The sequence below is a fragment of the Cetorhinus maximus genome, chromosome 6, assembly GCF_964194155.1.
Source record: "Cetorhinus maximus chromosome 6, sCetMax3.hap1.1, whole genome shotgun sequence".
In the NCBI taxonomy this organism is placed as follows: Eukaryota; Metazoa; Chordata; class Chondrichthyes; order Lamniformes; family Cetorhinidae; genus Cetorhinus; species Cetorhinus maximus.
The window spans coordinates 76,236,571-76,302,275 of record NC_135884.1 but is presented as its reverse complement, the minus strand read 5'-3'; positions in this window follow the sequence as shown (position 1 = coordinate 76,302,275).

Sequence of the window (65,705 nt, the reverse complement as noted above, 5' to 3'; positions counted from 1 at the left end):
TTGAAGGGAAGCGTGAGGGCAGCAGGGAGTTGAAGAGAAGTGCAAGGGGAGGCAGGAGTTGAAGAGGAGCGTGAGAGGATTTGGGATTTGAAGAGAAGTGCGAGAGGAGACGGGGATTGAAGAGGAGCTCGGAGAGGAGTCTGATGTTGAAGAGAAGCGCAAGAGGAGCCGGGTGTTGCAAAGGAGCACGAGAGGAGCCGGGAGTTGAAGAGGAGCGTAAGAAGAACCGGGTGTTGAAAAGGAGCGCGAGAGGAGCCGGGAGTTGAAGAAGAGCATAAGAGGAGCCGGGTGTTGAAAAGATGCGTGAGAGGAGTCGGGAGTTAAAGAGAAGCATGAGAGAAGTCGGGAGTTGAAGAGAATCTCAAGGGGAGTCGGGAGTTGAAGAGAAGCTCAAGAGGAGCCGGGAGTTGAAGGGAAGTGCGAGAAGAGCCGGGAGTTGAAGAGATGTGTGAAAGGAGCCGGGAGTGGAAGTGAAGTGCGAGAGGATCCGAGTGTTGAAAAGGAGCGTGAAAGGAGCCGGGAGTTGAAGAGAAATGCGAGAGGAGCCGAGAGTTGAAGGGAAGCGCGAGAGGAGTCGGGAGTTGAAGAGAAGCGCGAGGGGAGTTGGGAGTTGAAGAGAAGCACGACAGGAGTCGGGAGTTGAAGAGAAGCTCGAGAGGAGCCGAGAGTTGAAGGGAAGCGTGAGAGGAGTCGGGAGTTGAAGAGCATTGTGAGAGGAGTCGGGAGTTGAAAAGGAGCGCGAGAGGAGTCGGGGGTTGAAGAGAAGCGCGAGAGGAGCCGGGAGTTGAAGAGAAGCACGACAGGAGTCGGGAGTTGAAGAGAAGCTCGAGTGGAGCGGGGAGTTGAAGGGAAGCGCGAGAGGAGCCAGGAGTTGAAAAGGAGTGGAAGCGGAGCTGGGAGTTGAAGAGAAGCGCGAGAGGAGCCGGGAGTTGAAGGGGAGCTCAAGAGGAGCCCGGAGTTGAAGAGAAGCGTGAGAGGAGCCGGGAGTTGAAGAGATGCACGAAAGGAGCCGGGAGTGGAAGTGAAGTGCGAGAGGAGCCGAGTGTTGAAAAGGAGCATGAGAAGAGAAGGGAGTGAAGATAAATGGGAGAGGAGCAGGGAGCTGAAAAGGAGCGCGAGAGGAGTCGGGAGTTGAAAAGGAGCGTGAGAGGAGCCGGCAGTTGAAGAGAATCGTGAGAGGAGTCGGGAGTTGGAGAGAAGCACGAGAGGAGCCGGGAGTAGAAGAGAAGCGCAAGGGGAGCCAGGAGTTGAAGAGAAGCGTGAGAGGATTCGGGAGTTGAAGAGAAGTGCGAGAGGAGACGGGAATTGAAGAGGAGCTCGGAGAAGAGATTGGTGTTGAAGAGAAGCGCAAGAGGAGCCGGGTGTTGAAGGGAAGTGCGAGAGGAGCCGGGAGTTGAAGGGAAGTGCGAGAGTAGCCGAGAGTTGAAAAGGAGCGCGAGAGGAGCCGGGAGTTGAAGAGAAGCGTGAGAGGAGCCGGGAATTGAAGAGGAGCGCGAGAGGAGCCGGGAGTTGAAGAGGAGCGTGAGAGGAGCTGGGAGATGAAGAGGAGCGCGAGAGGAGCCGGGAGTGGAAGTGAAGTGCGAGAGAGGCCGAATGTTGAAAAGGAGCGTGAGAGGAGAAGGGAGTGAAGATAAATGGGAGAGGAGCCGGGAGCTGAAAAGGAGCGCGAGAGCAGTCGGGAGTTGAAAAGGAGCGTGAGAGGAGTCGGGAGTTGAAGAGAATCGTGAGAGGAGTCGGGAGTTGAAGAGAATCGTGAGAGGAGCCAGGAGTTGAAGCGAATCGTGAGAGGAGTCGGGAGTTGGAGAGAAGCACGAGAGGAGCCGGGAGTAGAAGAGAAGCGCGAGGGGAGCCAGGAGTTGAAGAGAGGCGTGAGAGGATTCGGGAGTTGAAGAGAAGTGCGAGAGGAGACGGGGATTGAAGAGGAGCTCGGAGAGGAGTTTGGTGTTGAAAAGAAGCGCAATAGGAGTCGGGGGATGTAGAGGAGCATGAGAGGAGTCTGGAGTTGGAGAGAAGCATAAGAGGAGCCGGGTGTGGAAGAGAAGCGTGAGAGGAGCCGGGAGTTGAAAAGGAGCGCGAGAGGAGTCGGGAGTTGAAGAGGAGCGTGAGAGGAGTCGGCAGTTGAAGAGAAGCGCGAGAGGAGTCCAGAGTTGAAGAGAAGCGTGAGAGAGAGCAGCCGGGAGTTGAAGAGAAGTGTGAGAGGAGCCGGGAGCTGAAAAGGAGCGCGAGAGGAGTCGGGAGTTGAAGAGGAGCGTGAGAGAGAGCAGCCGGGAGTTGAAGAGAAGTGTGAGAGGAGCCGGGTGTTGAAAAAGAGCACGACAGGAGCCAGGAGTGGAAGAGAAGCGTGAGAGGAGCCGGTAGTTGCAAAGGAGCACAGGAGGAGCCGGGAGTTGATGAGGAGAGTGAGAGGAGTCGGCAGTTAAAGAGAAGCACGAGAGCAGTTAGGAGTTGAATAGGAGCATGAGAGGAGCCAGGAGTCGATGAGAAGCGCGAGAGAGAGCAGCCGGGAGTTGAAAAGGATCGCGAGAGGAGTCGGGAGTTGAAGAGGAGCGTGAGAGGAGTCGGCAGTTGAAGAGAAGCGCGAGAGGAGTCCAGAGTTGAAGAGAAGCGTGAGAGAGAGCAGCCGGGAGTTGAAGAGAAGTGTGAGAGGAGCCGGGAGCTGAAAAGGAGCGCGAGAGGAGTCGGGAGTTGAAGAGGAGCGTGAGAGGAGTCGGGAGTTAAAGACAAGCGCGAGAGGAGTCCAGAGTTGAAGAGAAGCGTGAGAGAGAGCAGCCGGGAGTTGAAGAGATGTGTGAGAGGAGCCGGGAGTTGAAAAGGAGCGCGAGAGGTGTCGGCAGTTAAAGAGAAGGTCGAGAGGAGTCAGGAGTTGAAGGGAAGCTCGAGAGGAGTCGGGAGTTGAAGAGGAGCGCGAGAGGAGCCGGGAGTTGAAAAGGAGCACGAGAGGAGCCAGGAGTTGATGAGAAGCGCGAGAGAGAGCAGCCGGGAGTTGAAGGGAAGCATAAGAGGAGCCGGGTGTTGAAGAGAAGCGTGAGAGGATCGGGGTGTTGAAGAGAAGCGTGAGAGGAGCTGGGAGTTGAAAAGGCGCGCGAGAGGAGTCGGGAGTTGAAGAGGAGCGTGAGAGGAGTCGGCAGTTGAAGAGAAGCTCGAGAGGAGTCCAGAGTTGAAGAGAAGCGTGAGAGAGAGCAGCCGGGAGTTGAAGAGAAGTGTGAGAGGAGCCGGTAGTTGAAGAGAAGCGTGAGAGGAGCCTGGAGTTGAAAAGGAGCGCGAGAGGAGTCGGGAGTTGAAGAGGAGTGTGAGAGGAGTCGGGAGTTAAAGAGAAGCACGAGAGCAGTTAGGAGTTGAAAAGGAGCACGAGAGGAGCCGGGAGTTGATGAGGAGCGTGAGAGGAGTCGGCAGTTAAAGAGAAGCACGAGAGCAGTTAGGAGTTGAAATGGAGCACGAGAGGAGCCGGGAGTTGATGAGAAGCGCGAGAGAGAGCAGCCGGGAGTTGAAGAGAAGCATAAGAGGAGCCGGGTGTGGAAGAGAAGCGTGAGAGGAGCCGGGAGTTGAAAAGGAGCGCGAGAGGAGTCGGGAGTTGAAGAGGAGCGTGAGAGGAGTCGGCAGTTGAAGAGAAGCGCGAGAGGAGTCCAGAGTTGAAGAGAAGCGTGAGAGAGAGCAGCCGGGAGTTGAAGAGAAGTGTGAGAGGAGCCGGGAGTTGAAGAGAAGCGTGAGAGGAGCCGGGAGTTGAAGAGAAGCGTGAGAGGAGCCTGGAGTTGAAAAGGAGCGCGAGAGGAGTCGGGAGTTGAAGAGGAGTGTGAGAGGAGTCGGAAGTTGAAGAGGAGAACGAGAGGAGCCGGGAGTTGAAGAAATGTGCGAAAGGAGCCGGGAGTTGAAGAGATGTGCGAAAGGAGCCGGGAGTGGAAGTGAAATGCGAGGGGAGCCAAGTTTTGAAAAGGAGCGTGAGAGGAGATGGGAGTGAAGATAAATGGGAGTGGAGCCGGGAGCTGAAAAGGAGCGTGAGAGGAGTCGGGAGTTGAAGTGAATCGTGAGGGGAGTCGGGAGCTGAAGAGAATCGTGAGAGGAGCCGGGAGTTGAAAAGGAGCCTGAGAAGAGTCGGCAGTTGAAGAGAATCGTGAGAGGAGTCGGGAGTTGAAGAGGAGCGTGAGAGGAGTCGGGAGTTGAAGAGAAGCACGAGAGAAGTCGGGAGTTGAAGGGAAGCGCGAGGGGAGCCAGGAGTTGAAAAGAAGCGTGAGAGGATTCGGGAGTTGAAGAGTAGTGCGAGTGAAGACGGGGATGGAAGAGGAGCTTGGAGAGGAGTCTGGTGTTGAAGAGAAGCGTGAGAGGAACGGGAGTTGAAGAGGAGCGTGAGAGGAGCCTGGAGTTAAAGAAAACTACGACAGGAGCCAGGAGTGGAAGAGAAGCGTGAGAGTAGTCGAGAGTTGCAAAGGAGCACGAGTGGAGCCGGGAGTTCAAGAGAATCGCGAGAGGAGCCGGGAGTTGAAGAGAATCATGAGAGGAGTCAGGAGTTGGAGAGAATCGTGAGAGGAGGCGGGAGTTGAAGAGGAGTGTAAGAGGAGCCGGGTGTTGAAAAAGAGCGCGAGAGGAGTCGGGAGTTAAAGAGAAGCACGAGAGGAGCTGGGAGTTAAAGAGAAGCACGAGAGCAGTCAGGAGTTGAAAAGGAGCACGAGAGGAGCCAGGAGTTGATGAGAAGCGCGAGAGAGAGCAGCCGGGAGTTGAAGAGAAGCATAAGAGGAGCCGGGAGTTGATGCGAAGCGTGAGGGGAGCCGGGAGTTGAAGAGAATCGTGAGAGGAGTCGGGAGTTGAAGAGGAGCGTGAGAGGAGTCGGGAGTTGAAGAGAAGCGCGAGAGAAGACGGAGATTGAAGAGGAGCTCGGAGAGAGGTCTGGTGTTGAAGAGAAGTGTGAGATGAGCCAAGAGTTGAAGAGCAGCGTGAGAGGAACGGGAGTTGAAAACAATCGTTAGAGGAGACGGGAGCTGAAGAGAATCATGAGAGGAGTCGGGAGTTGAAGAGAATCGTGAGTGGAGTCGCGAGTTGAAGAGAATTGTGAGAGGAGTCGCGAGTTGAAGAGAATCGTGAGAGATGTCGGGGATTGAAGAGGAGCTAGGAGAGGAGTCAGGTGTTGAACAGGAGCGTGAGAGGAGTCTGGAGTTGGAGAGAAGCACGAGAGGAGTCGGGAGTTGAAGAGAATCGTGAGAGGAGCCGGGAGTTGGAGAAGCGCGAGAGGAGCCGCGAGTTGAAGAGAATCGCGAGAGGAGTCGGAAGTTGAAGAGAAGCACAAGAGGAGTCGCGGGTTGAAGTGGAGCTAGGAGAGGAGTCAGGTGTTGAAATGGAGCACGAGAGGAGTCTGGAGTTGAAGAGAATCGTGAGAGAAGCCGGGAGTTGAAGAGAATCGTGAGGGGAGTCGGGGGTTGAAGAGAAGCGCGAGAGGAGACGGGAGTTGAAGAGAAGCAGAAGAGGAGTCGGGGGTTGAAGAGAAGCGTGAGAGGAGTCTGGAGTTGGAGAGAAGCACGAGTGGAGCTGGGAGTTGAAGAGAAGCGCGAGAGGAGTCTGGAGTTGGAGAGAAGCACGAGAGGAGCCGCGAGTTGAAGAGAATCACGAGAGGAGCCGGGAGTTGAAGAGAATCGCGAGAGGATTCGGGAGTTGAAGAGAATCGTGAGAGAAGACGGGGATTGAAGAGGAGCTCGCAGAGGAGTCTGGTGTTGAAGAGAAGTGTGAGATGAGCCGAGAGTTGAAGAGCAGCGTGAGAGGAACGGCAGTTGAAGAGGCGCGGGAGGGGAGCCTGGAGTTAAAAAAAACTACGACAGGAGCCAGGAGTGGAAGAGAAGCGTGAGAGGAGCCGGGAGTTGCAAAGGAGCATGAGAGGAGCCGGGAGTTAATGAGAAGCACAAGAGGCGTCGGGGGTTGAAGTGGAGCTAGGAGAGGAGTCAGGTGTTGAAAAGGAGGGCGAGAGGAGTCTGGAGTTGGAGAGAAGCACGAGAGGAGCCGGGAGTTGAAGAGAAGCGCAAGGGGAGCCAGGAGTTGAAGAGAAGTGTGAGAGGATTCGGGAGTTGAAGAGAAGTGCGAGAGAAGACGGGGATTGAAGAGGAGCTCGGAGAGGAGTCTGGTGTTGAAGAGAAGCGCAAGAGGAGCCGGGTGTTGAAGAGCAGCGTGAGAGGAGTCGGGAGTTGAAGAGAATCGTGAGAGGAGCCGGGAGTTGAAGAGAATCGCGAGAGGAGTCGGGGGTTGAAGAGAAGCGCGAGAGGAGCCAGGAGTTGAAGAGAAGCAGAAGAGGAGTCGGGGGTTGAAGAGGAGCATGAGAGGAGTCTGGAGTTGGAGAGAAGCGCGAGAGGAGCCGGGAGTTGAAGAGAAGCGCGAGAGGAGTCTGGAGTTGGAGAGAAGCGTGAGAGGAGCTGCGAATTGAAGAGAATCGCGAGAGGAGTCGGGAGTTGAAAAGAATCGTGAGAGGAGACGGGAGCTGAAGAGAATCATGAGAGGAGTCGGGAGTTGAAGAGAATCGTGAGTGGAGTCGCGAGTTGAAGAGAATCGTGAGAGGAGTCGCGAGTTGAAGAGAATCGTGAGAGAAGTCGGGGATTGAAGAGGAGCTAGGAGAGGGGTCAGGTGTTGAACAGGAACGTGAGAGGAGTCTGGAGTTGGAGAGAAGCACGAGAGGAGTCGGGAGTTGAAGAGAATCGTGAGAGGAGCCGGGAGTTGAAGAGAATCGCGAGAGGAGTCGGGGGTTGAAGAGAAGCGTGAGAGGAGACGGGAGTTGAAGAGAAGCAGAAGAGGAGTCGGGGGTTGAAGAGGAGCGTGAGAGGAGTCTGGAGTTGGAGAGAAGCACGAGTGGAGCCGGGAGTTGAAGAGAAGCGCGAGAGGAGCCGCGAGTTGAAGAGAAGCACAAGAGGAGTCGGGGGTTGAAGAGGAGCATGAGAGGAGTCTGGAGTTGGAGAGAAGCACGAGAGGAGCCGGGAGTTGAAGAGAAGCACGAGAGGAGTCTGGAGTTGGAGAGAAGCACGAGAGGAGCCGGGAGTTGAAGGGAATCGTGAGAGGAGTCTGGTGTTGAAGAGAAGTGTGAGAGGAGCCGAGAGGTGAAGAGAATCGCGAGAGGAGTCTGGTTTTGGAGAGAAGCACGAGAGGAGTCGTGAGTTGATGAGAAATGCGAGAGGAGCCGCGAGTTGAAGAGAAGCACAAGAGGAGCCGGGTGTTGAAAAGGTGCGCGAGAGGAGTCTGGAGTTGGAGAGAAGCACGAGAGGAGCCGGGAGTTGAAGAGAAGCGCAAGGGGAGCCACGAGTTGAAAAGAAGCGTGAGAGGATTCGGGAGTTGAAGAGAAGTGCGAGAGATGACGGGGATTGAAGAGGAGCTCGGAGAGGAGTCTGGTGTTGAAGAGAAGTGTGAGAGGAGCCAAGAGCTCAAGAGCAGCATGAGAGGAACGGGAGTTGAAAAGAATCGTGAGAGGAGACGGGAGCTGAAGAGAATCATGAGAGGAGTCGGGAGTTCAAGAGAATCATGAGTGGAGTCGCGAGTTGAAGAGAATCGTGAGAGGAGTCGCAAGTTGAAGAGAATCGTGAGAGAAGTCGGGGATTGAAGAGGAGCTAGGAGAGGACTCAGGTGTTGAACAGGAGCGTGAGAGGAGTCTGGAGTCGGAGAGAAGCACGAGAGGAGTCGGGAGTTGAAGAGAATCGTGAGAGGAGCCAGGAGTTGAAGAGAATCGCGAGAGGAGCCGGGGGTTGAAGAGAAGAGCGAGAGGAGACGGGAGTTGAAGAGAAGCAGAAGAGGAGTCGGGGGTTGAAGAGGAGCGTGAGAGGAGTCTGGAGTTGGAGAGAAGCACGAGTGGAGCCGGGAGTTGAAGAGAAGCGCGAGAGGAGTCTGGAGTTGGAGAGAAGCGCGAGAGGAGCCGCGAGTTGAAGAGAATCGCGAGAGTAGTCGGGAGTTGAAGAGAATCGCGAGAGGAACGGGAGTTGAAGAGAATCGCGATAGGATTCGGGAGTTGAAGAGAATCGTGAGAGGAGCCGGGAGTTGAAGAGAAGCCCGACAGGAGTCGGGAGTTGAAGAGAAGCTCGAGAGGAGCCGGGAGTTGAAGGGAAGCGCGAGAGGAGCCGGGAGTTGAAGGGAAGCGCGAGAGTAGCCGAGAGTTGAAAAGGTGCGCGAGAGGAGCCGGGAGTTGAAGAGAAGCGTGAGAGGAGCCGGGAGTTGAAGAGGAGCGCGAGAGGAGCCGGGAGATGAAGAGGAGCGCGAGAGGAGCCAGTAGATGAAGAGGAGCGCGAGAGGAGCCGGGAGTGGAAGTGAAGTGCGAGAGGCCGAGTGTTGAAAAGGAGCGTGAGAGGAGATGGGAGTGAAGATAAATGGGAGAGGAGCCGGGAGCTGAAAAGGAGCGCGAGAGGAGTCGGGAGTTGAAAAGGAGCGTGAGAGGAGTCGGGAGTTGAAGAGAATCGTGAGAGGAGTCGGGAGTTGAAGAGAATCGTGAGAGGAGTCGGGTGTTGCAAAGGAGTACGAGAGGAGCCGGGAGTTGAAATGGAGCGCGAGAGGAGCCTGGAGTTAAAGAAAACTACAACAGGAGCCAGGAGTATAAGAGAATCGTGAGAGGAGCCGGGAGTTGCAAAGGAGAACGAGAGGAGTCGGTAGTTAAAGAGAAGCACGAGAGCAGTCAGGAGTTGAAAAGGAGCACGAAAGGAGCCAGGAGTTGATGAGAAGCGCGAGAGGAGTCGGGTGTTGCAAAGGAGTACGAGAGGAGTCGGTAGTTAAAGAGAAGCACGAGAGCAGTCAGGAGTTGAAAAGGAGCACGAGAGGAGTCGGGAGTTGAAGAGAAGCGCGAGAGGAGTCGGGTGTTGCAAAGGAGTACGAGAGGAGCCGGGAGTTGAAATGGAGCGCGAGAGGAGCCTGGAGTTAAAGAAAACTACAACAGGAGCCAGGAGTATAAGAGAATCGTGAGAGGAGACGGGAGTTGCAAAGGAGAACGAGAGGAGTCGGTAGTTAAAGAGAAGCACGAGAGCAGTCAGGAGTTGAAAAGGAGCACGAAAGGAGCCAGGAGTTGATGAGAAGCGCGAGAGAGAGCAGCCGGGAGTTGAAGAGAAGCGTGAGAGGAGCCGGGAGTTGAAGAGAAGCGTGAGAGGAGCCGGGAGTTGAAGAGAAGCGTGAGAGGAGCCGGGAGTTGAAGAGAATCGTGAGAGGAGTCGGGAGTTGAAGAGAAGCGCTAGAGGTGTCGGGAGTTAAAGAGAAGGGCGAAAGGAGTCAGGAGTTAAAGGGAAGTGCGAGAGGAGTCGGGAGTTGAAGAGAAGCGCGAGGGGAGTTGGGAGTTGAAGAGAAGCACGACAGGAGTCGGGAGTTGAAGAGAAGCTCGAGAGGAGCCGAGAGTTGAAGGGAAGCGCGAGAGGAGTCGGGAGTTGAAGAGAAACGCGAGGGGAGTTGGGAGTTGAAGAGAAGCACGACAGGAGTCAGGAGTTGAAGAGAAGCACGAGAGGAGCCGAGAGTTGAAGGGAAGCGTGAGAGGAATCGGGAGTTGAAGAGAATCGTGAGAGGAGTCGGGAGTTGAAGAGCATCGTGAGAAGAGTCGGGAGTTGAAAAGGAGCGCGAGAGGAGTCGGGAGTTGAAGAGAATCGTGAGAGGAGTCGGGAGTTGAAGAGCATTGTGAGAGGAGTCGGGAGTTGAAAAGGAGCGCGAGAGGAGTCGGGGGTTGAAGAGAAGCCCGAGAGGAGCCGGGAGTTGAAGAGATGTGCGAAAGGAGCCGGGAGTTGAAGAGAAGCAGAAGAGGAGTCTGGGGTTGAAGAGGAGCGTGAGAGGAGTCTGGAGTTGGAGAGAAGCACGAGAGGAGCCGGGGGTTGAAGAGAAGCGCGAGAGGAGCCGCGAGTTGAAGAGAATCGCGAGAGGATTCGGGAGTTGAAGAGAATCGTGAGAGGAGCCGGGAGTTGAAGAGAAGCACGACAGGAGTCGGGAGTTGAAGAGAAGCTCGAGAGGAGCGGGGAGTTGAAGGGAAGCGCGAGAGGAGCCGAGAGTTGAAAAGGAGTGGAAGAGGAGCTGGGAGTTGAAGAGAAGCGTGAGAGGAGCCAGGAGTTGAAGGGGAGCGCAAGAGGAGCCCGGAGTTGAAGAGAAGCGTGAGAGGAGCCGGGAGTTGAAGAGATGTGCGAAAGGAGCCGGGAGTGGAAGTGAAGTGTGAGAGGAGCCAAGTGTTGAAAAGGAGCGTGAGAGGAGAAGGGAGTGAAGATAAATGGGAGAGGAGCAGGGAGCTGAAAAGGAGCGCGAGAGGAGTCGGGAGATGAAAAGGAGCGCGAGAGGAGTCGGGAGTTGAAGAGAATTGTGAGAGGATTCGGGAGTTGAAGAGAATCGTGTGAGGATTCGGGAGTTGAAGAGAAGTGCGAGAGGAGACGGGAATTGAAGAGGAGCTCGGAGAGGAGATTGGTGTTGAAGAGAAGCGCAAGAGGAGCCGGGAGTTGAAGGGAAGTGCGAGAGGAGCCGGGAGTTGAAGGGAAGTGCGAGAGTAGCCGAGAGTTGAAGAGGAGCGCGAGAGGAGCCGGGAGTTGAAGAGGAGCGTAAGAGGAGCTGGGAGATGAAGAGGAGCGCGAGAGGAGCCGGGAGTGGAAGTGAAGTGCAAGAGAGGCCGAATGTTGAAAAGGAGCGTGAGAGGAGAAGGGAGTGAAGATAGATGGGAGAGGAGCCGGGAGCTGAAAAGGAGCGCGAGAGCAGTCGGGAGTTGAAAAGGAGCGTGAGTGGAGTCGGGAGTTGAAGAGAATCGTGGGAGGAGTCGGAAGTTGAAAAGAATCGTGAGAGGAGCCAGGAGTTGAAGAGAATCGTGAGAGGAGTCGGGAGTTGGAGAGAAAGCATGAGAGGAGCCGGGATTAGAAGAGAAGCGCAAGGGGAGCCAGGAGTTGAAGAGAAGCGTGAGAGGATTCGGGAGTTGAAGAAAAGTGCGAGAGAAGACGGGGATTGAAGAGGAGCTCGGAGAGGAGTCTGGTGTTGAAGAGAAGTGTGAGAGGAGACGAGAGTTGAAGAGCAGCGTGAGAGGAACGGGAGTTGAAGAGGCGTGGGAGGGGAGCCTGGAGTTAAAGAAAACTACGACAGGAAGCAGGAGTGGAAGAGAAGCGCGAGAGGAGCCGAGAGTTGCAAAGGAGCACGAGAGCAGTCGGGAGTTGAAGAGAAGCGTCAAAGGAGCCGGGAGTTGAAAAGGAGCACGAGAGGAGCTGGGAGTTAAAGAGAAGCACGAGAGCAGTCAGGAGTTGAAAAGGAGCACAAGAGGAGTCAGGAGTTGAAAAGGAGTATGAGAGGAGCCAGGAGTTGAAGAGAAGCGCGAGAGGAGACGAGAGTTGAAGAGAAGCGCGAGAGGAGTCGGGAGTTGAAGGGAAGCGCAAGAGGAGTTGGGATTTCAAGAGAAGCACGACAGGAGTTGGGAGTTGAAGAAAAGCTCGAGAGGAGCCGGGAGTTGAAGGGAAGCGTGAGGGCAGCAGGGAGTTGAAGAGAAGTGCAAGGGGAGGCAGGAGTTGAAGAGGAGCGTGAGAGGATTTGGGATTTGAAGAGAAGTGCGAGAGGAGACCGGGATTGAAGAGGAGCTCGGAGAGGAGTCTGATGTTGAAGAGAAGCGCAAGAGGAGCCAGGTGTTGCAAAGGAGCACGAGAGGAGCCGGGAGTTGAAGAGGAGCGTAAGAAGAGCCTGGTGTTGAAAAGGAGCGCGAGAGGAGCCGGGAGTTGAAGAAGAGCATAAGAGGAACCGGGTGTTGAAAAGGTGCGCGAGAGGAGTCGGGAGTTAAAGAGAAGCATGAGAGAAGTCGGGAGTTGAAGAGAAGCTCGAGGGGAGTCGGGAGTTGAAGAGAAGCTCGAGAGGAGCCGGGAGTTGAAGGGAAGTGCGAGAGGAGCCGGGAGTTGAAGAGATGTGTGAAAGGAGCCGGGAGTGGAAGTGAAGTGCGAGAGGATCCGAGTGTTGAAAAGGAGCGTGAGAGGAGCCAGGAGTTGAAGAGAAATGCGAGAGGAGCCGGCAGCTGATAAGGAGCGCGAGAGGAGTCGGGAGTTCAAGAGAATCACGAGAGGAGCTGGGAGTTGAAGAGAATCATGAGAGGAGTCAGGAGTTGGAGAGAATCGTGAGAGGAGCCGGGAGTTGAAGAGGATCGTAAGAGGAGCCGGGTGTTGAAAAAGAGCGCGAGAGGAATCGGGAGTTAAAGAGAAGCACGAAAGGAGCTGGGAGTTAAAGAGAAGCACGAGAGCAGTCAGGAGTTGAAAAGGAGCACGAGAGGAGCCAGGATGATGAGAAGCGTGAGAGAGAGCAGCCGAGAGTTGAAGAGAAGCGGGAGAGGAGCCGGGAGTTGAAGAGAATCGTGAGAGGAGTCGGGAGTTGGAGAGAATCGTGAGAGGAGTCTGGTGTTGAAGAGGAGCTCGGAGAGGAGACGGGTGTTGAAAAGGTGCGCGAGAGGAGTCTGGAGTTGGAGAGAAGCATGAGAAGAGCCGGGAGTTGAAGAGAAGTGCAAGGGGAGCCGGGAGTTGAAGAGAATCACGAGAGGATTCGGGAGTTGAAGAGAATCGCGAGAGGAGCCGGGAGTTGAAGAGAATCGCGAGAGGAGTCGGGAGTTGAAGAGAATCGCGAGAGCAGTCGGGAGTTGAAAAGGAGCGTGAGAGGAGTCGGGAGTTGAAGAGAATCGTGGGAGGAGTCGGAAGTTGAAGAGAATCGTGAGAGGAGCCAGGAGTTGAAGAGAATCGTGAGAGGAGTCGGGAGTTGGAGAGAAGCACGAGAGGAGCCGGGATTAGAAGAGAAGCGCAAGGGGAGCCAGGAGTTGAAGAGAAGCGTGAGAGGATTCGGGAGTTGAAGAGAAGTGCGAGAGGAGATGGGAATTGAAGAGGAGCTCGGAGAGGAGATTGGTGTTGAAGAGAAGCGCAAGAGGAGCCGGGTGTTGAAGGGAAGTGCGAGAGGAGCCGGGAGTTGAAGGGAAGTGCGAGAGTAGCCAAGAGTTGAAAAGGAGCGCGAGAGGAGCCGGGAGTTGAAGAGAAGCGTGAGAGGAGCCGGGAGTTGAAGAGGAGCGCGAGAGGAGCCGGGAGTTGAAGAGGAGCGTGAGAGGAGCTGGGAGATGAAGAGGAGCGCGAGAGGAGCCGGGAGTGGAAGTGAAGTGCGAGAGAGGCCGAATGTTGAAAAGGAGCGTGAGAGGAGAAGGGTGTGAAGATAAATGTGAGAGGAGCCAGGAGCTGAAAAGGAGCGCGAGAGCAGTCGGGAGTTGAAAAGGAGCGTGAGAGGAGTCGGGAGTTGAAGAGAATCGTGAGAGGAGTCGGGAGTTGAAGATAATCGTGAGAGGAGCCAGGAGTTGAAGAGAATCGTGAGAGGAGTCGGGAGTTGGAGAGAAGCACGAGAGGAGCCGGGAGTAGAAGAGAAGCGCAAGGGGAGCCAGGAGTTGAAGAGAGGCGTGAGAGGATTCGGGAGTTGATGAGAAGTGCGAGAGGAGACGGGGATTGAAGAGGAGCTCGGAGAGGAGTTTGGTGTTGAAAAGAAGCGCAAGAGGAGTCGGGGGATGTAGAGAAGCACGAGAGGAGCCGGGAGTTGAAGAGAATCGCGAGAGGTGTCTGGTGTTGAAGAGAAGTGTGAGAGGAGCCGAGAGTTGAAGAGAATCGCGAGAAGAGTCAGGGGTTAAAGAGAAGCATGAGAGGAGTCTGGCGTTGGAGAGAAGCACGAGTGGAGCTGGGAGTTGAAGAGAAGCGCGAGAGGAGTCTGGAGTTGAAGGGAAGCGCGAGAGGAGCCGCGAGTTGAAGAGAATCGTGAGAGGAGTCTGGAGTTGGAGAGAAGCGCGAGAGGAGCCGGGAGTTGAAGAGAATTGCGAGAGGATTCAGGAGTTGAAGAGAATCGCGAGAGGAGCCGGGAGTTGAAGAGAATCGCGAGAGGAGCCGGGAGTTGAAGGGAAGCGCGAGAGGAGCCAGGAGTTAAAGGGAAGCGCGAGAGTAGCCGAGAGTTGAAGAGGAGCGCGAGAGGAGCCGGGAGTTGAAAAGGAGCGGGAGAGGAGCTGGGAGTGGAAGTGAAGTGCGAGAGGGGCCGAGTGTTGAAAAGGACCGTGAGAGGAGAAGGGAGTGAAGATAAATGTGAGAGGAGCCGGGAGCTGAAAAGGAGCGCGAGAGGAGTCGGGAGTTGAAAAGGAGCGTGAGAGGAGTCGGGAGTTGAAGAGAATCGTGAGAGGAGTCGGGAGTTGAAGAGAATCGTGAGAGGAGCCGGGAGTTGAAGAGAAACGTGAGAGCAGTCGGGAGTTGGAGAGATGCACGAGAGGAGCCGGGAGTAGAAGAGAAGCGCAAGGGGAGCCAGGAGTTCAAGAGAGGTGAGAGAGGATTCGGGAGTTGAAGAGAAGTGCGAGAGGAGACGGAGATTGAAGAGGAGCTCGGAGAGGAGCTTGGTGTTGAAGAGAAGCGCAAGAGGAGCCGGGTGTTTAAGAGAATCGTGAGAGGAGTCGGGAGTTGAAGAGAATCGTGAGAGGAGTCGGGAGTTGAAGAGAATCGTGAGAGGAGTCGGGGGTTGAATAGGAGCTAGGAGAGGAGTCAGGTGTTGAAATGGAGCGCGAGAGGAGTCTGGAGTTGGAGAGAAGCACGAGAGGAGCCGAGAGTTGAAGAGAAGCGCGAGAGGAGTCTGGATTTGGAGAGAAGTACGAGAGGAGCCGGGAGTTGAAGAGAATCGCGAGAGGAGTCTGGTGTTGAAGAGAAGTGTGAGAGGAGCCGAGAGTTGAAGAGAATTGCGAGAGGAGTCTGGCGTTGAAAAGGAGCGCGAGAGGAGTCGGGAGTTGAAGAGAAGTGCGAGAGGAGCCGGGTGTTGAAGAGGAGCTCGGAGAGGAGACGGGTGTTGAAAAGGTGCGCGAGAGGAGTCTGGAGTTGGAGAGAAGCACGAGAAGAGCCGGGAGTTGAAGAGAAGCGCAAGGGGAGCCACGAGTTGAAAAGAAGCGTGAGAGGATTCGGGAGTTGAAGAAAAGTGCGAGAGAAGACGGGGATTGAAGAGGAGCTCGGAGAGGAGTCTGGTGTTGAAGAGAAGTGTGAGAGGAGACGAGAGTTGAAGAGCAGCGTGAGAGGAACGGGAGTTGAAGAGGCGTGGGAGGGCAGCCTGGAGTTAAAGAAAACTACGACAGGAGGCAGGAGTGGAAGAGAAGCGCGAGAGGAGCCGAGAGTTGCAAAGGAGCACGAGAGCAGTCGGGAGTTGAAGAGAAGCGTCAAAGGAGCCGGGAGTTGAAAAGGAGCACGAGAGGAGCTGGGAGTTAAAGAGAAGCACGAGAGCAGTCAGGAGTTGAAAAGGAGCACAAGAGGAGTCAGGAGTTGAAAAGGAGTATGAGAGGAGCCAGGAGTTGAAGAGAAGCGCGAGAGGAGACGAGAGTTGAAGAGAAGCGCGAGAGGAGTCGGGAGTTGAAGGGAAGCGCAAGGGGAGTTGGGATTTCAAGAGAAGCACGACAGGAGTTGGGAGTTGAAGAAAAGCTCGAGAGGAGCCGGGAGTTGAAGGGAAGCGTGAGGGCAGCAGGGAGTTGAAGAGAAGTGCAAGGGGAGGCAGGAGTTGAAGAGGAGCGTGAGAGGATTTGGGATTTGAAGAGAAGTGCGAGAGGAAACGGGGATTGAAGAGGAGCTCGGAGAGGAGTCTGATGTTGAAGAGAAGCGCAAGAGGAGCCGGGTGTTGCAAAGGAGCACGAGAGGAGCCGGGAGTTGAAGAGGAGCGTAAGAAGAGCCGGGTGTTGAAAAGGAGCGCGAGAGGAGCCGGGAGTTGAAGAAGAGCATAAGAGGAGCCGGGTGTTGAAAAGGTGCGCGAGAGGAGTCGGGAGTTGAAGAGAAATGCGAGAGGACCCGGCAGCTGATAAGGAGCGCGAGAGGAGTCGGGAGTTCAAGAGAATCGCGAGAGGAGCTGGGAGTTGAAGAGAATCATGAGAGGAGTCAGGAGTTGGAGAGAATCGTGAGAGGAGCCGGGAGTTGAAGAGGAGCGTAAGAGGAGCCGGGTGTTGAAAAAGAGCGCGAGAGGAGTCAGGAGTTAAAGAGAAGCACGAAAGGAGCTGGGAGTTAAAGAGAAGCACGAGAGCAGTCAGGAGTTGAAAAGGAGCATGAGAGGAGCCAGGATGATGAGAAGCGTGAGAGAGCAGCCGGGAGTTGAAGAGAAGCATAAGAGGAGCCGGGAGTTGAAGAGAAGCGTGAGAGGAGCCGGGAGTTGAAGAGAATCGTGAGATGAGCCGGGAGTTGAAGAGAAGCACGACAGGAGTCAGGAGTTGAAGAGAAGCTCGAGAGGAGCCGGGAGTTGAAGGGAAGCGTGAGAGGAGCCGGGAGTTGAGGAGAAGTGCGAGAGAAGACGGGGATTGAAGAGGAGCTCGGAGTGGTGTCTGGTGTTGAAGAGAATTGTGAGAGGAGCCGAGAGTTGAAGAGCAGCGTGAGAGGAAAGGGAGTTGAAGAGGAGCACGAGAGGAGCCGGGAGTTAAAGAAAACTACGACAGGAGCCAGGAGTGCAAGAGAAGCGTGAGAGAAGTCGAGAGTTGCAAAGGAGCACGAGTGGAGCCAGGAGTTGAAGAGAAGCGTGAGAAGAGCCGGGAGTTGCAAAGGAGCACGAGAGGAGCCAGGAGTTGAAGAGGAGCGAGAGAGGAGTCCAGAGTTGATGAGAAGCGCGAGAGAGAGCAGCCGGGAGTTGAAGAGAAGTGTGAGAGGAGCCGGGAGTTGAAAAGGAGCGCGAGAGGCGTCGGGAGTTAAAGAGAAGGGCGAGAGGAGTCAGGAGTTGAAGGGAAGCGCAAGGGGAGTTGCGAGTTGAAGAGAAGCACAACGGGAGTCGGGAGTTGAAGAGAAGCTCGAGAGGAGCCGGGAGTTAAAGGGAAGCACGAGAGGAGCCGGGAGTTGAAGAGATGTGCGAAAGGAGCCGGGAGTGGAAGTGAAGTGCGAGAGGAGCCGAGTGTTGAAAAGGAGCGTGAGAGGAGCCGGGAGTTGAAGAGAAATGCGAGAGGAGCCGGGAGCTGATAAGGAGCGCGAGAGGAGTCGGGAGTTCAAGAGAATCGTGAGAAGAGTCGGGAGTTGAAGGGAATCGTGAGAGGAGTCGGGAGTTGGAGAGAAACGTGAGAGGAGTCGGGAGTTGGAGAGAATCGCGAGAGGAGCCGGGAGTTGAAGAGAATCGTGAGAGGAGTCGGGAGTTGAAGAGAAGCGCGAGAGGAGCCGAGAGTTGAAGAGAAGCACAAGAGGAGTTGGGAGTTGAAGAGAAGTTTGAGAGGAGCCAGGAGTTGAAGAGATGTGTGAAAGGAGCCGGGAGTTGAAGAGATGAGCGAAAGGAGCCGGGAGTTGAAGAGAAGTGTGAAAGGAGCCAAGAGTGGAAGAGAAGTGCGAGAGGAGCCGCGAGTTGAAAAGGAGCGTGAGAGGAGTCGGGAGCTGAAGAGATGCGCAAGAGGATCGGGGTTTGAAGAGGAGCTGGGAGACGACTTAGGAGTTGAACAGAGACGCGAGAGAAACTGGGAGTTGAAGAGAAACGCGAAAGGAGCCGGGGGTTGTAGAGAAGCATGAGAGGAGCCGGGAGATGGAAAGGAGCGCGAGAGGAGCTGGGAGTTGGCAAGGAGTGCCAGAGGAGCCGAGAGTTGAAGAGGAGCGTGAGAGGAGATGTGAGTTAAAGCGAAGCACGAGAGAAGTCGGGAGTTGAAGAGAAGCGCGAGGGGAGTTGAGAGTTGAAGAGAAGCACGACGGGAGTCGGGAGTTGAATAGAAGCTCGAGAGGAGCCAGGAGTTGAAGGGAAGCGCGAGGGCAGCAGGGAGTTGAAGAGATGTGCGAATGGAGCCGGGAGTGGAAGAGAAGTGCGAGAGGAGCCAAGAGTTGAAAAGGAGCGTGAGAGGAGTCGGGAGTTGAAGAGAAGCGCAAGAGGAGTCGGGGTTTGAAAAAGAGCTGGGAGAGGACTTAGGAGTTGAACAGAGGCACGAGAAAAACTGGGAGTTAAAGAGAAGCGTGAAAGGAGCCGGGGGTTGTAGAGAAGCGTGAGTGGAGCCTGGAGTTAAAGAAAACTACGAGAGGAGCCGGGAGTTGAAGAGAAGCGCGAGAGGAGCCGGGAGTTGCAAAGGAGCGCGAGAGGAGCCGGGAGTTGAAGAGGAGCGTGAGAGGAGCCGGGAGTTGAAACGGAGCGCGAGAGGAGCCGGGAGTTGAAAAGGAGTGCAAGAGGAGTCGGTAGTTGAAGAGGAGTGCGAGAGGAGCCGGGTTGAAAACGAACGCGACAGGAGCCGGGAGTTGAAGAGAAGTGCGAGAGGAGCCAGGAGTTGAAGAGAAGCGCGAAAGGAGCTGGGAGTTGTAGAGAAGCGTGAGAGGAGCCTGGAGTTGAAGAGAACCGTGAGAGGAGTCCGGAGTTGAGGAGAAGCACGAGAGGAGCCACGAGTTGAAGAGAAGCACAAGAGGAGTCGGGGGTTGAAGAGGAGCTAGGAGAGGGGTCAGGTGTTGGAGAGAAGCAGGAGAGGAGCCGGGAGTTGAAGAGAAACGCGAGAGGATTCTGGAGTTGAAGAGGAGCGCGAGAGGAGTCGAGAGTTGCAAAGGAGCACGAGAGGAGTTGGGAGTTGAAAAGGAGCGCGAGAGGTGTCGGGAGTTAAAGAGAAGGGCGAGAGGAGTCAGGAGTTGAAGGGAAGCGCGAGAGGAGCCGGGAGTTGAAGAGAAGCTCGAGAGGAGTCGGGAGTTAAAGAGAAGCACGAGAGAAGCCGGGAGTTGAAGAGAAGCACGACAGGAGTAGGGAGTTGAAGAGAAGCTCGAGAGGAGCCGGGAGTTGAAGGGAAGCGCGAGAGCAGCAGGGAGTTGAAGAGGAGCGTGAGAGGAGCCGGGAGTTGAAGAGATATGCGAAAGGAGTCGGGAGTGGAAGTGAAGTGCGAGAGGCTCCGAGTGTTGAAAAGGAGCGTGAGAGGAGTCTGGAGTTGGAGAGAAGCACGAGAAGAGTCTGGAGTTGAAGAGAAGCACGAGAGGAGCCGGGAGCTGGAGAGAACCCGAGAGGAGTCTGGAGTTCAAGAGAAGCACGAGAGGACCCGGGAGTTGGAGAGAAGCACGAGAGGAGTCTGGAGTTGAAGAGAAGCACGAATTGAGCCGGTAGTTGAAGAGAAGCGTGAGAGGATTCGGGAGTTGAAGAGAAGCACGAGAGAAGTTGGGGATTGAAGAGGAGCTCAGAGAGGAGTCTGGTGTTGAAGAGAAGTGTGAGAGGAGCCAAGAGTTGAAGAGCAGCGTGAGAGGAACGGGAGTTGAAGAGGCGCGGGAGGGGGGCCTGGTGTTAGAGAAAACTATGACAGGAGCCTGGAGTGGAAGAGAAGCGCGAGAGGAGCCGGGAGTTGAAGAGAAGCTCGAGTGGAGCCGGGAGTTGAAGGGAAGCGCGAGAGCAGCAGGGAGTTGAAGAGGAGCGTGAGAGGAGCCGGGAGTTGAAGAGATATGCAAAAGGAGCCGGGAGTGGAAGTGAAGTGCGAGAGGCTCCGAGTGTTGAAAAGGAGCGTGAGAGGAGTCGGGAGTGAAGATAAATGCGAGAGGAGCCGGGAGCTGAAAAGGAGCGTGAGAGGAGTCAGGAGTTGAAAAGGAGTGAGAGAGGAGTTGGGAGTTGAAGAGAATCGCGAGAGGAGTCGAGGGTTGAAGTGGAGCTAGGAGAGGAGTCAGGTGTTGAAAAGGAGCGTGAGAGGAGTCTGGAGTTGAAGAGAAGCACGAGAGGAGCCGGGAGTTGGAGAGAAGCCCGAGAGGAGTCTGGAGTTGAAGAGAAGCACGAATTGAGCCGGTAGTTGAAGAGAAGCGTGAGAGGATTCGGGAGTTGAAGAGAAGCACGAGAGAAGATGGGGATTGAAGAGGAGCTCGGAGAGGAGTCTGGTGTTGAAGAGAAGTGTGAGAGGAGCCAAGAGTTGAAGAGCAGCGTGAGAGGAATGGGAGTTGAAGAGGCGCGGGAAGGGAACCTGGTGTTAAAGAAAACTACGAAAGGAGCCAGGAGTGGAAGAGAAGCGCGAGAGGAGCCGGGAGTTCCAAAGGAGCACGAGAGCAGTCGATGTTGAAGAGAAGCGTCAAAGGAGCCGGGAGTTGAAAAGGAGCGTGAGAGGAGGTGGGAGTTAAAGAGAAGCACGAGAGCAGTCAGGAGTTGAAAAGGAGCACGAGAGGAGCCAGGAGTTGAAGAGGAGCGTGAGAGGAGCCGGGAGTTGAAAAGGAGCGCGAGAGGAGCTGGGAGTTAAAGAGAAGCACGACAGCAGTCAGGAGTTGAAAAGGAGCTTGAGAGGAGCCGGGAGTTGAAGAGAAGCGCGAGAGGAGAGAAGAGTTGAAGACTAGCGGGAGAGGAGTCGGGAGTTGAAGGGAAGCGCAAGGGGAGTTGGGATTTCAAGAGAAGCACGACAGGAGTTGGGAGTTGAAGAAAAGCTCGAGAGGAGCCGGGAGTTCCAAAGGAGCGCGAGAGGAGTTGGGAGTTAAAGAGAAGCATGAGAGGAGTCAGGAGTTGAAAAGGAACACGAGAGGAGCCAGGAGTTGAAGAGGAGCGCGAAAGGAGTCCAGAGTTGAAAAGAAGCGCGAGAGAGAGCAGCCGGGAGTTGAAGAGAAGTGTGAGAGGAGCCGGGAGTTGAAAAGGTGCGCGAGAGGTGTCAGGAGTTAAAGAGAAGGGCGAGAGGAGTCAGGAATTGAAGGGAAGCGCGAGGGGAGTTGCGAGTTGAAGAGGAGCGCGAGAGAAGTCGATAGTGGAAGAGAAGTGCGAAAGGAGACCAGAGTTGAAGAGAAGCTCGAGAGGAGACGGGAGATAAAGAGAAGCACGAGAGAAGTCGGGAGTTAAAGAGAAGCACGAGAGAAGTCGGGAGTTGAAGAGAAGAACAAGAGAAGTCGGGAGTTGAAGGGAAGCGCGAGGGGAGTTGGGAGTTGAGGCGAAGCACGACAGGAGTCGGGAGTTGAAGAGAAGCTCGAGAGGAGCCGGGAGTTGAAGGGAAGCGCGAGGGCAGCAGGGAGTTGAAGAGGAGTGCTAGAGGAGCCGGGAGTTGAAGAGATGTGCGAAAGGAGCCAGGAGTGGAAGAGAAGTGCGAGAGGAGCCAAGAGTTGAAATGGAGCGTGAGAGGAGTCGGGAGTTGAAGAGAAGCGCAAGAGGAGTCGGGGTTTGAAGAAGAGCTGGGAGAGGACTTAGGAGTTGAACAGAGGCACGAGAGAAACTGGGAGTTGAAGAGAAGCGCGAAAGGAGCCGGGGGTTGTAGAGGAGCGTGAGAGGAGCCTGGAGTTGAAGAGAAGCGTGAGAGGAGTCGGGAGTTGAAGAGAATCGTGAGAGGAGTCGGGAGTTGAAGAGAAGCACAAGAGGAGTTGGGGGTTGAAGTGGAGCTAGGAGAGGAGTCAGGTGTTCAAAAGGAGCGTGCGGGGATTCGGGAGTTGAAGAGAAGTGCGAGAGGAGCCGGGAGTTGAAGAGAAGTGTGAGAGGATTCGGGAGTTGAAGAGAAGTGCAAGAGAAGACGGGGATTGAAGAGGAGCACGGAAAGGAGTCTGGTGTTGAAGAGAAGTGTGAGAGGAGCCGAGAGTTGAAGAGCAGCGTGAGAGGAACGGGAGTTGAAGAGGCGCGGAAGTGGAGCCTGGAGTTAAAGAAAACTACGACAGGAGTCAGGAGTGGAAGAGAAGCGTGAGAGGAGCCGGTAGTTGAAAAGGAGCACGAGAGGAGCTAGGTGTTGATGAGAAGCGTCAAAGGAGCTGGGAGTTGAAAAGGAGTGCGAGAAGAGCTGGGAGATAAGAGAAGCACGAGAGCAGTCAGGAGTTCAAAAGGAGCACGAGAGGAGTCAGGAGTTGAAGAGGAGCGTGAGAGGAGCCGGGAGTTGAAAAGGAGCGCGAGAGGAGCTGGAAGTTAAAGAGAAGCACGAGAGCAGTCAGGAGTTGAAAAGGAGCACGAGAGGAGCCAGGAGTTGAAGAGGAGCGTGAGAGGAGCCGGGAGTTGAAAAGGAGCGCGGGAGGAGCTGGGAGTTAAAGAGAAGCACGAGAGCAGTCAGGAGATGAAACAGAGCACGAGAGGAGCCAGGAGTTGAAGAGAAGCGCGAGAGGAGACGAGAGTTGTAGAGAAACACGAAAAGAGTCGGGAGTTGAAGGGAAGCGCGAGGGGAGTTGGGATTTCAAGAGAAGCACGACAGGAGTTGGGAGTTGAAGAAAAGCTCGAGAGGAGCCGGGAGTTGAAGGGAAGCGCGAGAGCAGCAGGGAGTTGAAGAGGAGCGTGAGAGGAGCCGGGAGTTGAAGAGAAGCGCAAGGGGAGGCAGGAGTTGAAGAGGAGAGTGAGAGGATTCAGGATTTGAAGAGAAGTGCGAGAGGAGACGGGGATTGAAGAGGAGCTCGGAAGGGAGTCTGTTGTTGAAGAGAAGCGCAAGAGGAGCCGGGTGTTGCAAAGGAGCACGAGAGGAGCCGGGAGTTGAAGAGGAGTGTAAGAGGAGCCAGGTGTTGAAAAGGAGCACGAGAGGAGTCGGGAGTTAAAGAGAAGCACGAGAGAAGTCGGGAGTTGAAGGGAAGCACGAGGGGAGCCAGGAGTTGAAGAGAAGCGTGAGAGGATTCGGGAGTTGAAGAGAAGTGCGAGAGAAGACGGGATGGAAGAGGAGCTCGGAGAGGAGTCTGGTGTTGAAGATAAGCGTGAGAGGAACGGGAGTTGACGAGATGTGTGAAAGGAGCCAGGAGTTGAAGAGATGTGCAAAAGGAGCCAGGAGTTGAAGAGAAGTGTGAAAGGAGCCGGGAGTGGAAGAGAAGTGCGAGTGGAGCCGAGAGTTGAAAAGCAGTGTGAGAAGAGTCGGGAGCTGAAGAGAACCGCGAGGGGAGTCGGGGTTTGAAGAGGAGCTGGGGGAGGACTTAGGAGTTGAACAGAGACGCGAGAGAAACTGGGAGTTGAAGAGAAACGCGAAAGGAACCGGGTGTTGTAGAGAAGCGTGAGAGGAGCCGGGAGTTGGAAAGGAGCGCGAGAGGAGCCGAGAGTTGAAGAGGAGTGCAAGAGGATTCGGAAGTTGAAGAGGAGTGCGAGAGGAGCCGGGTTGAACAGGAACGTGACAGGAGCCGGCAGTTGAAAAGAAGTGCGAGAGGAGCCAGGAGTTGAAAAGGAGCGCGAGAGGAGCCGGGAGTTGATGGGAAGCGTGAAAGGACTCGGGAGTTGAAGAGAATCGTGAGAGGAGTCGGGAGTTGAAGAGAATCGTGAGAGGAGTCGGGAGTTGAAGAGAATCGTGAGTGGAGTCGGGAGTTGAAGAGAAACACAAGAGGAGTAGGGGTTTGAAGTGGAGCTAGGAGAGGAGTCAGGTGTTCAAAAGGAGCGTGCAAGGATTCGGGAGTTGAAGTGAAGTGCGAGAGAAGATGGGGATTGAAGAGGAGCTCGGAGAGGAGACGGTGTTGAAGAGAAGTGTGAGAGGAGCTGAGAGTTGAAGAGCAGCGTGAGAGGAACGGGAGTTGAAGAGGCGCGGGAGGGGAGCCTGGAGTTAAAGAAAACTACGACAGGAGCCAGGAGTGGAAGAGAAGCGTGAGAGGAGCCGGGAGTTGCAAAGGAGCACGAGAACAGTCGGGAGTTGAAGAGAAGCGTCAAAGGAGCCGGGAGTTGAAAAGGAGCGCAAGAGGAGCCGGGAGTTGAAGAGGAGTGCGAGAGGAGCCGGGACTTGAAGAGGAGCGTAAGAGGAGCCGGGTGTTGAAAAGGAGCGCGAGAGGAGTCGGGAGATAAGGAGAAGCTCGAGAGAAGTCGGGAGTTGAAGGAAAGCGCGAGGGTAGCCAGGAGTTGAAGAGAAGCGTGAGAGGATTCGGAGTTGAATAGAAGTGCGAGAGAAGACAGTGATGGAAGAGGAGCTCGGAGAGGAGTCTGGTGTTGAAGAGAAGTGTGAGAGGAGCCAAGAGTTGAAGAGCAGTGAGAGAGGAACGGGAGTTGAAGAGGCACGGGAGGGGAGCCTGGAGTTAAAGAGAACTACGACAGGAGCCAAGAGTAGAAGAGAAGCGTGAGAGGAGCTGGGTGTTGCAAAGGAGCACGAGAGCAGTCGGGAGTTGAAGAGAAGCGTCAAAGGAGCCGGGAGTTGAAAAGGAGCGCGAGAGGAGCTGGGAGTTAAAGAGAAGCACGAGAGCAGTCAGGAGTTGAAAAGGAGCACGAGAGGAGCCAGGAGTTGAAGAGGAGCGTGAGAGGAGCCGGGAGTTGAAATGGAGTGCAAATGGAGTCGGGAGTTGAAGGGAAACGTGAGGGGAGTTGGGATTTCAAGAGAAGCACGACAGGAGTTGGGAGTTGAAGAAAAGCTCGAGAGGAGCCGGGAGTTGAAGGGAAGCATGAGGGCAGCAGGGAGTTGAAGAGAAGCGCAAGGGGAGGCAGGAGTTGAAGAGGAGCGTGAGAGGATTCGGGATTTGAAGAGAAGTGCGAGAGGAGACGGGGATTGAAGAGGAGCTCGGAGAGGAGTCTGATGTTGAAGAGGAGCGTAAGAGGAGCCGGGTGTTGCAAAGGAGCACGAGAGGAGCCGGGAGTTGAAGAGGAGCGTAAGAGGAGACGGGTGTTGAAAAGGAGCGCGAGAGGAGTCGGGAGTTAAAGAGAAGCACGAGAGAAGTCGGGAGTTGAAGGGAAGCGCGAGGGGAGCCAGGAGTTGTAGAGAAGCGTGAGAGAATTCGGGAGTTGAAGAGAAGTGCGAGAGAAGACGGGATGGAAGAGGAGCTCGGAGAGGAGTCTGGTGTTGAAGAGAAGCGTGAGAGGAACGGGAGTTGAAGAGATGTGTGAAAGGAGCCGGGAGTTGAAGAGATGTGTGAAAGGTGCCGGGAGTTGAAGAGAAGTGTGAAAGGAGCTAAGAGTGGAAGAGAACTGAGAGAGGAGCCGAGAGTTGAAAAGCAGCGTGAGAGGAGTCGGGAGCTGAAGAGAAGTGCGAGAGGAGTCGGGGTTTGAAGAGGTGCTGGGAGAGGACTTAGGAATTGAACAGAGACGCGAGAGAAACTGGGAGTTGAAGAGAAACGCGAAAGGAGCCGGGGGTTGTAGAGAAGCGTGAGAGGAGCCGGGAGTTGGAAAGGAGCGCGAGAGGAGCCGGGAGTTGGAAAGGAGCGCGAGAGGAGCCGAGAGTTGAAGAGGAGCGTGAGAGGAGCCAGGAGTTGGAAAGGAGTGTGAGAGGAGCCGGACGTTGAAAAGGAGTGCAAGAGGAGTCGGAAGTTGAAGAGGAGTGCGAGAGGAGCCGGGTTGAACAGGAACGTGACAGGAGCCGGGAGTTGAAAAGAAGTGCGAGAGGAGAAAGGAGTTGAAAAGGAGCGCGAGAGGAGCCGGGAGTTGATGGGAAGCGTGAAAGGACTCGGGAGTTGAAGAAAAGCCCGAGAGGAGTCGGGAGTTGATGGGAAGCGCGAGAGGAGTTGGGAGTTAAAGAGAAGCGCGAGAACAGTCAGGAGTTGAAAAGGAGCACGAGAGGAGCCAGGAGTTGAAGAGGAGCGTGAGAGGAGCCGGGAGTTGAAAAGGAGCGCGGGATGAGCTGGGAGTTAAAGAGAAGCACGAGAGCAGTCAGGAGTTGAAAAGGAGCACGAGAGGAGCCAGGAGTTGAAGAGAAGCGCGAGAGGAGACGGGAGTTGAAGAGAAACGCGAAAGGAGTCGGGAGTTGAAGGGAAGTGCGAGGGGAGTTGGGATTTCAAGAGAAGAATGACAGGAGTTGGGAGTTGAAGAAAAGCTCGAGAGGAGCCGGGAGTTGAAGGGAAGCGCGAGGGCAGCAGGGATTTGAAGAGAAGTGTGAGAGGAGATGGGGATTGAAGAGGAGCTCGGAGAGGAGTCTGATGTTGAAGAGAAGCGCAAGAGGAGCCGGGTGTTGCAAAGGAGCACAAGAGGAGCCGGGAGTTGAAGAGGAGCGTAAGAGGAGCCGGGTGTTGAAAAGGAGTGCAAGAGGAGTCGGGAGTTAAAGAGAAGCACGAGAGAAGTCGGGAGTTGAAGGGAAGCGCGAGGGCAGCCAGGAGTTGAAGAGAAGCGTGAGAGGATTCGGGAGTTGAAGAGATGTGCAAGAGAAGACGGGATGGAAGAGGTGCTCGGAGAGGAGTCTGGTGTTGAAGAGAAGCGTGAGAGGAACGGGAGTTGAAGAGGAGCGTGAGAGGAGCGTGAGAGGAGCCAGGAGTTGAAAAGAAGCACGAGAGGAGCTGGGAGTTGAAGAGAAGTGTGAGAGGAGCCGGGTGTTGAACAGAAGCACGAGAGGAGCAGGGAGTTGAAGAGAAGTGTGAGAGGAGCCGGGTGTTGAAGAGAAGCACGAGAGGAGTCGGGAGTTAAAGAGAAGCATGAGAGAGGTCGGGAGTTGAAGTGAAGCGCGAGGGGACTTGGGACTTGAAGAGAAGCACGACAGGAGTCGGGAGTTGAAGAGCAGCGCAAGTGGAGTCAGGAGCAAAAAAGGAGCGCGAGTGGAGTCTGGAGTTGAAGAGAAGCGCGAGAGGAGCAGGGAGTTGAAGAGAAGCGCGAGAGGAACTGGGAGTTGAAGAGAAGCGTGAGAGGAGCCGGGTGTTGAAAATGAGCCCGAGAGGAGTCATGAGTTGAAGAGGAGCCCTAGATGAACCGGGATTTGAAGAAAAGCGCAAGAGGAGTCGGAAGTTGAGCAGGAGTGCGAGAAGAGCCGGGAGTTAAAGAGAAGTGCGAGAGGAGCCGGGATCTAAAAAGGAGAGCGAGTGGAGTTTGGAGTTGAAGAGAAGCGCGAGAGGAGCTGGGAGTTTAAGAGGAGCGCGACAGGAGCCGGGGTTGAAAATGAGCCCGAGAGGAATCAGGAGTTGAAGAGAAGCGCGAGAGGATTCGGGAGTTGGAGAGAAGTGCGAGGGGATTCGGGAGTTGAAGAGAAGCGTGAGAGGAGCCATGTGTTGAAGAGAAGCAAGAGAGGAGTCGTGAGTTGAAGAGAAGCGTGAGAGGAGCTGGGAGTTGAAGAGAAGCACGAGAGGAGCTGGGAGTTCAAGAGAAGTGTGAGAGGAGCCGGGAGTTGAAGAGAAGCGCGAGAGGATTCGGGAGTTGAAGAGAAGCACGAGAGGAGCCGGGTGTTGAAGAGAATCTCGAGAGGAGTCGGGAGTTGAAGAGAAGCGCGAGAGGAGCCGGAAGTTGAAGAGAAGTGCGAGAGAAAGCCGAGAGTTGAAAAGGTGTGCAAGAGGAGTCGGGAGTTGGAGAGAAGCACGAGAGGAGCTGGGAGTTGAAGAGAAGTGCGAGAGAAGACGGGGATTGAAGAGGAGCTCGGAGAGGTGTCTGGTGTTGAAGAGAAGTGTGAGAGGAGCCGAGAGTTGAAGAGCAGCGTGAGAGGAACAGGAGTTGAAGAGGAGCACGAGAGGAGCCGGGAGTTAAGGAAAACTACGACAGGAGCCAGGAGTGGAAGAGAAGCGTGAGAGGAGTCGAGAGTTGTAAAGGAGCACGAGTGGAGCCAGGAGTTGAAGAGAAGCGTGCGAAGAGCCGGGAGTTGCAAAGGAGCGCGAGAGGAGCCGGGAGATGAAGAGGAGCGTGAGAGGAGCCGGGTGTTGAAAAGGAGCGCGAGAGGAGTCGGGAGTTAAAGAGAAGCACGAAAGGAGTCAGGAGTTGAAAAGGAGCACAAGTGGAGCCAGGAGTTGAAGAGGAGCGTGAGAGGAGTCCAGAGTTGAAGAGAAGCGCGAGAGAGAGCAGCCGGGAGTTGAAGAGAAGTGTGAGAGGAGCCGGGAGTTGAAGAGAAGAGCGAGAGAAGCTGGGAGTTTATAAGGAGCGCGAGAGGCATCCAGAGTTGAAGAGCAGCGCGAGAGGAGTCGGGAGTTGAAGAGAAGCGCGAGAGGAGTTGGGAGTTGAAGAGAAGCGCGAGAGAAGCTGGGAGTTTATAAGGAGCGCGAGAGGCATCCAGAGTTGAAGAGCAGTGCGAGAGGAGTCGGGAGTTGAAGAGAAGCGCGAGAGGAGTCGGGAGTTGAAGAGAAGCGCGAGAGAAGCTGGGAGTTTATAAGGAGCGCGAGAGGCATCCAGAGTTGAAGAGAAGCGTAAGAGGAGCCGGGAGTTGAAGAGAAGCGTGAGAGGAGCCGGGAGTTGAAGAGAAGCGCGAGAGGAGTCCGGTGTTGAAGAGAAGCGTAAGAGGAACCTGGAGTTGAAGAGAAGCTCGAGTGGAGTCGGGAGTTAAAGAGAAGCACGAGAGAAGTCGAGAGTTGAAGGGAAGCACGAGGGGAGTTTGGAGTTGAAGAGAAGCACGACAGGTGTCGGGAGTTGAAGAGAAGCTCGAGAGGAGCCGGGAGTTGAAGGGAAGCCCGAGGGCAACAGGGAGTTGAAGAGGAGCGCTAGAGGAGCCGGGAGTTGAAGAGATTTGCGAAAGGAGCCGGGAGTGGAAGAGAAGTGCGAGAGGAGACGAGAGTTGAAAAGGAGCGTGACAGGAGTCGGGAGTGAAGATAAATGCGAGAGGAGCCGGGAGCTGAAACGGAGCGCGAGAGGAGTCGGGAGTTGAATAGAAGCGAGAGAGGAATCGGGAGTAGAAGAGAAGAGCGAGAGGAGCTGGGAGTTGAAAAGTAGCGTGGGAGGAGTCGGGAGTTGAAGAGAAGCGCGAGAGGAGCCGGAAGTTGAAGAGAAGTGCGAGAGAAGCCGAGAGTTGAAAAGGTGTGCAAGAGGAGTCGGGAGTTGAAGAGATGTGTGAGAGGAGCTGGGAGTTTAAGAGGAGTGCAACAGGAGCCGGGGTTGAAAATGAGCCCGAGAGGAATCGGGAGTTGAAGAGAAGCGCGAGAGGAGCCGAGAGTTGAAGAGAAGCACGAGGGGAGTTTGGAGTTGAAGAGAAGCACGACAGGTGTCGGGAGTTGAAGAGAAGCGTGAGAGGAGCCGGGAGTTGGAGAGAAGCATGAGAGGAGTGGGGAGTTGAAGAAAATTGTGAGAGCAGCCGGGAGTTGAAGAGAATTGCGAGAGGAGTTGTGAGTGAGGAGGAGCGCGAGAGGCGTCCAGAGTTGAAGAGAAGTGTGAGAGGAGCCGGGAGTTGAAGAGAAGCGCGAGAAGAGACGGGAGTTGGAGAGAAGCGCGAGAGGTGTCGGGAGTTGGAGAGAAGCGCGAGAGGAGTCGGGAGTTGAAGAGCAGCGCGAAAGGAGCCGGGAGTTGAAGGGAAGCGCGAGAGGAGTCGGGAGTTGAAGAGGAGCGCTAGAGGAGCCAGGAGTTGAAGAGGAGCGTGAGAGGAGTCCAGAGTTGAAGAGAAGCGCGAGAGAGAGCAGCCGGGAGTTGAAGAGAAGTGTGAGAGGAGCCGGGAGTTGAAAAGGAGCGCGAGAGGTGTCGGGAGTTAAAGAGAAGCACGAGAGGAGTCAGGAGTTGAAAAGGAGCACAAGTGGAACCAGGAGTTGAAGAGGAGCGTGAGAGGAGTCCAGAGTTGAAGAGAAGCGCGAGAGAGAGCAGCCGGGAGTTGAAGAGAAGTGTGAGAGGAGCCGGGAGTTGAAAAGGAGCGCGAGAGGTGTCGGGAGTTAAAGAGTAGGGCGAGAGGAGTCAGGAGTTGAAGAGAAGCGCGAGAGGAGTCGGGAGTTGGAGAGAAGCGAGAAAGGAGCCGGGAGTTGAAGAGAAGCGCGAGAGGAGCCGGGCATTGGAGAGAAGCGCGAGAGGAGTCGGGAGTTGAAGAGAAGCGCGAGAGGAGTAGGGAGTTGAAGAGAAGCGCGAGAGGAGCAGGGAGTTGAAGAGAAGCGCGAGAGGATTCGGGAGTTGGAGAGAAGTGCGAGGGGATTCGGGAGTTGAAGAGAAGCGTGAGAGGAGCCGTGTGTTGAAGAGAAGCAAGAGAGGAGTCGTGAGTTGAAGAGAAGCGTGAGAGGAGCTGGGAGTTGAAGAGAAGCACGAGAGGAGCTGGGAGTTCAAGAGAAGTGTGAGAGGAGCCGGGAGTTGAAGAGAAGCGCGAGAGGATTCGGGAGTTGAAGAGAAGCACGAGAGGAGCCGGGTGTTGAAGAGAATCTCGAGAGGAGTCGGGAGTTGAAGAGAAGCGCGAGAGGAGCCGGAAGTTGAAGAGAAGTGCGAGAGAAAGCCGAGAGTTGAAAAGGTGTGCAAGAGGAGTCGGGAGTTGGAGAGAAGCACGAGAGGAGCTGGGAGTTGAAGAGAAGTGCGAGAGAAGACGGGGATTGAAGAGGAGCTCGGAGAGGTGTCTGGTGTTGAAGAGAAGTGTGAGAGGAGCCGAGAGTTGAAGAGCAGCGTGAGAGGAACAGGAGTTGAAGAGGAGCACGAGAGGAGCCGGGAGTTAAGGAAAACTACGACAGGAGCCAGGAGTGGAAGAGAAGCGTGAGAGGAGTCGAGAGTTGTAAAGGAGCACGAGTGGAGCCAGGAGTTGAAGAGAAGCGTGCGAATAGCCGGGAGTTGCAAAGGAGCGCGAGAGGAGCCGGGAGATGAAGAGGAGCGTGAGAGGAGCCGGGTGTTGAAAAGGAGCGCGAGAGGAGTCGGGAGTTAAGGAAAACTACGACAGGAGCCAGGAGTGGAAGAGAAGCGTGAGAGGAGTCGAGAGTTGTAAAGGAGCACGAGTGGAGCCAGGAGTTGAAGAGAAGCGTGCGAAGAGCCGGGAGTTGCAAAGGAGCGCAAGAGGAGCCGGGAGATGAAGAGGAGCGTGAGAGGAGCCGGGTGTTGAAAAGGAGCGCGAGAGGAGTCGGGAGTTAAAGAGAAGCACGAGAGGAGTCAGGAGTTGAAAAGGAGCACAAGTGGAGCAAGGAGTTGAAGAGGAGCGTGAGAGGAGTCCAGAGTTGAAGAGAAGCGCGAGAGAGAGCAGCCGGGAGTTGAAGAGAAGTGTGAGAGGAGCCGGGAGTTGAAAAGGAGCGCGAGAGGTGTCGGGAGTTAAAGAGAAGCACGAGAGGAGTCAGGAGTTGAAAAGGAGCACAAGTGGAACCAGGAGTTGAAGAGGAGCGTGAGAGGAGTCCAGAGTTGAAGAGAAGCGCGAGAGAGAGCAGCCGGGAGTTGAAGAGAAGTGTGAGAGGAGCCGGGAGTTGAAAAGGAGCGCGAGAGGTGTCGGGAGTTAAAGAGTAGGGCGAGAGGAGTCAGGAGTTGAAGAGAAGCGCGAGAGGAGTCGGGAGTTGGAGAGAAGCGCGAAAGGAGCCGGGAGTTGAAGAGAAGCGCGAGAGGAGCCGGGCGTTGGAGAGAAGCGCGAGAGGAGTCGGGAGTTGAAGAGAAGCGCGAGAGGAGCAGGGAGTTGAAGAGAAGCGCGAGAGGAGCAGGGAGTTGAAGAGAAGCGCGAGAGGAGCTGGGAGTTGAAGAGAAGCATGAGAGGAGCCGGGTGTTGAAAATGAGCCCCAGAGGAGTCACAAGTTGAAGAGGAGCCCTATATGAACCGGGATTTGAAGAAAAGCGCAAGAGGAGTCGGGAGTTGAGCAGGAGTGCGAGAGGAGCCGGGAGTTAAAGAGAAGCGCGAGAGGAGTCGGGAGTTGAGGAGAAGTGCGAGTGGAGTCGGGATCTAAAAATGAGCGCGAGTGGAGTTTGGAGTTGAAGAGAAGCGCGAGAGAAGCTGGGAGTTTAAGAGGAGCACGACAGGAGCCGGGGTTGAAAATGAGCCCGAGAGGAATCGGGAGTTGAAGAGAAGCGCGAGAGGATTCGGGAGCTGGAGAGAAGCGCGAGGGGATTCGGGAGTTGAAGAGAAGCGTGAGAGGAGCCGTGTGTTGAAGAGAATCAAGAGAGGAGTCGTGAGTTGAAGAGAAGCGCGGGAGGATTCAGGAGTTGAAGAGAAGCATGAGAGGAGCGTGAGAGGATTCTGGATTTGAAGAGAAGTGCGAGAGGAGACGGGGATTGAAGAGGAGCTCGGAGAGGAGTCTGATGTTGAAGAGAAGCGCAAGAGGAGCCGGGTGTTGCAAAGGAGCACGAGAGGAGCCGGGAGTTGAAGAGGAGTGTAAGAGGAGCCGGGTGTTGAAAAGGAGTGCGAGAGGAGCCGGGAGTTGAAGAGAAGCACGAGAGAAGTCGGGAGTTGAAGGAAAGCACGAGGGGAGCCAGGAGTTGAAGGGAAGCGTGAGAGGATTCGGGAGTTGAAGAGAAGCATGAGAGGAGCCGGGTGTTGAAAATGAGCCCCAGAGGAGTCACAAGTTGAAGAGGAGCCCTATATGAACCGGGATTTGAAGAAAAGCGCAAGAGGAGTCGGGAGTTGAGCAGGAGTGCGAGAGGAGCCGGGAGTTAAAGAGATGTGCGAGAGGAGCCGGGATCTAAAAAGGAGAGCGAGTGGAGTTTGGAATTGAAGAGAAGCGCGAGAGGAGCTGGGAGTTTAAGAGGAGCGCGACAGGAGCCGGGGTTGAAAATGAGCCCGAGAGGAATCGGGAGTTGAAGAGAAGCGCGAGAGGATTCGGGAGTTGGAGAGAAGTGCGAGGGGATTCGGGAGTTGAAGAGAAGCGTGAGAGGAGCCGTGTGTTGAAGAGAAGCAAGAGAGGAGTCGTGAGTTGAAGAGAAGCGTGAGAGGAGCTGGGAGTTGAAGAGAAGCACGAGAGGAGCTGGGAGTTCAAGAGAAGTGTGAGAGGAGCCGGGAGTTGAAGAGAAGCGCGAGAGGATTCGGGAGTTGAAGAGAAGCACGAGAGGAGCCGGGTGTTGAAGAGAATCTCGAGAGGAGTCGGGAGTTGAAGAGAAGCGCGAGAGGAGCCGGAAGTTGAAGAGAAGTGCGAGAGAAAGCCGAGAGTTGAAAAGGTGTGCAAGAGGAGTCGGGAGTTGGAGAGAAGCACGAGAGGAGCTGGGAGTTGAAGAGAAGTGCGAGAGAAGACGGGGATTGAAGAGGAGCTCGGAGAGGTGTCTGGTGTTGAAGAGAAGTGTGAGAGGAGCCGAGAGTTGAAGAGCAGCGTGAGAGGAACAGGAGTTGAAGAGGAGCACGAGAGGAGCCGGGAGTTAAGGAAAACTACGACAGGAGCCAGGAGTGGAAGAGAAGCGTGAGAGGAGTCGAGAGTTGTAAAGGAGCACGAGTGGAGCCAGGAGTTGAAGAGAAGCGTGCGAAGAGCCGGGAGTTGCAAAGGAGCGCAAGAGGAGCCGGGAGATGAAGAGGAGCGTGAGAGGAGCCGGGTGTTGAAAAGGAGCGCGAGAGGAGTCGGGAGTTAAAGAGAAGCACGAGAGGAGTCAGGAGTTGAAAAGGAGCACAAGTGGAGCAAGGAGTTGAAGAGGAGCGTGAGAGGAGTCCAGAGTTGAAGAGAAGCGCGAGAGAGAGCAGCCGGGAGTTGAAGAGAAGTGTGAGAGGAGCCGGGAGTTGAAAAGGAGCGCGAGAGGTGTCGGGAGTTAAAGAGAAGCACGAGAGGAGTCAGGAGTTGAAAAGGAGCACAAGTGGAACCAGGAGTTGAAGAGGAGCGTGAGAGGAGTCCAGAGTTGAAGAGAAGCGCGAGAGAGAGCAGCCGGGAGTTGAAGAGAAGTGTGAGAGGAGCCGGGAGTTGAAAAGGAGCGCGAGAGGTGTCGGGAGTTAAAGAGTAGGGCGAGAGGAGTCAGGAGTTGAAGAGAAGCGCGAGAGGAGTCGGGAGTTGGAGAGAAGCGCGAAAGGAGCCGGGAGTTGAAGAGAAGCGCGAGAGGAGCCGGGCGTTGGAGAGAAGCGCGAGAGGAGTCGGGAGTTGAAGAGAAGCGCGAGAGGAGCAGGGAGTTGAAGAGAAGCGCGAGAGGAGCAGGGAGTTGAAGAGAAGCGCGAGAGGAGCTGGGAGTTGAAGAGAAGCATGAGAGGAGCCGGGTGTTGAAAATGAGCCCCAGAGGAGTCACAAGTTGAAGAGGAGCCCTATATGAACCGGGATTTGAAGAAAAGCGCAAGAGGAGTCGGGAGTTGAGCAGGAGTGTGAGAGGAGCCGGGAGTTAAAGAGAAGCGCGAGAGGATTCGGGAGTTGAGGAGAAGTGCGAGTGGAGTCGGGATCTAAAAATGAGCGCGAGTGGAGTTTGGAGTTGAAGAGAAGCGCGAGAGAAGCTGGGAGTTTAAGAGGAGCACGACAGGAGCCGGGGTTGAAAATGAGCCCGAGAGGAATCGGGAGTTGAAGAGAAGCGCGAGAGGATTCGGGAGCTGGAGAGAAGCGCGAGGGGATTCGGGAGTTGAAGAGAAGCGTGAGAGGAGCCGTGTGTTGAAGAGAATCAAGAGAGGAGTCGTGAGTTGAAGAGAAGCGCGGGAGGATTCAGGAGTTGAAGAGAAGCATGAGAGGAGCGTGAGAGGATTCTGGATTTGAAGAGAAGTGCGAGAGGAGACGGGGATTGAAGAGGAGCTCGGAGAGGAGTCTGATGTTGAAGAGAAGCGCAAGAGGAGCCGGGTGTTGCAAAGGAGCACGAGAGGAACCGGGAGTTGAAGAGGAGTGTAAGAGGAGCCGGGTGTTGAAAAGGAGTGCGAGAGGAGCCGGGAGTTGAAGAGAAGCACGAGAGAAGTCGGGAGTTGAAGGAAAGCACGAGGGGAGCCAGGAGTTGAAGGGAAGCGTGAGAGGATTCGGGAGTTGAAGAGAAGTGCGAGAGAAGACGGGGATGGAAGAGGAGCTCGGAGAGGTTCTGGTGTTGAAGAGAAGCGTGAGAGGAATGGGAGTTGAAGAGGAGCGCGAGAGGAGCCTGGAGTTAAAGAAAACTACAACAGGAGCCAGGAGTGGAAGAGAAGCGTGAGAGGAGTCGAGAGTTGCAAAGGAGCACGAGAGGAGCCGGGAGTTGAAAAGGAGCGTGAGAGGAGTCGGCAGTTAAAGAGAAGAACGAGAGCAGTCAGGAGTTGAAAAGGAGCACGAGAGGAGCCAGGAGTTGATGAGAAGCGCGAGAGAGAGCAGCCGGGAGTTGAAGAGAAGCGCAAGGGAGCCAGGAGTTGAAGAGAAGCGTGAGAGAATTCGGGAGTTGAAGAGAAGTGCGAGAGAAGACGGGGATGGAAGAGGAGCTCGGAGGGGAGTCTGGTGTGGAAGAGAAGTGCGAGGGGAGTCGGGAGTTGAAGAGACGCACGACAAGAGTCGGGAGTTGAAGAGAAGCTCGAGAGGAGCCGGGAGTTGAAGGGAAGCGCGAGAAGAGCCGGGAGTTGAATAGAAGCGCGAGAGGAGCTGGGAGTTGAAGAGATATCCGAAAGGAGCCGGGAGTGGAGGAGAATCGTGAGAGGAGTCGGGAGTCGAAGAGAATCGTGAGAGGAGTCGGGAGTTGGAGAGAATCGCGAGAGGAGCAGGGAGTTGAAGAGAATCGTGAGAGGAGTCGGGAGTTGAAGAGAATCGTGAGAGGAGTCGGGAGTTGAAGAGAAGCGCGAAAGGAGTCGGGAGTTGAAGAGAAGCGTGAGAGGAGTCGGGAGTTGAAGAGAATCGTGAGAGGAGCCGGGAGTTGAAGAGAAGCGCGAGAGGAGTCGGGAGTTGAAGAGAAGCGTGAGAGGAGTCGGGAGTTGAAGAGAATCGTGAGAGGAGCCCGGAGTTGAAGAGAAGCGCGAGAGGAGCCTGGAGTTGAAAGAGAAGCACAATAGGAGTTGGGGGTTGAAGTGGAGCAGGGAGAGGTGTCACGTGTTGAAAAGAATCGTGAGAGGAGTTGGGAGTTTAAGAGAAGCACGAGAGGAGCAGGGAGTTGAAGAGAAGCGCAAGGGGAGCCAGGAGTTGAAGAGAAGCGTGAGAGGATTTGGGAGTTGAAGAGAAGTGCGAGAGAAGATGGGGATTGAAGAGGAGCTCGGAGAGGAGTCTAGTGTTGAAGAGAAGTGTGAGGGGAGCCGAGAGTTGAAGAGCAGCGTGAGAGGAACGGGAGTTGAAGAGGCGCGGGAGGGGAGCCTGGAGTTAAAGAAAACTACAACAGGAGCCAGGAGTGGAAGAGAAGCGTAAGAGGAGCCGAGAGTTGAAGAGATGTGTGAAAGGAGCCGGGAGTTGAAGAGAAGTGCGAGAGGAGCCGAGAGTTGAAAAGGAGCGTGAGATGAGTCGGGAGTTGAAGAGAAACGCGAAAGGAGCCAGGGGTTGTAGAGTGGCCTGAGAGGAGCCGGGAGTTGGAAAGGAGCGTGAGAGGAGCCAGGAGTTGAAAAGGAGCGTGAGAGGAGCCGGGTGTTGAAGAGGAGCGCGAGAGGAGCCTGGAGTTAAAGAAAACTACGACAGGAGCCAGGAGTTGAAGAGGAGCGTGAGAGGAGCCGGGTGTTGAAAAGGAGCACGAGAGGAGCCAGGTGTTGAAAAGGAGCGCAAGAGGAGCCGGGAGTTGAAGAGGAGCGTGAGAGGAGCCGGGCGTTGAAGAGAAGCGCGAGAGGAGCCGGGCATTGGAGAGAAGCGCGAGAGGAGCCGGGAGTTGAAGAGAAGCGCGAGAGGAGCAGGGAGTTGAAGAGAAGCGCGAGAGGAGCAGGGAGTTGAAGAGAAGCGCGAGAGGAGCTGGGAGTTGAAGAGAAGCATGAGAGGAGCCGGGTGTTGAAAATGAGCCCCAGAGGAGTCACAAGTTGAAGAGGAGCCCTATATGAACCGGGATTTGAAGAAAAGCGCAAGAGGAGTCGGGAGTTGAGCAGGAGTGCGAGAGGAGCCGGGAGTTAAAGAGAAGCGCGAGAGGAGTCGGGATCTAAAAAGGAGAGCGAGTGGAGTTTGGAGTTGAAGAGAAGCGCGAGAGGAGCTGGGAGTTTAGGAGGAGCGCGACAGGAGCCGGGGTTGAAAATGAGCCCGAGAGGAATCGGGAGTTGAAGAGAAGCGCGAGAGGATTCGGGAGTTGGAGAGAAGTGCGAGGGGATTCGGGAGTTGAAGAGAAGCGTGAGAGGAGCCGTGTGTTGAAGAGAAGCAAGAGAGGAGTCGTGAGTTGAAGAGATGCGTGAGAGGAGCTGGGAGTTGAAGAGAAGCACGAGAGGAGCTGGGAGTTCAAGAGAAGTGTGAGAGGAGCCGGGAGTTGAAGAGAAGCGCGAGAGGATTCGGGAGTTGAAGAGAAGCACGAGAGGAGCCGGGTGTTGAAGAGAATCTCGAGAGGAGTCGGGAGTTGAAGAGAAGCGCGAGAGGAGCCGGAAGTTGAAGAGAAGTGCGAGAGAAAGCCGAGAGTTGAAAAGGTGTGCAAGAGGAGTCGGGAGTTGGAGAGAAGCACGAGAGGAGCTGGGAGTTGAAGAGAAGTGCGAGAGAAGACGGGGATTGAAGAGGAGCTCGGAGAGGTGTCTGGTGTTGAAGAGAAGTGTGAGAGGAGCCGAGAGTTGAAGAGCAGCGTGAGAGGAACAGGAGTTGAAGAGGAGCACGAGAGGAGCCGGGAGTTAAGGAAAACTACGACAGGAGCCAGGAGTGGAAGAGAAGCGTGAGAGGAGTCGAGAGTTGTAAAGGAGCACGAGAGGAGCCGGGAGATGAAGAGGAGCGTGAGAGGAGCCGGGTGTTGAAAAGGAGCGCGAGAGGAGTCGGGAGTTAAAGAGAAGCACGAGAGGAGTCAGGAGTTGAAAAGGAGCACAAGTGGAGCAAGGAGTTGAAGAGGAGCGTGAGAGGAGTCCAGAGTTGAAGAGAAGCGCAAGAGAGAGAGCAGCCGGGAGTTGAAGAGAAGTGTGAGAGGAGCCGGGAGTTGAAAAGGAGCGCGAGAGGAGTCGGGAGTTAAAGAGAAGCACGAGAGGAGTCAGGAGTTGAAAAGGAGCACAAGTGGAGCCAGGAGTTGAAGAGGAGCGTGAGAGGAGTCCAGAGTTGAAGAGAAGCGCGAGAGAGAGCAGCCGGGAGTTGAAGAGAAGTGTGGGAGGAGCCGGGAGTTGAAAAGGAGCGCGAGAGGTGTCGGGAGTTAAAGAGTAGGGCGAGAGGAGTCAGGAGTTGGAGAGAAGCGCGAAAGGAGCCGGGAGTTGAAGAGAAGCGCGAGAGGAGCCGGGCGTTGGAGAGAAGCGCGAGTGGAGTCGGGAGTTGAAGAGAAGCGCGAGAGGAGCAGGGAGTTGAAGAGAAGTGCGAGAGGAGCAGGGAGTTGAAGAGAAGCGCGAGAGGAGCAGGGAGTTGAAGAGAAGCGCGAGAGGAGCTGGGAGTTGAAGAGAAGCATGAGAGGAGCCGGGTGATGAAAATGAGCCCCAGAGGAGTCACAAGTTGAAGAGGTGCCCTATTTGAACCGGGATTTGAAGAAAAGCGCAAGAGGAGTCGGGAGTTGAGCAGGAGTGCGAGAGGAGCCGGGAGTTAAAGAGAAGGGCGAGAGGAGTCGAGAGTTTAGGAGAAGTGCGAGTGTAGTCGGGATCTAAAAATGAGCGTGAGTGGAGTTTGGAGTTGAAGAGAAGCGCGAGAGAAGCTGGGAGTTTAAGAGGAGCACGACAGGAGCCGGGGTTGAAAATGAGCCCGAGAGGAATCGGGAGTTGAAGAGAAGCGCGAGAGGATTCGGGAGTTGAAGAGAAACACAAGAGCAGCAGGGAGTTGAAGAGAAGCGCGAGTGGAGTCGGGAGTTGAAGAGAAGCACGAGAGGAGCTGGGAGTTGAAGAGAAGTGTGAGAGGAGCCGGGTGTTGAACAGAAGCACGAGAAGAGCAGGGAGTTGAAGTGTGAGAGGAGCCGGGTGTTGAAGAGAAGCACGAGAGGAGTCGGGAGTTAAAGAGAAGCATGAGAGAGGTCGGGAGTTGAAGTGAAGCGCGAGGGGACTTGGGAGTTGAAGAGAAGCACGACAGGAGTCGGGAGTTGAAGAACAGCGCAAGTGGAATCAGGAGCTAAAAAGGAGCGCGAGTGGAGTCTGGAGTTGAAGAGGAGCGCGAGAGGAGCCGGGAGTTGAAGAGAAGCGCGAGAAGAGTCGGGAGTTGAAGAGAAGCGCGAGAGAAGCTGGGAGTTTATAAGGAGCGCAAGAGGCATCCAGAGTTGAAGAGAAGCGTAAGAGGAGCCGGGAGTTGAAGAGAAGCGCGAGAGGAGCCAGGAGTTGAAGAGAAGCGCGAGAGGAGTCAAGAGTTGAAGAGAAGCGTAATAGGAGCCGGGAGTTGAAGAGAAGCGCGAGAGGAGCCAGGAGTTGAAGAGAAGCACGAGAGGATTCAAGAGTTGAAGAGAACCGTAAGAGGAGCCGGGTGTTGAAGAGAAGCTCGAGAGGAGTCGGGAGTTAAAGAGAAGCGCGAGAGGAGTCTGGAGTTAAAGAGAAGCGCGAGAGGAGCCGGGAGTTGAAGGGAAGCGCAGGAGGAGTCAGGAGTTGAAGAGAAGCGTGAGAGGAGCCAGGTGTTGAAGAGAAGCGCGAGAGGAGTCGCGAGTTAAAGAGAAGCACGAGAGAAGTCGGGAGTTGAAGGGAAGCGCGAGAGCAGCAGCGAGTTGAAGAGAAGTGCGAGAGGAGCTGGGAGTTTATAAGGAGCGCAAGAGGCATCCAGAGTTGAAGAGAAGCGTAAGAGGAGCCGGGAGTTGAAGAGAAGCGCGAGAGGAGCCAGGAGTTGAAGAGAAGCGCGAGAGGAGTCAAGAGTTGAAGAGAAGCGTAATAGGAGCCGGGAGTTGAAGAGAAGCACGAGAGGAGCCAGGAGTTGAAGAGAAGCGCGAGAGGATTCAAGAGTTGAAGAGAACCGTAAGAGGAGCCGGGTGTTGAAGAGAAGCGCGAGAGGAGCCAGGAGTTGAAGAGAAGCGCGAGAGGAGCCAGGAGTTGAAGAGAAGCGCGAGAGGAGCCAGGAGTTGAAGAGAAGCGCGAGAGGAGTCAAGAGTTGAAGAGAAGCGTAATAGTAGCCGGGAGTTGAAGAGAAGCGCGAGAGGAGCCAGGAGGTGAAGAGAAGCACGAGAGGATTCAAGAGTTGAAGAGAACCGTAAGAGGAGCCGGGTGTTGAAGAGAAGCTCGAGAGGAGTCGGGAGTTAAAGAGAAGCGCGAGAGGAGTCTGGAGTTAAAGAGAAGCGCGAGAGGAGCCGGGAGTTGAAGGGAAGCGCAGGAGGAGTCAGGAGTTGAAGAGAAGCGTGAGAGGAGCCAGGTGTTGAAGAGAAGCGCGAGAGGAGTCGGGAGTTGAAGGGAAGCGCGAGAGCAGCAGCGAGTTGAAGAGGAGCGCTAGAGGAGCCGGGAGTTGAAGAGAAGTGCGAGAGGAGCTGGGAGTTGAAAAGGAGCGTGAGAGGAGTCGGGAGTGAAGATAAATGCGAGAGGAGCCGGGAGCTGAAAAGGAGCGCGAGAGGAGTCGGGGGTTGAATAGGAGCGAGAGAGGAGCCGGGAGTGGAAGAGAAGAGCGAGAGGAGCTGGGAGTTGAAAAGGAGCGTGGGAGGAGTCGGGAGTTGAAGAGAAGCGCGAGGGGAGCTGGGAGTTGAAAAGGAGTGCAAGAGGAGTCGGGAGTTGAAGAGAAGTGCGAGAGAAGCTGAGAGTTGAAAAGGAGTGCAAGGGGAGCCGGGAGCTGAAGAGAAGCGTGAGATGAGGCGAGAGTTGAAGAGAAGTGCGAGAGGAGACTAGAGTTGAAGAGAAGCTCGAGAGGAGTCGGGAGTTAAAGAGAAGCACGAGAGAAGTCGGGAGTTGAAGGGAAGCGTGAGGGGAGTCGGGAGTTGAAGAGAAGCACGACAGGAGTCGGGAGTTGAAGAGAAGCTCGAGAGGAGCCGGGAGTTGAAGGGAAGCACGAGAGGAGCCGGGAGTTGAAGGGAAGCGCGAGGGCAGCAGGGAGTTGAAGAGAAGCACAAGAGGATTCGGGAATTGAAGAGAAGCACGAGAGGAGCCGGGAGTTGAAGGGAAGCGCGAGGGCAGCAGGGAGTTGAAGAGAAGCACAAGAGGATTCGGGAGTTGAAGAGAAGCGCGAGAGGAGCCGAGAGTTGAAAAGGAGCACGAGAGGAGTCGGGAGTTGAAGGGAAGCGCGAGAGGAGTCGGGAGCTGAAGAGAATCGTGAGAGGAGCCGGGAGTTGAAGAGAAGTGCGAGAGGAGCCGAGAGTTGAAAAGGAGCGTGAGAGGAGTCGGGAGTTGAAAAGGAGCAAGAGAGGAGTCGGGAGTTGAGGAGAAGCGTGAGAGGAGCCGGGAGTTGATGAGAAGCAGAAGAGGAGTCGGGGGTTGAAGTGGAGCTAGGAGAGGAGTCAGGTGTTGAAAAGGAGAGCAAGAGGAGTCTGGAGTTGGAGAGAAGCAGGAGAGGAGCCGGGAGTAGAAGAGAAGTGCAAGGGGAGCCAGGAGTTGAAAAGAAGCGTGAGAGGAGCCGGGAGTTGAAGAGAAGTGCGAGAGGAGCCAGGAGTTGAAGAGAAGCGCGAGAGGATACGGGGATTGAAGAGGAGCTCGGAGAGGAGTCTGGTGTTGAAGAGAAGTGCGAGAGGAGCCTGGTGTTGAACAGAAGCGTGAGAGGAGCCGGGAGTTGAACAGAAGCGTGAGTGGAGCCGGGAGATGAAGAGAAGCGCGAGAGAAGCTGGGAGTTGATAATGAGCGCGAGAGGAGCCGTGAGTTGAAGAGAAGCACGGACGGAGCCGGGATTTGAAGAGAAGCGCGAGAGAAGCCGGGAGTGGAAGAGAAGCGCGAGAGGAGTCAGGAGATGAAGAGAAGCGCAAGAGAAGCTGGGAGTTTATAAGGAGCGCGAGAGGCGTCCAGAGCTGGAGAGAAGCGTGAAATGAGCCGGGAATTGAAGAGAAGCGCGAGAAGAGTCGGGAGTTGAAGAGAAGCGCGAGAGGAGCCGGGAGTTGAAGAGAAGCGCTGGAGGAGTCGGAAGTTGAAGAGAAGCGCGAGAGGAGTCGGGAGTTGAAGAGAAGCGCGAGATGAGCTGGGAGTTGAAGAGAAGCGCGAGAGGAGCCGGGAGTTGAAGAGAAGCGCGAGAGGAGCAGGGAGTTGAAGAGAAGCGCGAGACCAGCCGGGAGTTGAAGAGAAGCGTGAGAGGAGCCGGGTGTTGAAAATGAGCCCGAGAGGAGTCGCGAGTTGAAGAAGAGCCCTAGATGAACCGGGAGTTGAAGAAAAGAGCATGAGGAGTCGGGAGTTGAGCAGGTTTGTGAGAGGAGCCGGGGGTTAAAGAGAAGCGCGAGAAGAGGCAGGAGTTGAGGAGAAGCGCGAGACGAGCTGGGAGTTTAAGAGAAGCGCGACAGGAGCCGAGGTTGAAAATGAACCCGAGAAGAATCGGGGGTTGAAGAGGAGCGCGAGAAGATTCGGGAGTTGAAGAGAGGCGCGAGAGGAGCCAGGAGTTGAAGAGAAGTGCGAGAGAAGCTCGGAGTTGAGAAGGAGCGCGAATGGAGTTGAAGAGAAGCGCGAGAGGAGCTGGGAGTTTAAGAGGAGCGCGACAGGTGCCGGGGTTGAAAATGAGCCCGAGAAGAATCGGGAGTTGAAGAGGAGCGCGAGTGGATTCGGGAGTTGGAGAGAAGCGCGAGAGGATTCGGGAGTTGAAGAGAAGCATGAGAGGTGTCCAGAGTTGAAGAGAAGCACGACAGGAGTCGGGAGTTGAAGAGAAGCTCGAGAGGAGCTGGGAGTTGAAGGGAAGTGCGAGAGCAGCAAGGAGTTGAAGAGGAGCGCTAGAGGAGCCGGGAGTTGAAGAGATATGCGAAAGGAGCCGGGAGTGGAAGAGAAGTGCGAGAGGAGCCGGGAGTTGAAGAGGAGCACGAGAGGAGCCGGGAGTTGAAGAGGAGCGTGAGAGGAGTCGGCAGTTAAAGAGAAGCACGAGAGCAGTCAGGAGTTGAAAAGGAGCACGAGATGAGCCAGGAGTTGATGAGAAGCGCGAGAGAGAGCAGCCGGGAGTTGAAGAGAAGCATAAGAGGAGCCGGGAGTTGAAGAGAAGCGTGAGAGGAGCCGGGAATTGAAAAGGAGCGCGAGAGGAGTCGGGATTTGAAGAGAAGCACGAGAGGAGTCCAGAGTTGAAGAGAAGCGTGAGAGGAGCCGGGAGTTGAAAAGGAGCGCGAGAGGTGTCGGGAGTTAAAGAGAAGCGCGAGGGGAGTTGGGAGTTGAAGAGAAGCACGACAGGAGTCGGGAGTTGAAGAGAAGCTCGAGAGGAGCCGGGAGTTGAAAAGGAACGTGAGAGGAGTCAGGAGTTGAAGAGATATGCGAAAGGAGCCTGGAGTGGAAGTGAAGTGCGAGAGGAGCCGAGAGTTGATGAGAAGCACGAGAGAGAGCAGCCGGGAGTTGAAGAGAAGCATAAGAGGAGCCGGGACTTGAAGGGAAGCATGAGAGGAGCCGGGAGTTGAAGAGAAGCATAAGAGGAGCCGAGAGTTAAAGAGAAGCGTGAGAGGAGCCGGGAGTTGAAGAGAAGCATAAGAGGAGCCGGGAGTTGAAGAGAATCATGAGAGGAGTCGGGAGTTGAAGAGAATCGTGAGAGGAGCCATGAGTTGAAGAGAATCGTAAGAGGAGTCGGGAGTTGAAGAGAATCGTGAGAGGAGTCGGGAGTTGAAGAGAAGCGCGAGAGGAGTGGGGAGTTGAAGGGAAGCGTTAGGGGAGTTGGGATTTCAAGAGAAGCACAACAGGAGTTGGGAGTTGAAGAAAAGCTCGAGAGGAGCCGGGAGTTGAAGGGAAGCGCGAGGGCAGCAGGGAGTTGAAGAGAAGCACAAGGGGAGGCAGGAGTTGAAAAGGAGCGTGAGAGGATTCGGGATTTGAAGAGAAGTGCGAGAGTTGACGGGGATTGAAGAGGAGCTCGGAGAGGAGTCTGATGTTGAAGAGAAGCGCAAGAGGAGCCGGGTGATGCAAAGGAGCACGAGAGAAGCCGGGAGTTGAAGAGGAGCATAAGAGGAGCCGGGTGTTGAAAAGGAGCGCGAGAGGAGTCGGGAGTTAAAGAGAAGCACGAGAGAAGTCGGGAGTTGAAGGGAAGTGCAAGGGAGCCAGGAGTTGAAGAGAAGCGTGAGAGGATTCGGGAGTTGAAGAGAAGTGCGAGAGAAGACGGGGATGGAAGAGGAGCTCGGAGGGGAGTCTGGTGTTGAAGAGAAGTGCGAGGGGAGTCGGGAGTTGAAGAGACGCACGACAAGAGTCGGGAGTTGAAGAGAAGCTCGAGAGGAGCCGGGAGTTGAAGGGAAGCGCGAGAGGAGCCGGGAGTTGAATAGAAGCGCGAGAGGAGCTGGGAGTTGAAGAGATATCCGAAAGGAGCCGGGAGTGGAGGAGAATCGTGAGAGGAGTCGGGAGTCGAAGAGAATCGTGAGAGGAGTCGGGAGTTGGAGAGAATCGCGAGAGGAGCAGGGAGTTGAAGAGAATCGTGAGAGGAGTCGGGAGTTGAAGAGAATTGTGAGAGGAGTCAAGAGTTGAAGAGAAGCGCGAGAGGAGTTGGGAGTTGAAGAGAAGCGTGAGAGGAGTCGGGAGTTGAAGAGAATCGTGAGAGGAGCTGGGAGTTGAAGAGAAGCGCGAGAGGAGTCGGGAGTTGAAGAGAAGCATGAGAGGAGTCGGGAGTTGAAGAGAATCGTGAGAGGAGCCCGGAGTTGAAGAGAAGCGCGAGAGGAGCCGGGAGTTGAAAGAGAAGCACAAGAGGAGTTGGGGGTTGAAGTGGAGCAGGGATAGGTGTCACGTGTTGAAAAGAATCGTGAGAGGAGTTGGGAGTTGAAGAGAAGCACGAGAGGAGCCGGGAGTTGAAGTGAAGCGCAAGGGGAGCCAGGAGTTGAAGAGAAGCGTGAGAGGATTTGGGAGTTGAAGAGAAGTGCGAGAGAAGATGGGGATTGAAGAGGAGCTCGGAGAGGAGTCTAGTGTTGAAGAGAAGTGTGAGGGGAGCCGAGAGTTGAAGAGCAGCGTGAGAGGAACGGGAGTTGAAGAGGCGCGGGAGGGGAGCCTGGAGTTAAAGAAAACTACAACAGGAGCCAGGAGTGGAAGAGAAGCGTAAGAGGAGCCGGGAGTTGAAGAGATGTGTGAAAGGAGCCGGGAGTTGAAGAGAAGTGCGAGAGGAGCCGAGAGTTGAAAAGGAGCGTGAGAGGAGTCGGGAGTTGAAGAGAAACGCGAAAGGAGCCAGGGGTTGTAGAGTGGCCTGAGAGGAGCCGGGAGTTGGAAAGGAGCGTGAGAGGAGCCGGGAGTTGAAAAGGAGCGTGAGAGGAGCCGGGTGTTGAAGAGGAGCGCGAGAGGAGCCTGGAGTTAAAGAAAACTACGACAGGAGCCAGGAGTTGAAGAGGAGCGTGAGAGGAGCCGGGTGTTGAAAAGGAGCACGAGAGGAGCCAGGTGTTGAAAAGGAGCGCAAGAGGAGCCGGGAGTTGAAGAGGAGCGTGAGAGGAGCCGGGTGTTGAAAAAGAGCGCGAGAGGAGCCGGGAGTTGAAGAGGAGCGCGGGAGGACTCCAGAGTTGAAGAGAAGCACGAGAGAGAGCAGCCGGGAGTTGAAAAGAAGTGTGAGAGGAGCCGGGAGTTGAAAAGGAGCGCTAGAGGTGTCAGGAGTAGAAGGGAGTCGTAAGAGGAGACGTGAGTTGAAGAGAAGCTCGAGAGGAGTCAGGAGTTGAAGAGAAGCACAAGAGAAGTCGGGAGTTGAAGAGAAGCGCGAGGGAAGTTGGGAGTTGAAGAGAAGCACGACAGGAGTCGGGAGTTGAAGAGAAGCTCAAGAGGAGCCGGGAGTTGAAAAAGAGCGGGAGGGGAGCTGGGAGTTGAAGGGAAGCGCGAGAGCAGTCAGGAGGTGAAAAGGAGCACGAGAGCAGTCAGGAGTTGAAAAGGAGCACGAGAGGAGCCAGGAGTTGAAAAGGAGCACGAGAGGAGCCAGGAGATGAAGAGGAGCGCGAGAGGAGCCTGGAGTTAAAGAAAACTACGACAGGAGCCAGGAGTTGAAGAGGAGCGTGAGAGGAGCCGGGTGTTGAAAAGGAGCACGAGAGGAGCCAGGTGTTGAAAAGGAGCGCAAGAGGAGCCGGGAGTTGAAGAGGAGCGTGAGAGGAGCCGGGTGTTGAAAAAGAGCGTGAGAGGAGCCGGGAGTTGAAGAGGAGCGCGGGAGGACTCCAGAGTTGAAGAGAAGCGCGAGAGAAGCCGGGCGTTGGAGAGAAGCGCGAGTGGAGTCGGGAGTTGAAGAGAAGCGCGAGAGGAGCAGGGAGTTGAAGAGAAGCGCGAGAGGAGCAGGGAGTTGAAGAGAAGCGCGAGAGGAGCAGGGAGTTGAAGAGAAGCGCGAGAGGAGCTGGGAGTTGAAGAGAAGCATGAGAGGAGCCGGGTGATGAAAATGAGCCCCAGAGGAGTCACAAGTTGAAGAGGTGCCCTATTTGAACCGGGATTTGAAGAAAAGCGCAAGAGGAGTCGGGAGTTGAGCAGGAGTGCGAGAGGAGCCGGGAGTTAAAGAGAAGCGCGAGAGGAGTCGGGAGTTGAGGAGAAGTGCGAGTGTAGTCGGGATCTAAAAATGAGCGTGAGTGGAGTTTGGAGTTGAAGAGAAGCGCGAGAGAAGCTGGGAGTTTAAGAGGAGCACGACAGGAGCCGGGGTTGAAAATGAGCCCGAGAGGAATCGGGAGTTGAAGAGAAGCGCGAGAGGATTCGGGAGTTGAAGAGAAACACAAGAGCAGCAGGGAGTTGAAGAGAAGCGCGAGTGGAGTCGGGAGTTGAAGAGAAGCACGAGAGGAGCTGGGAGTTGAAGAGAAGTGTGAGAGGAGCCGGGTGTTGAACAGAAGCACGAGAGGAGCAGGGAGTTGAAGTGTGAGAGGAGCCGGGTGTTGAAGAGAAGCACGAGAGGAGTCGGGAGTTAAAGAGAAGCATGAGAGAGGTCGGGAGTTGAAGTGAAGCGCGAGGGGACTTGGGAGTTGAAGAGAAGCACGACAGGAGTCGGGAGTTGAAGAACAGCGCAAGTGGAATCAGGAGCTAAAAAGGAGCGCGAGTGGAGTCTGGAGTTGAAGAGGAGCGCGAGAGGAGCCGGGAGTTGAAGAGAAGCGCGAGAGGAGCCAGGAGTTGAAGAGAAGCGCGAGAGGAGCCAGGAGTTGAAGAGAAGCGCGAGAGGAGTCAAGAGTTGAAGAGAAGCGTAATAGGAGCCGGGAGTTGAAGAGAAGCGCGAGAGGAGCCAGGAGTTGAAGAGAAGCACGAGAGGATTCAAGAGTTGAAGAGAACCGTAAGAGGAGCCGGGTGTTGAAGAGAAGCTCGAGAGGAGTCGGGAGTTAAAGAGAAGCGCGAGAGGAGTCTGGAGTTAAAGAGAAGCGCGAGAGGAGCCGGGAGTTGAAGGGAAGCGCAGGAGGAGTCAGGAGTTGAAGAGAAGCGTGAGAGGAGCCAGGTGTTGAAGAGAAGCGCGAGAGGAGTCGCGAGTTAAAGAGAAGCACGAGAGAAGTCGGGAGTTGAAGGGAAGCGCGAGAGCAGCAGCGAGTTGAAGAGAAGTGCGAGAGGAGCTGGGAGTTTATAAGGAGCGCAAGAGGCATCCAGAGTTGAAGAGAAGTGTAAGAGGAGCCGGGAGTTGAAGAGAAGCGCGAGAGGAGCCAGGAGTTGAAGAGAAGCGCGAGAGGAGTCAAGAGTTGAAGAGAAGCGTAATAGGAGCCGGGAGTTGAAGAGAAGCACGAGAGGAGCCAGGAGTTGAAGAGAAGCGCGAGAGGATTCAAGAGTTGAAGAGAACCGTAAGAGGAGCCGGGTGTTGAAGAGAAGCTCGAGAGGAGTCGGGAGTTAAAGAGAAGCGCGAGAGGAGTCTGGAGTTAAAGAGAAGCGCGAGAGGAGCCGGGAGTTGAAGGGAAGCGCAGGAGGAGTCAGGAGTTGAAGAGAAGCGTGAGAGGAGCCAGGTGTTGAAGAGAAGCGCGAGAGGAGTCGGGAGTTGAAGGGAAGCGCGAGAGCAGCAGCGAGTTGAAGAGGAGCGCTAGAGGAGCCGGGAGTTGAAGAGAAGTGCGAGAGGAGCTGGGAGTTGAAAAGGAGCGTGAGAGGAGTCGGGAGTGAAGATAAATGCGAGAGGAGCCGGGAGCTGAAAAGGAGCGCGAGAGGAGTCGGGGGTTGAATAGGAGCGAGAGAGGAGCCGGGAGTGGAAGAGAAGAGCGAGAGGAGCTGGGAGTTGAAAAGGAGCGTGGGAGGAGTCGGGAGTTGAAGAGAAGCGCGAGGGGAGCTGGGAGTTGAAAAGGAGTGCAAGAGGAGTCGGGAGTTGAAGAGAAGTGCGAGAGAAGCTGAGAGTTGAAAAGGAGTGCAAGGGGAGCCGGGAGCTGAAGAGAAGCGTGAGATGAGGCGAGAGTTGAAGAGAAGTGCGAGAGGAGACTAGAGTTGAAGAGAAGCTCGAGAGGAGTCGGGAGTTAAAGAGAAGCACGAGAGAAGTCGGGAGTTGAAGGGAAGCGTGAGGGGAGTCGGGAGTTGAAGAGAAGCACGACAGGAGTCGGGAGTTGAAGAGGAGCTCGAGAGGAGCCGGGAGTTGAAGGGAAGCACGAGAGGAGCCGGGAGTTGAAGGGAAGCGCGAGGGCAGCAGGGAGTTGAAGAGAAGCACAAGAGGATTCGGGAATTGAAGAGAAGCACGAGAGGAGCCGGGAGTTGAAGGGAAGCGCGAGGGCAGCAGGGAGTTGAAGAGAAGCACAAGAGGATTCGGGAGTTGAAGAGAAGCGCGAGAGGAGCCGAGAGTTGAAAAGGAGCACGAGAGGAGTCGGGAGTTGAAGGGAAGCGCGAGAGGAGTCGGGAGCTGAAGAGAATCGTGAGAGGAGCCGGGAGTTGAAGAGAAGTGCGAGAGGAGCCGAGAGTTGAAAAGGAGCGTGAGAGGAGTCGGGAGTTGAAAAGGAGCAAGAGAGGAGTCGGGAGTTGAGGAGAAGCGTGAGAGGAGCCGGGAGTTGATGAGAAGCAGAAGAGGAGTCGGGGGTTGAAGTGGAGCTAGGAGAGGAGTCAGGTGTTGAAAAGGAGAGCAAGAGGAGTCTGGAGTTGGAGAGAAGCAGGAGAGGAGCCGGGAGTAGAAGAGAAGTGCAAGGGGAGCCAGGAGTTGAAAAGAAGCGTGAGAGGAGCCGGGAGTTGAAGAGAAGTGCGAGAGGAGCCAGGAGTTGAAGAGAAGCGCGAGAGGATACGGGGATTGAAGAGGAGCTCGGAGAGGAGTCTGGTGTTGAAGAGAAGTGCGAGAGGAGCCTGGTGTTGAACAGAAGCGTGAGAGGAGCCGGGAGTTGAACAGAAGCGTGAGTGGAGCCGGGAGATGAAGAGAAGCGCGAGAGAAGCTGGGAGTTGATAATGAGCGCGAGAGGAGCCGTGAGTTGAAGAGAAGCACGGACGGAGCCGGGATTTGAAGAGAAGCGCGAGAGAAGCCGGGAGTGGAAGAGAAGCGCGAGAGGAGTCAGGAGATGAAGAGAAGCGCAAGAGAAGCTGGGAGTTTATAAGGAGCGCGAGAGGCGTCCAGAGCTGGAGAGAAGCGTGAAATGAGCCGGGAATTGAAGAGAAGCGCGAGAAGAGTCGGGAGTTGAAGAGAAGCGCGAGAGGAGCCGGGAGTTGAAGAGAAGCGCTGGAGGAGTCGGAAGTTGAAGAGAAGCGCGAGAGGAGTCGGGAGTTGAAGAGAAGCGCGAGATGAGCTGGGAGTTGAAGAGAAGCGCGAGAGGAGCCGGGAGTTGAAGAGAAGCGCGAGAGGAGCAGGGAGTTGAAGAGAAGCGCGAGACCAGCCGGGAGTTGAAGAGAAGCGTGAGAGGAGCCGGGTGTTGAAAATGAGCCCGAGAGGAGTCGCGAGTTGAAGAAGAGCCCTAGATGAACCGGGAGTTGAAGAAAAGAGCAAGAGGAGTCGGGAGTTGAGCAGGTTTGTGAGAGGAGCCGGGGGTTAAAGAGAAGCGCGAGAAGAGTCAGGAGTTGAGGAGAAGCGCGAGACGAGCTGGGAGTTTAAGAGAAGCGCGACAGGAGCCGGGGTTGAATATGATCCCGAGAAGAATCGGGGGTTGAAGAGGAGCGCGAGAGGATTCGGGAGTTGGAGAGAAGCGGGAGAGGATTCGGGAGTTGAAGAGAGGCGCGAGAGGAGCCAGGAGTTGAAGAGAAGTGCGAGAGAAGCTCGGAGTTGAGAAGGAGCGCGAATGGAGTTGAAGAGAAGCGCGAGAGGAGCTGGGAGTTTAAGAGGAGCGCGACAGGTGCCGGGGTTGAAAATGAGCCCGAGAAGAATCGGGAGTTGAAGAGGAGCGCGAGAGGATTCGGGAGTTGGAGAGAAGCGCGAGAGGATTCGGGAGTTGAAGAGAAGCATGAGAGGTGTCCAGAGTTGAAGAGAAGCACGACAGGAGTCGGGAGTTGAAGAGAAGCTCGAGAGGAGCTGGGAGTTGAAGGGAAGTGCGAGAGCAGCAAGGAGTTGAAGAGGAGCGCTAGAGGAGCCGGGAGTTGAAGAGATATGCGAAAGGAGCCGGGAGTGGAAGAGAAGTGCGAGAGGAGCCGGGAGTTGAAGAGGAGCACGAGAGGAGCCGGGAGTTGAAGAGGAGCGTGAGAGGAGTCGGCAGTTAAAGAGAAGCACGAGAGCAGTCAGGAGTTGAAAAGGAGCACGAGATGAGCCAGGAGTTGATGAGAAGCGCGAGAGAGAGCAGCCGGGAGTTGAAGAGAAGCATAAGAGGAGCCGGGAGTTGAAGAGAAGCGTGAGAGGAGCCGGGAATTGAAAAGGAGCGCGAGAGGAGTCGGGATTTGATGAGAAGCACGAGAGGAGTCCAGAGTTGAAGAGAAGCGTGAGAGGAGCCGGGAGTTGAAAAGGAGCGCGAGAGGTGTCGGGAGTTAAAGAGAAGCGCGAGGGGAGTTGGGAGTTGAAGAGAAGCACGACAGGAGTCGGGAGTTGAAGAGAAGCTCGAGAGGAGCCGGGAGTTGAAAAGGAACGTGAGAGGAGTCAGGAGTTGAAGAGATATGCGAAAGGAGCCTGGAGTGGAAGTGAAGTGCGAGAGGAGCCGAGAGTTGATGAGAAGCACGAGAGAGAGCAGCCGGGAGTTGAAGAGAAGCATAAGAGGAGCCGGGACTTGAAGGGAAGCATGAGAGGAGCCGGGAGTTGAAGAGAAGCATAAGAGGAGCCGAGAGTTAAAGAGAAGCGTGAGAGGAGCCGGGAGTTGAAGAGAAGCATAAGAGGAGCCGGGAGTTGAAGAGAATCATGAGAGGAGTCGGGAGTTGAAGAGAATCGTGAGAGGAGCCATGAGTTGAAGAGAATCGTAAGAGGAGTCGGGAGTTGAAGAGAATCGTGAGAGGAGTCGGGAGTTGAAGAGAAGCGCGAGAGGAGTGGGGAGTTGAAGGGAAGCGTTAGGGGAGTTGGGATTTCAAGAGAAGCACAACAGGAGTTGGGAGTTGAAGAAAAGCTCGAGAGGAGCCGGGAGTTGAAGGGAAGCGCGAGGGCAGCAGGGAGTTGAAGAGAAGCACAAGGGGAGGCAGGAGTTGAAAAGGAGCGTGAGAGGATTCGGGATTTGAAGAGAAGTGCGAGAGTTGACGGGGATTGAAGAGGAGCTCGGAGAGGAGTCTGATGTTGAAGAGAAGCGCAAGAGGAGCCGGGTGATGCAAAGGAGCACGAGAGAAGCTGGGAGTTGAAGAGGAGCATAAGAGGAGCCGGGTGTTGAAAAGGAGCGTGAGAGGAGTCGGGAGTTAAAGAGAAGCATGAGAGAAGTCGGGAGTTGAAGGGAAGCGCAAGGGAGCCAGGAGTTGAAGAGAAGCGTGAGAGGATTCGGGAGTTGAAGAGAAGTGCGAGAGAAGACGGGGATGGAAGAGGAGCTCGGAGGGGAGTCTGGTGTTGAAGAGAAGTGCGAGGGGAGTCGGGAGTTGAAGAGACGCACGACAAGAGTCGGGAGTTGAAGAGAAGCTCGAGAGGAGCCGGGAGTTGAAGGGAAGCGCGAGAGGAGCCGGGAGTTGAATAGAAGCGCGAGAGGAGCTGGGAGTTGAAGAGATATCCGAAAGGAGCCGGGAGTGGAGGAGAATCGTGAGAGGAGTCGGGAGTCGAAGAGAATCGTGAGAGGAGTCGGGAGTTGGAGAGAATCGCGAGAGGAGCAGGGAGTTGAAGAGAATCGTGAGAGGAGTCGGGAGTTGAAGAGAATCGTGAGAGGAGTCAGGAGTTGAAGAGAAGCGCGAGAGGAGTTGGGAGTTGAAGAGAAGCGTGAGAGGAGTCGGGAGTTGAAGAGAATCGTGAGAGGAGCTGGGAGTTGAAGAGAAGCGCGAGAGGAGTCGGGAGTTGAAGAGAAGCGTGAGAGGAGTCGGGAGTTGAAGAGAATCGTGAGAGGAGCTCGGAGTTGAAGAGAAGCGCGAGAGGAGCCGGGAGTTGAAAGAGAAGCACAAGAGGAGTTGGGGGTTGAAGTGGAGCAGGGAGAGGTGTCACGTGTTGAAAAGAATCGTGAGAGGAGTTGGGAGTTGAAGAGAAGCACGAGAGGAGCCGGGAGTTGAAGTGAAGCGCAAGGGGAGCCAGGAGTTGAAGAGAAGCGTGAGAGGATTCGGGAGTTGAAGAGAAGTGCGAGAGAAGATGGGGATTGAAGAGGAGCTCGGAGAGGAGTCTAGTGTTGAAGAGAAGTGTGAGGGGAGCCGAGAGTTGAAGAGCAGCGTGAGAGGAACGGGAGTTGAAGAGGCGCGGGAGGGGAGCCTGGAGTTAAAGAAAACTACAACAGGAGCCAGGAGTGGAAGAGAAGCGTAAGAGGAGCCGGGAGTTGAAGAGATGTGTGAAAGGAGCCGGGAGTTGAAGAGAAGTGCGAGAGGAGCCGAGAGTTGAAAAGGAGCGTGAGAGGAGTCGGGAGTTGAAGAGAAACGCGAAAGGAGCCAGGGGTTGTAGAGTGGCCTGAGAGGAGCCGGGAGTTGGAAAGGAGCGTGAGAGGAGCCGGGAGTTGAAAAGGAGCGCTAGAGGTGTCGGGAGTAGAAGGGAGTCGTAAGAGGAGACGTGAGTTGAAGAGAAGCTCGAGAGGAGTCAGGAGTTGAAGAGAAGCACAAGAGAAGTCGGGAGTTGAAGAGAAGCGCGAGGGAAGTTGGGAGTTGAAGAGAAGCACGACAGGAGTCGGGAGTTGAAGAGAAGCTCAAGAGGAGCCGGGAGTTGAGAAAGAGCGGGAGGGGAGCTGGGAGTTGAAGGGAAGCGCGAGAGCAGTCAGGAGGTGAAAAGGAGCACGAGAGCAGTCAGGAGTTGAAAAGGAGCACGAGAGGAGCCAGGAGATGAAGTGGAGCGTGAGAGGAGACAAGAGTTGAAGAGAAGCGCGAGAGGAGTCGGGTGTTGAAGGGAAGCGAAAGGGGAGTTGTGATTTCAAGAGAAGCACGACAGGAGTTGGGAGTTGAAGAAAAGCTCGAGGGGAGCCGGGAGTTGGAGAGAAGCACGAGAGGAGCCGGGAGTTGAAGAGAAGCGCAAGGGGAGCCAGGAGTTGAAGAGAAGCGTGAGAGGATTCGGGATTTGAAGAGAAGTGCGAGAGGAGACGGGGATTGAAGAGGAGCTCGGAGAGGAGTCTGGTGTTGAAGAGAAGCGCGGGAGGAGCTGGGTGTTGCAAAGGAGCACGAGAGGAGCCAGGAGTTGAAGAGGAGCGAAAGAGGAGCCGAGTGTTGAAAAGGAGCGCGAGAGGAGCCGGGAGTTGCAGAGAAGCATAAGAGGAGCCGGGAGTTGCAAAGGAGCGCGAGAGGAGCCGGGAAATGAAGAGGAGCGTGAGAGGAGCCGGGTGTTGAAAAGGAGCGCGAGAGGAGTCGGGAGTTAAAGAGAAGCACGAGAGGAGTCAGGAGTTGGAGAGAAGCATGAGAGGAGCCGGGAGTTGAAGAGAATTGTGGGAGCAGCCGGGATTTGAAGAGAAGTGCGAGAGGAGTCGTGAGTTGAGAAGGAGCGCGAGAGGCGTCCAGAGTTGAAGAGAAGTGTGAGAGGAGCCGGGAGTTGAAGAGAAGCGCGAGAGGAGTCGGGAGTTGAAGAGCAGCGCGAAAGGAGCCGGGAGTTGAAGAGAAGCGCGAGAGGAGTCGGGAGTTGAAGAGAAGTGTGAGAGGAGCCGGGAATTGAAGAGTAGTGCGAGAGGAGTCAGGAGTTGGAGAGAAGCATGAGAGGAGCCGGGAGTTGAAGAGGATTGTGGGAGCAGCCGGGATTTGAAGAGAAGTGCGAGAGGAGTCGTGAGTTGAGAAGGAGCGCGAGAGGCGTCCAGAGTTGAAGAGAAGTGTGAGAGGAGCCGGGAGTTGAAGAGAAGCGCGAGAGGAGTCGGGAGTTGAAGAGCAGCGCGAAAGGAGCCGGGAGTTGAAGAGAAGCGCGAGAGGAGTCGGGAGTTGAGGAGAAGCGCGAGAGAAGCTGGGAGTTTATAAGGAGCGCGAGAGGCATCCAGAGTTGAAGAGCAGCGTAAGAGGAGCTGGGAGTTGAAGACAAGCGTGAGAGGAGCTGGGAGTTGAAGACAAGCGTAAGAGGAACCTGGAGTTGAAGAGAAGCTCGAGAGGAGCCGGGAGTTGAAGAGAAGCGCGAGAGGAGTCCGGAGTTGAAGAGAAGCGTAAGAGGAACCTGGAGTTGAAGAGAAGCTCGAGAGGAGTCGGGAGTTAAAGAGAAGCACAAGAGAAGTCGGGAGTTGAAGGGAAGCACGAGGGGAGTTTGGAGTTGAAGAGAAGCACGACAGGTGTCGGGAGTTGAAGGGAAGCCCGAGGGCAACAGGGAGTTGAACAGGAGCGCTAGAGGAGCCGGGTGTTGAAGAGATTTGCGAAAGGAGCCAGGAGTGGAAGAGAAGCATGAGAGGAGTCGGGAGTTGAAGAGAATTGTGAGAGCAGCCAGGAGTTGAAGAGAAGTGCGAGAGGAGTCGTGAGATGAGAAGGAGCGCAAGAGGCGTCCAGCGTTGAAGAGAAGTGTGAGAGGAGCCGGGAGTTGAAGAGAAGCGCGAGAGGAGTCGGAAGTTGAAGAGCAGCACGAAAGGAGCCGGGAGTTGAAGAGAAGCGCGAGAGAAGCTGGGAGTTTTTAAGGAGCGCGAGAGGCATCCAGAGTTGAAGAGCAGCGCGAGAGGAGTCGGGAGTTGAAGAGAAGCGCGAGAGGAGTCGGGAGTTGAAGAGAAGCGCGAGAGAAGCTGGGAGTTTATAAGGAGCGTGAGAGGCATCCAGAGTTGAAGAGCAGTGCGAGAGGAGTCGGGAGTTGAAGAGAAGCGCGAGAGGAGTCGGGAGTTGAAGAGAAGCGCGAGAGAAGCTGGGAGTTTATAAGGAGCGCGAGAGGCATCCAGAGTTGAAGAGAAGCGTAAGAGGAGCCGGGAGTTGAAGAGAAGCGTGAGAGGAGCCGGGAGTTGAAGAGAAGCGCGAGAGGAGTCTGGTGTTGAAGAGAAGCGTAAGAGGAACCTGGAGTTGAAGAGAAGCTCGAGTGGAGTCGGGAGTTAAAGAGAAGCACGAGTGAAGTCGGGAGTTGAAGGGAAGCACGAGGGGAGTTTGGAGTTGAAGAGAAGAACGACAGGTGTCGGGAGTTGAAGAGAAGCTCGAGAGGAGCCGGCAGTTGAAGGGAAGCCCGAGGGCAACAGGGAGTTGAAGAGGAGCGCTAGAGGAGCCGGGAGTTGAAGAGATTTGCGAAAGGAGCCGGGAGTGGAAGAGAAGTGCGAGAGGAGACGAGAGTTGAAAAGGAGCGTGACAGGAGTCGGGAGTGAAGATAAATGCGAGAGGAGCCGGGAGCTGAAAAGGAGCGCGAGAGGAGTCGGGAGTTGAATAGGAGCGAGAGAGGAATCGGGAGTAGAAGAGAAGAGCGAGCGGAGCTGGGAGTTGAAAAGTAGCGTGGGAGGAGTCGGGAATTGAAGAGAAGCGTGAGAGGAGCCGGAAGTTGAAGAGAAGTGCGAGAGAAGCCGAGAGTTGAAAAGGTGTGCAAGAGGAGTCGGGAGTTGAAGAGATGTGTGAGAGAAGCTGGGAGTTTAAGAGGAGTGCAACAGGAGCCGGGGTTGAAAATGAGCCCGAGAGGAATCGGGAGTTGAAGAGAAGCGCGAGAGGAGCCGGGAGTTGAAGAGAAGCACGAGTGGAGTTTGGAGTTGAAGAGAAGCACGACAGGTGTCGGGAGTTGAAGAGAAGCGTGAGAGGAGCCGGGAGTTGGAGAGAAGCATGAGAGGAGTCGGGAGTTGAAGAAAATTGTGAGAGCAGCCGGGAGTTGAAGAGAAGTGCGAGAGGAGTCGTGAGTGAGAAGGAGCGCGAGAGGCGTCCAGAGTAGAAGAGAAGTGTGAGAGGAGCCGGGAGTTGAAGAGAAGCGCGAGAAGAGTCGGGAGTTGGAGAGAAGTGCGAGAGGAGTCGGGAGTTGGAGAGAAGCGCGAGAGGAGTCGGGAGTTGAAGAGCAGCGCGAAAGGAGCCGGGAGTTGAAGAGAAGCGCGAGAGGAGTCGGGAGTTGAAGAGGAGCGCTAGAGGAGCCAGGAGTTGAAGAGAGGCGCGAGAGGAGCCGAGAGTTGAAGAGAAGCGCGAGAGGAGCCGGGAGTTGAAGAGAAGCATGAGAGTAGCCGGGAGTTGAAGAGAAGCGCGAGAGGAGCCGGGAGTGGAAGAGAAGCGCGAGAGGAGCCGAGAGTTGAAGATAAATGCGAGAGGAGTCGGGAGTGGAAGAGAAGCGCGAGAGGAGCCGGGAGTTGAAGATAAGTGCGAGAGGAGCCGGGAGTTGAAGAGAAGCGCGAGAGGAGCAGGGAGTTGAAGAGAAGCGCGAGAGGAGCCGGGAGTTGAAGAGAAGCGTGAGAGGAGCCGGGTGTTGAAAATGAGCCCGAGAGGAGTCATGAGTTGAAGAGGAGCCCTAGATGAACCGGGATTTGAAGAAAAGCGCAAGAGGAGTCGGGAGTTGAGCAGGAGTGCGAGAGGAGCCGGGAGTTAAAGAGAAGTGCGAGAGGAGCCGGGATCTAAAAAGGAGAGCGAGTGGAGTTTGGAGTTGAAGAGAAGCGCGAGAGGAGCTGGGAGTTTAAGAGGAGCGTGACAGGAGCCGGGGTTGAAAATGAGCCCGAGAGGAATCGGGAGTTGAAGAGAAGCGCGAGAGGATTCGGGAGTTGGAGAGAAGTGCGAGGGGATTCGGGAGTTGAAGAGAAGCGTGATAGGAGCCGTGTGTTGAAGAGAAGCAAGAGAGGAGTCGTGAGTTGAAGAGATGCGTGAGAGGAGCTGGGAGTTGAAGAGAAGCACGAGAGGAGCTGGGAGTTCAAGAGAAGTGTGAGAGGAGCCGGGAGTTGAAGAGAAGCGCGAGAGGATTCGGGAGTTGAAGAGAAGCACGAGAGGAGCCGGGTGTTGAAGAGAATCTCGAGAGGAGTCGGGAGTTGAAGAGAAGCGCGAGAGGAGCCGGAAGTTGAAGAGATGTGCGAGAGAAAGCCGAGAGTTGAAAAGGTGTGCAAGAGGAGTCGGGAGTTGGAGAGAAGCACGAGAGGAGCTGGGAGTTGAAGAGAAGTGCGAGAGAAGACGGGGATTGAAGAGGAGCTCGGAGAGGTGTCTGGTGTTGAAGAGAAGTGTGAGAGGAGCCGAGAGTTGAAGAGCAGCGTGAGAGGAACAGGAGTTGAAGAGGAGCACGAGAGGAGCCGGGAGTTAAGGAAAACTACGACAGGAGCCAGGAGTGGAAGAGAAGCGTGAGAGGAGTCGAGAGTTGTAAAGGAGCACGAGTGGAGCCAGGAGTTGAAGAGAAGCGTGCGAAGAGCCGGGAGTTGCAAAGGAGCGCGAGAGGAGCCGGGAGATGAAGAGGAGCGTGAGAGGAGCCGGGTGTTGAAAAGGAGCGCGAGAGGAGTCGGGAGTTAAAGAGAAGCACGAGAGGAGTCAGGAGTTGAAAAGGAGCACAAGTGGAGCCAGGAGTTGAAGAGGAGCGTGAGAGGAGTCCAGAGTTGAAGAGAAGCGCGAGAGAGAGCAGCCGGGAGTTGAAGAGAAGTGTGAGAGGAGCCGGGAGTTGAAAAGGAGCGCGAGAGGTGTCGGGAGTTAAAGAGTAGGGCGAGAGGAGTCAGGAGTTGAAGAGAAGCGCGAGAGGAGTCGGGAGTTGGAGAGAAGCGCGAAAGGAGCCGGGAGTTGAAGAGAAGCGCGAGAGGAGCCGGGCGTTGGAGAGAAGCGCGAGAGGAGTCGGGAGTTGAAGAGAAGCGCGAGAGGAGCAGGGAGTTGAAGAGAAGCGCGAGAGGAGCAGGGAGTTGAAGAGAAGCGCGAGAGGAGCTGGGAGTTGAAGAGAAGCATGAGAGGAGCCGGGTGTTGAAAATGAGCCCCAGAGGAGTCACAAGTTGAAGAGGAGCCCTATATGAACCGGGATTTGAAGAAAAGCGCAAGAGGAGTCGGGAGTTGAGCAGGAGTGCGAGAGGAGCCGGGAGTTAAAGAGAAGTGCGAGTGGAGTCGGGATCTAAAAATGAGCGCGAGTGGAGTTTGGAGTTGAAGAGAAGCGCGAGAGAAGCTGGGAGTTTAAGAGGAGCACGACAGGAGCCGGGGTTGAAAATGAGCCCGAGAGGAATCGGGAGTTGAAGAGAAGCGCGAGAGGATTCGGGAGCTGGAGAGAAGCGCGAGGGGATTCGGGAGTTGAAGAGAAGCGTGAGAGGAGCCGTGTGTTGAAGAGAATCAAGAGAGGAGTCGTGAGTTGAAGAGAAGCGCGGGAGGATTCAGGAGTTGAAGAGAAGCGTGAGAGGAGCGTGAGAGGAGCCGGGAGTTGAAAAGAAGCACGAGAGGAGATGGGAGTTGAAGAGAAGTGTGAGAGGTGCCGGGAGTTGAAGAGAATCGCGAGGGGATTGTGGAGTTGAAGAGAAGCGCGAGAGGAGCCGGGACTTCAAGAGGAGCGTGAGAGAAGCTGGGAGTTGAAGAGAAGCACGAGAGGAGCCGGGTGTTGAACAGAAGCACGAGAGGAGCTGGGAGTTGAAGAGAAGTGTGAGAGGAGCCGGGTGTTGAACAGAAGCACGAGAGGAGCAGGGAGTTGAAGTGTGAGAGGAGCCGGGTGTTGAAGAGAAGCACGAGAGGAGTCGGGAGTTAAAGAGAAGCATGAGAGAGGTCGGGAGTTGAAGTGAAGCGCGAGGGGACTTGGGAGTTGAAGAGAAGCACGACAGGAGTCGGGAGTTGAAGAACAGCGCAAGTGGAGTCAGGAGCTAAAAAGGAGCGCGAGTGGAGTCTGGAGTTGAAGAAGAGCGCGAGAGGAGCCGGGAGTTGAAGAGAAGCACGAGAAGAGTTGGGAGTTGAAGAGAAGCGCGAGAGAAGCTGGGAGTTTATAAGGAGCGCAAGAGGCATCCAGAGTTGAAGAGAAGCGTAAGAGGAGCCGGGAGTTGAAGAGAAGCGCGAGAGGAGCCAGGAGTTGAAGAGAAGCGCGAGAGGAGTCAAGAGTTGAAGAGAAGCGTAATAGGAGCCGGGAGTTGAAGAGAAGCGCGAGAGGAGCCAGGAGTTGAAGAGAAGCGCGAGAGGATTCAAGAGTTGAAGAGAACCGTAAGAGGAGCCGAGTGTTGAAGAGAAGCTCGAGAGGAGTCGGGAGTTAAAGAGAAGCGCGAGAGGAGTCTGGAGTTAAAGAGAAGCGCGAGAGGAGCCGGGAGTTGAAGGGAAGCGCAGGAGGAGTCAGGAGTTGAAGAGAAGCGTGAGAGGAGCCAGGTGTTGAAGAGAAGCGCGAGAGGAGTCGGGAGTTGAAGGGAAGCGCGAGAGCAGCAGCGAGTTGAAGGGGAGCGCTAGAGGAGCCGGGAGTTGAAGAGAAGTGCGAGAGGAGCTGGGAGTTTATAAGGAGCGCAAGAGGCATCCAGAGTTGAAGAGAAGCGTAAGAGGAGCCGGGAGTTGAAAAGAAGCGCGAGAGGAGCCAGGAGTTGAAGAGAAGCGCGAGAGGAGTCAAGAGTTGAAGAGAAGCGTAATAGGAGCCGGGAGTTGAAGAGAAGCGCGAGAGGAGCCAGGAGTTGAAGAGAAGCGCGAGAGGATTCAAGAATTGAAGAGAACCGTAAGAGGAGCCGGGTGTTGAAGAGAAGCTCGAGAGGAGTCGGGAGTTAAAGAGAAGCGCGAGAGGAGTCTGGAGTTAAAGAGAAGCGTGAGAGGAGCCGGGAGTTGAAGGGAAGCGCAGGAGGAGTCAGGAGTTGAAGAGAAGCGTGAGAGGAGCCAGGTGTTGAAGAGAAGCGCGAGAGGAGTCGGGAGTTGAAGGGAAGCGCGAGAGCAGCAGCGAGTTGAAGAGGAGCGCTAGAGGAGCCGGGAGTTGAAGAGAAGTGCGAGAGGAGCTGGGAGTTGAAAAGGAGCGTGAGAGGAGTCGGGAGTGAAGATAAATACGAGAGGAGCCGGGAGCTGAAAAGGAGCGCGAGAGGAGTCGGGGGTTGAATAGGAGCGAGAGAGGAGCCGGGAGTGGAAGAGAAGAGCGAGAGGAGCTGGGAGTTGAAAAGGAGCGTGGGAGGAGTCGGGAGTTGAAGAGAAGCGCGAGGGGAGCTGGGAGTTGAAAAGGAGTGCAAGAGGAGTCGGGAGTTGAAGAGAAGTGCGAGAGAAGCTGAGAGTTGAAAAGGAGTGCAAGGGGAGCCGGGAGCTGAAGAGAAGCGTGAGATGAGGCGAGAGTTGAAGAGAAGTGCGAGAGGAGACTAGAGTTGAAGAGAAGCTCGAGAGGAGTCGGGAGTTAAAGAGAAGCACGAGAGAAGTCGGGAGTTGAAGGGAAGCGTGAGGGGAGTCGGGAGTTGAAGAGAAGCACGACAGGAGTCGGGAGTTGAAGAGGAGCTCGAGAGGAGCCGGGAGTTGAAGGGAAGCACGAGAGGAGCCGGGAGTTGAAGGGAAGCGCGAGGGCAGCAGGGAGTTGAAGAGAAGCACAAGAGGATTCGGGAATTGAAGAGAAGCACGAGAGGAGCCGGGAGTTGAAGGGAAGCGCGAGGGCAGCAGGGAGTTGAAGAGAAGCACAAGAGGATTCGGGAGTTGAAGAGAAGCGCGAGAGGAGCCGAGAGTTGAAAAGGAGCACGAGAGGAGTCGGGAGTTGAAGGGAAGCGCGAGAGGAGTCGGGAGTTGAAGAGAATCGTGAGAGGAGCCGGGAGTTGAAGAGAAGTGCGAGAGGAGCCGAGAGTTGAAAAGGAGCGTGAGAGGAGTCGGGAGTTGAAAAGGAGCAAGAGAGGAGTCGGGAGTTGAGGAGAAGCGTGAGAGGAGCCGGGAGTTGATGAGAAGCAGAAGAGGAGTCGGGGGTTGAAGTGGAGCTAGGAGAGGAGTCAGGTGTTGAAAAGGAGAGCAAGAGGAGTCTGGAGTTGGAGAGAAGCAGGAGAGGAGCCGGGAGTAGAAGAGAAGTGCAAGGGGAGCCAGGAGTTGAAAAGAAGCGTGAGAGGAGCCGGGAGTTGAAGAGAAGTGCGAGAGGAGCCAGGAGTTGAAGAGAAGCGCGAGAGGATACGGGGATTGAAGAGGAGCTCGGAGAGGAGTCTGGTGTTGAAGAGAAGTGCGAGAGGAGCCTGGTGTTGAACAGAAGCGTGAGAGGAGCCGGGAGTTGAACAGAAGCGTGAGTGGAGCCGGGAGATGAAGAGAAGCGCGAGAGAAGCTGGGAGTTGATAATGAGCGCGAGAGGAGCCGTGAGTTGAAGAGAAGCACGGACGGAGCCGGGAGTTGAAGAGAAGCGTGAGAGAAGCCAGGAGTGGAAGAGAAGCGCGAGAGGAGTCAGGAGATGAAGAGAAGCGCAAGAGAAGCTGGGAGTTTATAAGGAGCGCGAGAGGCGTCCAGAGCTGGAGAGAAGCGTGAAATGAGCCGGGAATTGAAGAGAAGCGCGAGAAGAGTCGGGAGTTGAAGAGAAGCGCGAGAGGAGCCGGGAGTTGAAGAGAAGCGCTGGAGGAGTCGGAAGTTGAAGAGAAGCGCGAGAGGAGTCGGGAGTTGAAGAGAAGCGCGAGATGAGCTGGGAATTGAAGAGAAGCGCGAGAGGAGCCGGGAGTTGAAGAGAAGCGCGAGAGGAGCCGGGAGTTGAAGAGAAGCGCGAGACCAGCCGGGAGTTGAAGAGAAGCGTGAGAGGAGCCGGGTGTTGAAAATGAGCCCGAGAGGAGTCGCGAGTTGAAGAAGAGCCCTAGATGAACCGGGAGTTGAAGAAAAGAGCAAGAGGAGTCGGGAGTTGAGCAGGTTTGTGAGAGGAGCCGGGGGTTAAAGAGAAGCGCGAGAAGAGTCAGGAGTTGAGGAGAAGCGCGAGACGAGCTGGGAGTTTAAGAGAAGCGCGACAGGAGCCGGGGTTGAAAATGAACCCGAGAAGAATCGGGAGTTGAAGAGGAGCGCGAGAGGATTCGGGAGTTGGAGAGAAGCGCGAGAGGATTCGGGAGTTGAAGAGAAGCACGAGAGGTGTCCAGAGTTGAAGAGAAGCACGACAGGAGTCGGGAGTTGAAGAGAAGCTCGAGAGGAGCTGGGAGTTGAAGGGAAGTGCGAGAGCAGCAAGGAGTTGAAGAGGAGCGCTAGAGGAGCCGGGAGTTGAAGAGATATGCGAAAGGAGCCGGGAGTGGAAGAGAAGTGCGAGAGGAGCCGGGAGTTGAAGAGGAGCACGAGAGGAGCCGGGAGTTGAAGAGGAGCGTGAGAGGAGTCGGCAGTTAAAGAGAAGCACGAGAGCAGTCAGGAGTTGAAAAGGAGCACGAGATGAGCCAGGAGTTGATGAGAAGCGCGAGAGAGAGCAGCCGGGAGTTGAAGAGAAGCATAAGAGGAGCCGGGAGTTGAAGAGAAGCGTGAGAGGAGCCGGGAGTTGAAAAGGAGCGCGAGAGGTGTCGGGAGTTAAAGAGAAGCGCGAGGGGAGTTGGGAGTTGAAGAGAAGCACGACAGGAGTCGGGAGTTGAAGAGAAGCTCGAGAGGAGCCGGGAGTTGAAAAGGAACGTGAGAGGAGTCAGGAGTTGAAGAGATATGCGAAAGGAGCCTGGAGTGGAAGTGAAGTGCGAGAGGAGCCGAGAGTTGATGAGAAGCACGAGAGAGAGCAGCCGGGAGTTGAAGAGAAGCATAAGAGGAGCCGGGACTTGAAGGGAAGCATGAGAGGAGCCGGGAGTTGAAGAGAAGCATAAGAGGAGCCGAGAGTTAAAGAGAAGCGTGAGAGGAGCCGGGAGTTGAAGAGAAGCATAAGAGGAGCCGGGAGTTGAAGAGAATCATGAGAGGAGTCGGGAGTTGAAGAGAATCGTGAGAGGAGCCATGAGTTGAAGAGAATCGTAAGAGGAGTCGGGAGTTGAAGAGAATCGTGAGAGGAGTCGGGAGTTGAAGAGAAGCGCGAGAGGAGTGGGGAGTTGAAGGGAAGCGTTAGGGGAGTTGGGATTTCAAGAGAAGCACAACAGGAGTTGGGAGTTGAAGAAAAGCTCGAGAGGAGCTGGGAGTTGAAGGGAAGCGCGAGGGCAGCAGGGAGTTGAAGAGAAGCACAAGGGGAGGCAGGAGTTGAAAAGGAGCGTGAGAGGATTCGGGATTTGAAGAGAAGTGCGAGAGTTGACGGGGATTGAAGAGGTGCTCGGAGAGGAGTCTGATGTTGAAGAGAAGCGCAAGAGGAGCCGGGTGATGCAAAGGAGCACGAGAGAAGCAGGGAGTTGAAGAGGAGCATAAGAGGAGCCGGGTGTTGAAAAGGAGCGCGAGAGGAGTCGGGAGTTAAAGAGAAGCACGAGAGAAGTCGGGAGTTGAAGGGAAGCGCAAGGGAGCCAGGAGTTGAAGAGAAGCGTGAGAGGATTCGGGAGTTGAAGAGAAGTGCGAGAGAAGACGGGGATGGAAGAGGAGCTCGGAGGGGAGTCTGGTGTTGAAGAGAAGTGCGAGGGGAGTCGGGAGTTGAAGAGACGCACGACAAGAGTCGGGAGTTGAAGAGAAGCTCGAGAGGAGCCGGGAGTTGAAGGGAAGCGCGAGAGGAGCCGGGAGTTGAATAGAAGCGCGAGAGGAGCTGGGAGTTGAAGAGATATCCGAAAGGAGCCGGGAGTGGAGGAGAATCGTGAGAGGAGTCGGGAGTCGAAGAGAATCGTGAGAGGAGTCGGGAGTTGGAGAGAATCCCGAGAGGAGCAGGGAGTTGAAGAGAATCGTGAGAGGAGTCGGGAGTTGAAGAGAATCGTGAGAGGAGTCAGGAGTTGAAGAGAAGCGCGAGAGGAGTTGGGAGTTGAAGAGAAGCGTGAGAGGAGTCGGGAGTTGAAGAGAATCGTGAGAGGAGCTGGGAGTTGAAGAGAAGCGCGAGAGGAGTCGGGAGTTGAAGAGAAGCGTGAGAGGAGTCGAGAGTTGAAGAGAATCGTGAGAGGAGCCCGGAGTTGAAGAGAAGCGCGAGAGGAGCCGGGAGTTGAAAGAGAAGCACAAGAGGAGTTGGGGGTTGAAGTGGAGCAGGGAGAGGTGTAACGTGTTGAAAAGAATCGTGAGAGGAGTTGGGAGTTGAAGAGAAGCACGAGAGGAGCCGGGAGTTGAAGTGAAGCGCAAGGGGTGCCAGGAGTTGAAGAGAAGCGTGAGAGGATTCGGGAGTTGAAGAGAAGTGCGAGAGAAGATGGGGATTGAAGAGGAGCTCAGAGAGGAGTCTAGTGTTGAAGAGAAGTGTGAGGGGAGCCGAGAGTTGAAGAGCAGCGTGAGAGGAACGGGAGTTGAAGAGGCGCGGGAGGGGAGCCTGGAGTTAAAGAAAACTACAACAGGAGCCAGGAGTGGAAGAGAAGCGTAAGAGGAGCCGGGAGTTGAAGAGATGTGTGAAAGGAGCCGGGAGTTGAAGAGAAGTGCGAGAGGAGCCGAGAGTTGAAAAGGAGCGTGAGAGGAGTCGGGAGTTGAAGAGAAACGCGAAAGGAGCCAGGGGTTGTAGAGTGGCCTGAGAGGAGCCGGGAGTTGGAATGGAGCGTGAGAGGAGCCGGGAGTTGAAAAGGAGCGTGAGAGGAGCCGGGTGTTGAAGAGGAGCGCGAGAGGAGCCTGGAGTTAAAGAAAACTACGACAGGAGCCAGGAGTTGAAGAGGAGCGTGAGAGGAGCCGGGTGTTGAAAAGGAGCACGAGAGGAGCCAGGTGTTGAAAAGGAGCGCAAGAGGAGCCGGGAGTTGAAGAGGAGCGTGAGAGGAGCCGGGTGTTGAAAAAGAGCGCGAGAGGAGCCGGGAGTTGAAGAGGAGCGCGGGAGGACTCCAGAGTTGAAGAGAAGCACGAGAGAGAGCAGCCGGGAGTTGAAAAGAAGTGTGAGAGGAGCCGAGAGTTGAAAAGGAGCGCTAGAGGTGTCGGGAGTAGAAGGGAGTCGTAAGAGGAGACGTGAGTTGAAGAGAAGCTCGAGAGGAGTCAGGAGTTGAAGAGAAGCACAAGAGAAGTCGGGAGTTGAAGAGAAGCGCGAGGGAAGTTGGGAGTTGAAGAGAAGCACGACAGGAGTCGGGAGTTGAAGAGAAGCTCAAGAGGAGCCGGGAGTTGAAAAAGAGCGCGAGGGGAGCTGGGAGTTGAAGGGAAGCGCGAGAGCAGTCAGGAGGTGAAAAGGAGCACGAGAGCAGTCAGGAGTTGAAAAGGAGCACGAGAGGAGCCAGGAGTTGAAAAGGAGCACGAGAGGAGCCAGGAGATGAAGAGGAGCGCGAGAGGAGCCTGGAGTTAAAGAAAACTACGACAGGAGCCAGGAGTTGAAGAGGAGCGTGAGAGGAGCCGGGTGTTGAAAAGGAGCACGAGAGGAGCCAGGTGTTGAAAAGGAGCGCAAGAGGAGCCGGGAGTTGAAGAGGAGCGTGAGAGGAGCCGGGTGTTGAAAAAGAGCGTGAGAGGAGCCGGGAGTTGAAGAGGAGCGCGGGAGGACTCCAGAGTTGAAGAGAAGCGCGAGAGAGAGCAGCCGGGAGTTGAAAAGAAGTGTGAGAGGAGCCGGGAGTTGAAAAGGAGCGCTAGAGGTGTCGGGAGTAGAAGGGAGGCGTAAGAGGAGACGTGAGTTGAAGAGAAGCTCAAGAGGAGTCAGGAGTTGAAGAGAAGCACAAGAGAAGTCGGGAGTTGAAGAGAAGCGCGAGGGAAGTTGGGAGTTGAAGAGAAGCACGACAGGAGTCGGGAGTTGAAGAGAAGCTCAAGAGGAGCCGGGAGTTGAAAAAGAGCGCGAGGGGAGCTGGGAGTTGAAGGGAAGCGCGAGAGCAGTCAGGAGGTGAAAAGGAGCACGAGAGCAGTCAGGAGTTGAAAAGGAGCACGAGAGGAGCCAGGAGTTGAAAAGGAGCACGAGAGGAGCCAGGAGATGAAGAGGAGCGCGAGAGGAGCCTGGAGTTAAAGAAAACTACGACAGGAGCCAGGAGTTGAAGAGGAGCGTGAGAGGAGCCGGGTGTTGAAAAGGAGCACGAGAGGAGCCAGGTGTTGAAAAGGAGCGCAAGAGGAGCCGGGAGTTGAAGAGGAGCGTGAGAGGAGCCGGGTGTTGAAAAAGAGCGTGAGAGGAGCCGGGAGTTGAAGAGGAGCGCGGGAGGACTCCAGAGTTGAAGAGAAGCGCGAGAGAGAGCAGCCGGGAGTTGAAAAGAAGTGTGAGAGGAGCCGGGAGTTGAAAAGGAGCGCTAGAGGTGTCGGGAGTAGAAGGGAGGCGTAAGAGGAGACGTGAGTTGAAGAGAAGCTCGCGAGGAGTCAGGAGTTGAAGAGAAGCACAAGAGAAGTCGGGAGTTGAAGAGAAGCGCGAGGGAAGTTGGGAGTTGAAGAGAAGCACGACAGGAGTCGGGAGTTGAAGAGAAGCTCAAGAGGAGCCGGGAGTTGAAAAAGAGCGGGAGGGGAGCTGGGAGTTGAAGGGAAGCGCGAGAGCAGTCAGGAGGTGAAAAGGAGCACGAGAGCAGTCAGGAGTTGAAAAGGAGCACGAGAGGAGCCAGGAGATGAAGTGGAGCGTGAGAGGAGACGAGAGTTGAAGAGAAGCGCGAGAGGAGTCGGGTGTTGAAGG